The sequence below is a fragment of the Leptodactylus fuscus genome, chromosome 1 (genome assembly GCF_031893055.1).
Source record: "Leptodactylus fuscus isolate aLepFus1 chromosome 1, aLepFus1.hap2, whole genome shotgun sequence".
In the NCBI taxonomy this organism is placed as follows: Eukaryota; Metazoa; Chordata; class Amphibia; order Anura; family Leptodactylidae; genus Leptodactylus; species Leptodactylus fuscus.
Genome location: NC_134265.1, coordinates 236,369,682 through 236,441,770, shown reverse-complemented (window position 1 = coordinate 236,441,770; position 72,089 = coordinate 236,369,682).

Genomic DNA, 72,089 nt, shown 5'->3' with positions numbered 1-72,089 from the left:
TTATCCTTAAAATTTTACTAACCTTTTCCTTACCAATTTAAAGATTCCAGGAGGTCTTCAAGGTCTTTCCTTCAGCCTGCAAATGCACTTCGTGATAGTGCTGATGTTCAACGATATTGTCATATACATATTTTATGTACTCACGTTGTGAAACACTTCCTTTTACTGCTTGTAATATTAGAGGACATTAGTCTTAGATTCATCTTAAGTTATTTTTGTTCAGGCATTTAATCCACCTTCAGGTTAAGATCCCACGTAGTGAAAAGCATCCAACAAGGTTGAGGAAAAAAATGCAGAGAAAACACATGTTATATGCTGCAAATCTCTCCATAATAAGTGTATATGGAAAACGCTTGTAATTCTACAGAGTGAATTAATATGCTGCATTTCTCAACATGTTAACATTATTGAAAAAGCAACTTTTTCACAACTTTTTTTTCTCTACAATATGTGTATGATTAAAATAAATCTCACGTTCTCTCTCAAAATCACTTTTGTCATACTGTAAATAATTTTTTTTTTTGCCATTGTGAGGCCTTAGATTTAAAGGGGTTGTCCAGTGTTAGACAAAAATTGAGTCAAATATTGTGTTTGTATAATGAAAAGATTTACAATTTTCTAATATACTTTCCAAATGGTTTTCTTGATCTTTGCTTGGAGTCATTCATTCTGCTTACTTCCAGAGGATACAAATGAGTCTATAATCATGTGATGGACAGTCCATGGTCATGTGATATACAATCCATGGTCATGTGATGGACACACAGGTGCACCGCTTGTTATATTCACAGAACAGTTTTCAGCTATCTGCCAGGTAATGAGCTGTGACAACCCCTTTAACCATTAACATTATAAATAATAACATTTATCATTACTATAAACTTCACAACATGGATTTTTATGTATTTCTTATCCTAACTAGAGTGCAGCAACAATATTGGTGCCAGCTGACAATGCTGCTTAGTTGGAGTTGAGAAAGAGCTATCCAGTGGAATACTTGCTGTAGGATACAGCAAAGCAGATCCTCCACTGTGATTCTCCATGCTCATCAATTGTAAAACCACATGGCAGTGCTTCACCTTCAACTTATGAAAAGGGAAGGGGAACAATGAAAGAATATGGTGGCAGAAAACTGTGGTGGATGAGGAGGAGATGCTGGATGGGCCCTGCATAGTGAACTGGAATGTGGCCCCTGGCACTTAAAACATTGACCCAGTGGGTCTTGATAGCCATGTATTGCTCTTGTATATAATTTGTTCCTGCACAGTCAATGTAAAATTAAGGTTCTATTTGCAGATCTCGCACCTTGTCGTGGATTTATCATTTGGCAATGTACAAAAAAAATTCCTACATGGGAGAGGACTGCTTACTGCTGCCGCCAACACCAGCAGCAGTTTTTACCCATGTCTGCCACTACCACCACCAGTGCCAGCAATTTCCCCCTAGGTCTGGCTCAGGCAGGATTTTTTGGATTTTTGGTCTGAACATTTGCTGGAATCATTACTGTAACCAATGCCACCACTCAAAAAATTCATCATCTTTGGCAATGTCATTGTCTTCCCTACTTTTTTCTGACAAATGAAGACCTTGGGATTCCTGCACATCCTAATAAGTTCCACCTCCAGATTTGTCCCTATCTCCTCTACTAGAACAACTACCGTTAGTAGTACTACACCAAATGCCAATACTACCTCCTCCACCAACAGTCATGTCAGGCCATATCGGCCAGATTGATCATACCTAGTCTTCGGAAGTCACCTTCACCCCTGACCCTATCGGCGTGGCTTCAAGAGATCTTGTATATAAGGCATATGGAGAACCTGGTGGCGGAACGGAGCCCAGAAGATAGTGCCCATCAAAAAGTGTGGTTCATATGGAACAAATTCTACTTCTCTACCTCCATTCAGTCCTTTTTTCATACCCTCTAATTAGGGTTGAGCCGATCTTGAGATTTCAGCATCGTTTTTAAAATCCAATTTCCGATCATTTTCCATTCGAACCCGATCCTGATCCCAATTCCGATCCCAATGCAAGTCAATGGGATTTTTTAAATAATTGGAGATCGAATTTTAAAAATGATCCTATTCACTACACAACATGGAATCCAAAAATTGAACACTTCAATTTTTAGACTCCATGCTGTGTAGTGATTAAAAAAACCCCTGTCTACTTAATTCCCCCCTGCTGTCCACTTACCTGCACAGAAGCGCTGCTGCTGCGGATCCACGCTGTTCTCGCTCCTCTTCTTTCTACTGCGCATGTCTTCAGAGCACCGTATGTGCTCCTGCCTCCCAGGCTACTGTTACTGATGCTGGGAGTAGGCGGTGCTTGTTGTGGCTTAAGAGAGTGTGGGCGGGTACAGTACTTCTTCCTATGTCTGTAACATTAACCTGGGAGCTAGGGGCACGCACGGACCGAGAAGAGGCAAGAAGAGAACAGACGGGGAGCGGCAGCGGATCTATGCAGGTAAGTGGACTTGTCTATCGACTCTTCTGCTTCGTCCCTGCTTTACCGTATACTCATACTATAGCAGAGCTGATGAGTATATGGTAAAGGAGGGACGAAGAAGAAGAGTAGATAGACAAGTCAATGTACAACAATGCAGATGTAGCAGAGTCGAGGATACAACACAGCAGAGAGGAAACAGAAGAGTAGATACCAAAACTGTGATGGCTGAGTAACAGAGTTTGAAAAGTAGCCACTGCTGCATGTATTGCACAGGGAAAATACAGAAGACACACATCTTTGAGCCACTATGAAGTTCTGTCATCACTTGACATTTAAGGTTTAGTAAAAAACAAGAAAGACAGCACTAAGCAATGCCTTGTGTATTACCGCTTACATAAATGGATACTTCAAAATATTCAAGTGGCTGCTCACCTTTTGGGGTTGTGATAAAGTCACAACACCCACTGAAGACTCTGTAGTTCAGTACTCTGACAGATCACACCGTAAAGTGAACTTTTTGAGATTTGTTCAAATGGTGCTGTGCTGCGCAGTGTCTGCCACCATTGATGTGTACTGTGAATGTTCAGAGCCCGAGGGCTTACTCTGTAGAGAAAAAATAAAAACTGCACTGCGCCGTATATGGTGTAGTAAATTTGATAAAGTGGCACATAATTCAAGTGCAGTGATTGCTCTCACCCCTTTGAGCTGTGAGAGATCACAACTGTCAGTAAAGCAATGGAACCATTTGCTAGGGGGTTCCTCCCTGGGATGTTCAGCTGCAGTACCCAATCACCAGTGGTGTAGAAGTAAATGTTAGGACCGAAAACACAGGACTGCGCTTCACCCGTTCTGATTAGGTTAAGTATAAAATTTATTGGGGTTCACACACAACGCGTTTCGAGTCGAAAGACTCTTTTTCAAGTGCATAAGAATTGCAAACTTTCTTTCTTTATTTCCTACCTCTTTTTCTTTCTGCCGGCTGATTATGTGCAGTCCTGTGTTTTCGGTCCTAACGAGGGCTTACTCTAGCAGAAGGGGTGTCGCAAGCCTACTGGGTTGCTCTCTGTGCATGCTGTGTTGCAGTGTTGATGGTTGCTGTGCAGAACCGCACACAATAGAATAGAGACCCCCTACACAGATCTCCACAAAGTGGAGTGTATACTAAGAACCTCATATTCATTTTTGTAGATTTTGCTGAGAAGCAAAAGATCAATGGATAATATTGGGATATGAAGTCCATGTCTATCTTTTTTTTCCTTTTTAATAAGTTGGTCATCTTATGGTGCTGATGCCATTTACAGTATATACCCTGTTTCCCCGAAAATAAGACATGTTCTTATAATTAATTATCTAACTAAATATATGACCTTTCTTATTTTCGGGGGATGTTTTATGCAGCGGCTGGAGCAGGGAACAATCGGCAAACAAAGCGGGGAACAATTAGCGGAGTGCCGGCATGACTGCCGGTTGTATGTGATCCAGAAGGTGAAGGGGGGATGTCTTATTTTCGGGGAAACAGGGTAAGGTGCTGTGGTCTGGAACACAAGGCATTTCGGTGATGGGGGAAGTAGGGTATGGATGTGTTATTCATCACTTCATGTTCCAAAGCAATAACTACTTTTTCTTAAGCAATACACAGCACTGACTGCAGCAAAGCTTGCAATACAGCTAGAGAATCTTAGGAGTAGAAGAATTAGAACAAAGTTTAGACATATGTAATTCGTTAAAGATAGATTAGAGATAGAAATCATAGTTATTAGTGAGGAAAATATTTGTTCTGTGTGAGGCGCACTTCTGCAGTAATACAGCTAACAGACATTTAACCATTTCATTGCCAATAATCTGCTCATGTTATCACATATATGCTTCATTGCCTACAACGCAACATGCTTACTGTTAGCATCAAGCAGAGGGATGAGTAGTGCATTGCAATGCTCTTAGGCACTCTCTATAAAACAAAAATGGAGGAATTTTTTACTGTCTCCAAAATAGAGGAAAAATTGTAATACTATCAGGATAGACTGTATACCCAGCTTGCCACAGTGTTTAGGGACACCACTGCTAGTGCCAGTCCTAAACATACCTAGGTGTCTTCTGCACACTCGAAATCCACCAGTCTCAACCAGCACTCTACCTCCTCTGCTAGTGCCACAGGTAGTAGCAGGAGTAAAAGCAGCAGCATCAGGAGATGCTCACCTCGCAGCACTAACCAGACCCACTACAGTCAACTGACACCTACAGAGTGCACCAGCAGGTACAGTCATTCCTAGAGTTTATCTTCATTCCAGCAGATAACTTTGACCCCATGTAACCTTTGCCCCAAAATTCCAACAGTGGAAGGAGCTGGCCCAGTTTTCCATGCGAGTTATATCTTATCCAACCTCAAGTGAAATGGCTGAGAGGGTGTCCGGCACTGCAAGTAGCATGGTAACACCTAAAAGGACAGAACTATCTACTACTAGAGAGGAAAATATTTACTTTTGTAAAGATAAATAAGGCGTGGAGGATTTTTATACACCCCCTGGTGATGCTTTCAAATACAGATGCTTCTGACTCCCTGTATCATGTTCCATTAACTGTACTGCTGATGCTAGCTGCTACTCACAAACAGCTACCACCACTGCCACCACTCAGCCAAACATGTCCTCTGGTCTGATCCATCATATTATTCCATGCCATACTGCCACTTACGTTGCTACAGCTACCACCACTGCCAAATATGTGCTTGTGCTCCCATAAAAGGATAATTTTTGGTGTTTTTTTTTTTTTTCATCTAGGCTCACAGCCAAACATTTGTCTCCCAAATAACAACAAACCTGTAGCATTTACAAATCATCAAAAGTGACAAATTTTGCTATGAAACCATTGCTTGTTGCAATATAACTGAAAAAAAAAGGAAAGCACCTTTCTCCAAAAAAGGTAATTTTTGGAGTATTTTAAATGTTAAAATGGGTAAAAGCCAGTGGCAGCACAGTATATGGTCAAGCTAACATCTTGTATCCACTGCTATTATTAATTTTTCCATCCAACACTATAGAACATCACAAAGTGATCAAATAACAAACATTATCTTCGTCAGTATTGAAACTTTCTCGACATAACAGCCAGTGACAATATCATTTTAGTGAAAATATATGTGTATATATATAATATATAATACAGCCATGAAGAACCCATAGTTACAACAGCAAATCGTGAATGTTGTTCTGGATAAGAAGGCCGTCTATGTGCATTAAAGCCAGATTAATTTTGCAAGCTCTTATCACCACTTTGTGCAGGCTCTTGTCTTGCTCATTCTCCTGATTTATAAGAATATCTCCTCTCCTTGTAGATTTTCCGACCGGGCTAAACATATTTAGTCTGCTGAGCAGCCAAAATGAATGCTCCTTTTAAGCACTTAATCAATGAGTGAACTTGATATCTGGAGTCCTTTAGGCCGCATTTGTATTAAGTCATTTAGATTGCAGCTTAAGAGCTCATCAGGTATTTTTCCGTTGGCATAGAATATAGGAATATAATAATTGCCGATCCTACAGGCTGGGGTTAAATATTAAAGGGTCCCCTGCCCTTCAGTTTACCCTAGTCATAGACCTAATGTGACTATTAACAAAGTAGATATTCTAATTCACATTCCTTCTTCTTAGTCAGAAGTCCATTTACTTCCACTTAACCCATTATTTACTTAATGTGTACTTCTGATTGTAGCAATGTTGTATGTCGTAAGGCTTTACAAACAGACATGCACTTTTCTTTTTTATGCAATTTCTATTAAAGAGTTTGTATACTAACAATACATACATTAAACATCAAAGGTCAAGAAATTTTGCAAGACCTCATAACAACATTATTGATTTCGCTTCTTTGTATAGAGTGATCATATAGTGATTAGTGATGAGCGAGTAGTACTTGATCGAGTAAGTGTTCGATCGAATACTACGGTATTCGAAATACTCGTACTCGATCGAACACTACTAGCTGTTCGAAGTTAAGATTCGATGCAGAACCAGCGTTGATTGGCAGAATGCTATACATTGCCATTCAACGCTGGTTCTTCTCTTACCTTTAGAAGTCTTCTCCGTGCAGCATCCCCGCGTCCTCTTCCGGCTCTGCATTCACTCTGCTTAGGCATCCAGCCTGGGCAGAGCCGACTGCGCATATCCACGCTACATACACTACATATATGTACACATTTAATATACACATATATACAGTCACACACTATTTACATAGTCATGCTTTGTCTCATCACACTCCCAGTAATATGGGTCTTATATTCTCATAATATACAATTAGCTATATAACTTTTTATATTTTCAAAATCTTTTCATTTACCATGTTTATTTATCCCTTTTCATAGTTATTTAATGATATGATTAGTCTTATTTTCACCTACAATTGGCTTCCTCAGGAGGTTCATTTATTTCATAATGCTCTGTCCAATTTAACTTTGGGATTAGCCAGTTGCAAAAGGATTTGATTAAATAGGGTCTCCAGTGTAGCTTTTAGGTCTTCTGTGTTGGCGGTCTCAGGCCAGCACATAGTTACATAGCAGATGAGGTAGGATGCAGACACAGATTGATCAAGTCCAAACGCTGAGGGTCCATTCCGCTAGTGGAAAAAAAAAAAACTAGCAGAACCCATTGAAATCAATAGGAGGCTTTTTTTTTCAGAGTGGAAAATTCCACATCAAATTACTCACCATTTTCCTCCGTGTGAATGGACCCTAACCCTACAGTGTTGATCCATGAAACACTCCAAGTCCGGCAATTACTATAAAACCCGGTATCAACCAGTCTTAACTAACTATCTAAAACCTGCAGCCTGCAATAACACTGAAAGTGACAACAAAGAAATAAAATATAACTTTTAAAGATAAATCTAAAACCCTAAGACTGAATTAATCTACTATACCATTAATACAAGACATGCCGCTGCCTGTAGTAAAAAGTGAACAAGGATATGATTACACTGCAAGATCCTAAGTACGAAGCTATATAGGCCTATCTGTATAACAGCAAAGTAGATAAAACTTAACCACTTTATCCAAACTTTATCCTCTTTGCTGTAGCATTGTTTTGTATCTATAGGTGGCTTTGCTATTTAATTGGTGATTAGAGATCGCTGCCCAATATGTGTTCAGCTGTCACCAAACAAGAGGAAGATAAGACTCCACGGAATGTTATACCCCAAACCACCCACCCCACCCCACCTCCCCATATAGTGGTCACCAACTAAGAGGAAGATGAGACTCCACGGACTGTTATACCCCAAAGCACCCACCCCACTTCCCCATATAGCGGTCACCAACTAAGAGGAAGATGAGACTCCACGGACTGTTATACCCCAAACCACCCACCCCACCCCCCATACCCACCACTCACCCACCCAAATCCAACTCCCCCCCCCCCACTTTACTAGCTTTGGCAATGCCAAATATCTATTCGGACGTGCCAATAAAGCTTGTTTGATTTGATTTGATTTGATCTCAGTTTTGTAGCCTCTGCTAATTTGTACTATCTGTATAACACCAAAAATAGTTCTATATTTAAACACATATGGATGTCATGATGTACCACCATAAAGTGTTCATTAGACTAAAATCTCTACATATACAATATAAAGGAGAGATAAAGTCTCAGATATATTTATGGAATGAAACTAACCACCATAAAGGTATAAAGTTTAGCCATGCAATTCTACAAATCGCTACTGGCTAGAACCCAGACATTAGCACCTTGGCAGGACATTAGTAAACTAGGAACCTTTGCTCAGGCAGGGTGTTGCTAGTGAAGCAGATGTTTATATATATAGACCAGGGGTAGGGAACCTTCGGCTCTCCAGCTGCTGTGAAACTACAACTCCCAAGATGCTCCATTCACTTCCATGGAAGTTCCAAGAGCAAGTATGCATGCTGGGAGTTGTAGTTTTGCAACAGCTGGAGAGCCGTACGTTCCCTACCCCTGATATAGACTGAGAAATTGGCTGACTATGGATTAATAGTAGAGATGAGAGAACACCATTCGATCGAATAGATATTCGATCGAATATCAGGCCGTTCGAGGTATTCGATTCCGATTGAATACCACGAGGCAAACGCAGTAAAAATTTGTGTTCCCTCCCACCTTCCCTGGCATGTTTTTTGCACCAATAACTGTGCAGGGGAGGTGGGACAGGAACTACTACAACAGAGGCATCGAAAAAAATCACAAAAAGGAATTGGCGGCCAGAATCAGGCAACCTCTACTTTAGACGAATGGTGGATTTAACATTCAATTAATTTGAGACTGTGAACTATGTGACTGTGAGACAGGGACAGATCTACAGGCAGGGTTAGCTAGGGATTACCTTTATTTAGGGGGGAATGTTATTCACCCAGCTCTTTGGGGCTCTATCTGGTCGGGATCCCTGTCAGCTTGCGATATGCACAAGCTGACTTTTTCCCATAGGAATGCATTGACCAGCGTTGATTGGCCAAATGCCATACAGACTACAGCATTTGGCCAATCAACGCTGGTTCTGCTGGAGGAGGTGGAGTCTAAGATCGGTCCACAGCAGTTTCCATTGTGGTCCGATCTCAGATGTAGTAGTGCTGACACAGCTCTGCTACACAGAGAAGCAGCAGAGCTCAGCACACACAGAGATGCAGCAGAGCTGAGTGTGCAGCAGGGTTCAGCGCACACTCAGCTCTGCTGCATCTCAGATGTATCGGCTTTATGAGTAGAACAAACTACATCAGCACCAGCTGAATTTGTGAGTGTAAAGCAGTGTGGGCAAGCAAGGACTGCACTAGGTTTAGTGATGGTAACCTATTGTATGCTCCTGTTGCTTACACCAACTTGAGTTTGGCTTATTTTACAGAATAAGTGTTTACAAAAACTTCACCTATGACAGTAATATTCTGCACCTGTTTGTAGATGCTTTTGAAAGTGTAAAAATCGGTTCTTTTTTGTGCAAATCAATAAGTTTGCCTACACTTAGGGTTGAGCCGATCTTGAAATTTCAGGATCGTTTTTAAAATCGATTTTCGATCATTTTCCAGCCGAATCGGATTGTGAAATTTGCTCGATCACCGATCGGGATCCAATCTTTCCCGATCCCAATCGCTCAACCTTATTATATATATATATATATATATATATATATATATATATACAGTATATATATGAATAGGGTTGAGACGATCTTGAGATAACCTCTGACCTCGATCCTGCAGGAAAAGATCAGGATCAGAATTCCGATCGCGAAATTTACTCAATCGCCGATCGGAATCCAATCTTTTCCGATCCTGATCGCTCAACCCTACCTACACTACTTTATTTTTTTTTAAATGTAGATTGTGAGCCCCACATAGAGGTCACAATGTACATTTTTTTTTCCTATCAGTATGTCTTTTTTGGAATATGGGATGGAAATCCATGCAAACACGGGGAGAACATACAAACTGGTTTTTTGCCCTTGGTGGGATTTGAACACCAGGACTCCAGCACTGCAAGGCTGCAGTGCTAACCACTGAGCCACCATGTGGCCCCCTTACCTACACTACTTTGCACCACAATAAAGGTGATATTTACCACCTTGCTGGCTGATGACCATTTTTCTACTCAGATAAAAAGTGATCTGTAAATTGCAACAAATATTTTTGCACAGAAAATAATTGGCATTTTTTGGAGCAAGAAGGGTTTTATTTACTGTAGGTTTGTATAGTAGTCAGCACTCCCAGTTATCGCATTACCAGGTGTCTTACACAGTTCTCCCGGTACCCTGAAAGGCAAATTTGGCTTAATATGGTGAAATTACATAGTAGGAGTGTTTTTTAGAGATGAGCGAACAGTGAAATATTCGATATTCATTCGAATAGCCCCTAATATTTGACTATTCAAACGAATATCGAATCCCATTATAGTCTATGGGGAAAAATGCTTCATTTCAGGGGAATCCACTCTTCGACTCAGGAGAGTCACCAAGTACACTATGACACCTCAGTAGAGATGAGCGAGTAGTGTTCGATCGAGTAGGTGTTTGATCGAATACTACGGTATTCGAAATACTTGTACTCGATCAAACACTACTAGCTGTTCTCGAAGTTTAACCCCTTCCCGCCGATGGCATTTTTTGATTTTCGTTTTTCGTTTTTGACTCCCCTCCTTCTAAACCCCATAACTTTTTTATTTCTCTGCTCCCAGAGCCATATGAGGTCTTAATTTTTGCGGGACAAATTTTTCTTCATGATGCCACCATTATTTATTCTATATAATGTACTGGGAAGCAGGAAAAAAATTCAGAATGGGGTGGATTTGAAGAAAAAATGCATTTCTGCGACTTTCTTACGGGCTTTGGTTTTACGGCGTTCACTGTGCAGCCAAAATGACATGTCCCCTATATTCTGTGTTTCGGTATGGTTCCAGGGATACCACATTTATATGGTTTTATTTACATTTTGACCCCTAAAAAAAATTCCAAAACTGTGTTAAATTTTTTTTTTTCTAAAAGTCGCCATATTCCGACGGACGTAACTTTTTTATATGTAAGTGTATGGGGATGCATAGGGTGGTTTTTTTTGCGGGGCTGGGTGTACTTTTTAGTTCTACCATTTTCGGGAAATGTTATTGCTTTGATCACTTTTTATTCAAATTTTTATCAGAATCAAAACAGTGAAAAAACGGCGGTTTGGCACTTTTGACTATTTCTCCTGCTACGGCGTTTACCGAACAAGAAAAATATTTTTATAGATTTGTATAGAGCGGGCGATTTTGGACGCGGGGATAGCTAACATGTATATGTTTCACAGTTTTTAACTACTTTTATATGTGTTCTAGGGAAAGGGGGTGATTTGAACTTTTAATACTTTTTATATTTTTTTTAACTTTTTTTTTATTTTTTTTTGCATTTATTAGACCCCCTAGGGGTGTTGAACCCCAGGGGGTCTGATCACTAATGCAATGCATTACAATGCATTGCAAAAAATCATCCTTTCTTTTGCAGGCTGCATAGACCAGCCTGCAAAAGAGAGGATTTGCAGACAAGCCTGGGAGCCTAAGGGGGAGTTCACACGGAGTTACGTGCCGCGAGATTTGGCACGTAGACGCCGCGTGACCCTTTGCGTGCCGTACACGCTCCCATTGAGTTCAATGGGAGCGGGGAGCGTATGCGCCGCGCTAGTTTGCGGCCGTGAATAAATGCACGGCCGCAAACTAGTGTGGCGCATACGCTCCCCGCTCCCATTGAACTCAATGGGAGCGTGTACGGCACGCAAAGGGTCACGCGGCGTCTACGTGCCAAATCTTGCGGCACGTAACTCCGTGTGAACCCGGCCTTATACAGGCTCCCGGCTGTCATGGCAACGGGACGTCAGCCCTGGAGCATGCTCCAGGAGCCGGCGATCCCAGGCAAAATGGCGGCGCCCATGCGCCGCTGGGAAAATGGCGTCGGAAAATGGCGCCGGAGGGGTTAATGCCTCCGATCGGTCCGGGGACCGATCGGAGGCATGAGAGCCGGTTGTCTACTGCTTAAAGCAGTAGACACCCGGCGGCTATGGCGGCCGCCCGGCTCCCGGGCAGTTGCCATATTTACAGACCCGACATGCGCCGTACTATTACGGCGCATGTCGGGAAGGGGTTAAGGTTCGATGCAGAACCAGCGTTGATTGGCAGATTGCTATACATTCTGCCAATCAACACTGGTTCTTCTCTTACCTTTCCGAAGTCTTCTCCGCGCAGCGTCCCCGCGTCTTCTTTTGGATGGAATTCACTCTGCCTAGGCATCCGGCTTAGGCAGAGCCGACTGCGCATGCACGGGCATGCCCTCGCATGCGCAGTCGGCTCTACTCAGGCTTCAGGCCGGGCAGAGCCGACCGCGCAAGTGCAGTCGGTTCTGCCTAGGCCCCGATGCCTAGGCAGAGTGAATTCCAGCTGGAAGATGCCGCGGGGACGCTGCGCCGGGAGAAGACTTCAAGGGGAATGCAGCCTGACCGTCACTCGTGGACTTGGTAAGTATAATTTTATCGAATTTTGCCTACCCCTGAAACAAGCATTTCCCCCCATAGACTATAATGGGGTTCGAAATCCATTCGAACAGCTGAATAGTGTGCGGCTGTTCAAATCGGATTTCGAACCTCGGACATTTTAGTGTTCGCTCATCTCTACACCTCAGCAAATGAGGACACCTCTGGAATGCAACTGGAACAGCAGGGGAAGCATGCCTGGGGGCATCTAACATGCCCAAGTCCCTGAATTATGCCACTAATAATGCGATAATAAGAGTTGAGCTGCAGCAGAGCTGACTGTGCACTGAACCCTGCTCTATCTGAGATGCAGCAGAGCTGACTGTGTGATGAACCCTGTTGCATCTCAGATGTAGCAGTGCTGAGTGTGCGCTGAACCCTGTTCCATCTGAGATGCAGCAGAGCTGACTGTGCACTGAACCCTGCTCTATCTGAGATGCAGCAGAGCTGACTGTGTGCTAAACCCTGCTACATCTGAGATTCAGCAGAGCTGACTGTGTGCTGAACCCTGCTACATCTGAGATGCAGCAGAGCTGACTGTGTGATGAACCCTGTTGCATCTCAGATGTAGCAGAGCTGACTGTGCACTGAACCCTGCTCTATCTGAGATGCAGCAGAGCTGACTGTGCGCTGAACCCTGCTCCATCTGAGATGCAGCAGAGCTGACTGTGTGATGAACCCTGTTGCATCTCAGATGTAGCAGTGCTGACTGTGCGCTGAACCCTGTTCCATCTGAGATACAGCAGAGCTGACTGTGTGCTGAACTCTGCTGCATCTCAGATGTAGCACAGTTCAGCACACAGTCAGCTCTGTTACATCTGAGATGCAGCAGGATTCAGCGCACATTCAGCTCTGCTACATCTGAGACGCGGCAGGGTTCAGCACACAGTCAGGTCTGCCTCCCAAGACCCGGAAGTGAGGGACTGGGAAGTGTAGGAGGAGAAGGGCCGGGAGCCTCCGCACCGGCCCTGCTCCTGACAGTGGCAATGAGTGGAGAAACAAAAAACAAAAAACAAAAAAAAAAAAAAAGCATTTAGAGGGCAACATGGTGGCTCAGTGGTTAGCACTTCAGCCTTGCAGCGCTGGAGTCCTGGGTTTGAATACCGCCAGGAACAATATCTGCAAGGAGTTTGTATATTCTCCCCATGTTTGTGTGGCTTTCCTCCCATTCTACAAAGACGTACTGATAGGGAAAAAAAAGTGTACAATGTGATCCATATATGGGGCTCACAATCTACATAAAAAAAAAACACTTAGATCTCTCTCGATGGTGCCGCCTCTTCTCCTATGACAGCACCATTTTCATGTTATACTATTATATCAGTTCGTCAGAACAGGTGACTACCATTGCTGTAATAGTATGTCACAGTGCATAAACCTGCTCATTCCCCGTATGTTGTATCCAGGAATATGTGGGTCCACTAAGAAATACTACTATTCTGCCAAACCCAATCTACCGAGCACGAACTATTCAATTCTGATAATCACAATCAGTCCATAGTGCACATATTGTTATGGCTGATAGTCACCATATTCCAAATAATTTGCTATTGTAATGGTCTCCTAGACTACAAGAGTTGTCATTATAGAAGATGGAAAAACAATGTACCATTTGGGCAATTTAAACGGCTTAGGAGGAATTGCACTAGGAAAAGGCAGCTTCTAGTGACCTAATGATCCTTGGTTCCATGATAGGGCCCCTATAATTAAAATTTTAGGCCACACACTGACACTTTCAGATCAAAAAATATCCTTATTGGGCTTACACAAAACATACCACCACCCTTGGCTCAGTGGTTAGTACTGCAGCCTTACAATGCTGGAGTTCTGTGTTCAAATCCTGCCAGGAACAACATCCGCAAGGAGTTTGTATGTTCTTCCTGTGTTTGCGTGGATTCCCTCTCATTCTTCAAAGACATATTGATAGTAGAAAAAAATGTACATTGTGATCAGTATATGGGGCTCACAATCTACATAAAAAAAAACCCACTTAGATCTCTCTCGATGGTGCCGCCTCTTCTACGACAGCACCATTTTCATGATATACTATTATATCAGTTCGTCGGAACAGGTGACTACCATTGCTGTAATAGTATGTCACAGTGCAGAAAGCTGCTAAAATCGAATTTTCTAAAGAACGCCATTCTTTAAGTTTCTTTCTATCATTTATTTATAACACATGAACTAAGTGCTCAGCACAAAGCCGAGTACTTCTTCATGATGCTGGAATAGGCATTTCTGCCAAAACATACTTCACAAGTAGAAAAATTACATTTCCACATTCCATTATTCTACATCAATTCCCTCTAAATGCACTTGACTGGATTTCTCATTTTTCTCATTAGTTTGTAGAAATTTGTACTCAATTAATATTATAAAATATTAAAATTTCCCTTTAACAGGTTGCAAAAGTGGTAGTTATTGCATCCCATATATTTTATCAATATCTGGCAGTCGATAAAATACTTGAATTTGTAAGGTCTAAATGACAAAAATTGATTCTTTAAAGAGGTCAAATTGAAGTCATTTTGCATTACAACTTGCTCAATTTTCGAGACCTTTTACTCCAATTATATTAACTGTTAATGTTCATGCTTTAGCATACTCTATGTCTATAGTCAACCATGTTCATTGATGTTCTAGCAAAGATCACCCTGCACAGACCGATTTATTTTAGAGTATAAAAATTCCCACCTTAACGTTCTGGTAATTGAAAAATGTCTTGAATCAACAATTTATAACAATGCTTTTACCACTATAGATTTATTTCTAGAAGAATATGTCCATTCTTTGAAAATATGTCTATAGTTGTAATGTTAAAGTAATATGTTTGAAAGTTGAGATGAAAGTATATCTCCAAAATCACAAACAGTAAGGCTGCTTTCACACACAGTTTTTTGGTCAGGAATTTGGTCAGGAAACTGACTCGAATTCCTCCTCCAAAAAAAAAACGCCTCACCATACAGTCCTATGTAATCTTCTTTTATTTATTTATTTATTTATTTTTCTGCTAGCAGATTTTCCACTAGCAGAAAAATCCACTAGTGGATTTTCCTCTAGCAGAAAAATCTGCTAGCGGTTTTACCATTAGCGGAAAAAAGAATGAACATGTCCATTCTTTAGGCAGATTCCGTCTCAGGAAATCAATACAAGTCAATGGGAGGTGGAAAATCCGCTTGGCAAAAACAGCCTCAAAAAATGCCAGGCGGATTTTCCACCTCCCTTTGACTTGCACTGATTTTTTTCAGGCGGAAACGCCTGAAAAACACTTTAAAAAAGCTTCGAAAAACGTCTTGAAAAACTCCTCAAGCGTATTTTTCTGACCAAATTCCTGACCAAGAAACTCTGTGTGAACGCAGCCTAACTGTGATCCGTGGTATCTACTAGAGATGAGTGAACAGTAAAATATTCGATATTTGTTATTCGTTTCGAATAGCCGCTCAATATTCGACTATTCGAACGAATATCGAACCCCATTATAGTCTATGGGGAAAAATGCTTTGTTTCAGGGGAACCCACAAATGCGCCAGGGAAGGTGGGAGGGGATACAAATTTTTACTGTGTATGCTGTGTGGTATTCAATTGCAAAGGAATACCTCGAACGGTCTGATATTCGATCGAATACCTATTCGATCAAACGGCGTTTGCTCATCTCTAGTATCTACAAAATTAATAAACGTGGTTGACATTTGAGGATCAGAATTAGAGGGCGCTCACACTACTGCCGCTGTACACCCAGGGGCTTCTGTCCTAAACCCTGGGGAAACTGGACAGGGGGTGGCTTGCTGGTGATCATCTTTAAAATCCTTTCATTTGAATGGGTTTTTAAAGCAAACTGCCGTTGTCCGTATGCAGCCTCTCTGCCTGGAAACCGTTTTATTTGTGCAGGACTTTGTGTCTATGCAAAAAATTGGGTTTCCCCACAGAGAGGCTGCAAGTGGACACCGGTGGTTTGCTTTTAAAATCCATTCAAATGAATGGGTTTTAAAGCTGACTTCTGGCAAGTCATTCCCTGTCCGGTTTCCCCGGGGTTTAGGACAGAAACCCCTGGGTGGACAGCGCCAGTAGTGTGAACGCCCCCTAACTTTAAGATAATCTAGGAAGAAATTGTACCAGTACTCCAGTTCCTGAAGGACCAATAACCCTTCTGACACATAAGAAGACACTGGTATTACAAATAGCACATATTAAGTGGAGGCTCAGATACAGATTAGCACTACGCAGAGAAAACACACAATAGCAGTTTATTTTTAGGACCATCTCTTAACCCAGTCATTTAACCATTTTTTTATGCTGTTCTAATAAATATTCCCCATGTGACAACCAAACACAAAAGGACATTACAAAGCCTAATATTAAATAATAAAGCAAACAATTAAGACATATCAAGAAACATAAAATATAAATCACTCCATCACCTATAACCAAACATGTTTGTTAAACACACAGAGAACTTTTGAGAAATAATGTTTTTCATTATGGTTTCCTCTTTGACATAAGTGACATATATTTTAACAAGTCCGCCAAGGGTAATGCTTAAATAGTAAAATGACAAACTATCATTAGTTAATTTATGCAAATTGTTACAAAGGCTTTGTCATAATGGATGTCTTTCTGCTAAAGGTGCCAAATCCTGAGTTTAATGCTGTGTAATATAATATAAATGCTCTTTAAAACAAAATTACATCAGTCAGTGTTTATCCATTTGGAGTGCCAGGTAAAACCATTCACAAATTAATATTGCTAATTGAGTCTGCCCTTTATTGTCTATTCTTTCCCTCGGCCGTTACTTCTGTTATTCATAAAAGATGTCAAGGACTGTATCCATAGGTCTTACAACTTGATGTGCATTTTATGGTTTTTATAATGACACTGGAATTATGTATAAAAGGCACAATATAACTGCAGAAAAAAAGATTGTATTGTGCTACTAAGCAGTTTTTAAAAGCATCTGCAATAAGAAGTGTGCTTTAAAGTTGTAAATCTGTTTGTCGTGAAGTGGTACATTAAACAGATTCTGTAGCCAGGTTCATTAATCTGTTAACGCTCATGTATCATAAATGTATACTGCATGGTCCTGGCATTGAAGCTGGGTGGATTCTCTACATAGTGGAACTGTCTCTGATAGAGTTGAGCCGATCTTGAGATTTCAGGATCGTTTTTAAAATCCAATTTCCAATCATTTTCCATTCAAACCTAATCCCGATCCCAATTTCCATCCTAATGTAAATCAATGGGATTTTTTAATGATCAAAAATCGGATTTTAAAAAAACGATATCCACAGACTACACAGAGTGGAGTCCAAAAATTGAAGGCTTCAATTTTTGGACTCCACACTGTGTAGAGATTAAAAAATCCGCCGGCTACTTAGTCCCCCCTGCTGTCCGGTTACCTGCATAGACCCCTCCCCGGAGCTCCCGGCCGTTCAACCTCAGTATCTGACTATGTAGAGAAAATAGAATCAATGTGTTAGTGCCCGTTTTCTGTATTTCTGCAAACACATTGATCGAGCCTGGTATAGATGTAGAGGCAAAGCAAGAGCTCAATGGCAAAAGAGTAATAAGATGCTGCCAGATGCCGAATTGCTTCAATTGTTTTGAGATGCATTGGAAACAGGGACATACAAAAGGAGGTGGATTCACTGTTAAAACCACCTTAATTCTGATCCTGGTCAGCCACCACGCTACTGAATGTTGTGGACAATCATGAGGAGAACTTTTCTGCTGAACATCTCCTTTATAATCTCTGCAATTCTTCCCTTGAATTTCTGATGCAGGAAAACACTAGTGCTGATCTCCATCAAGTGCGTCCGCTCTCCTACTCTGGAACCTCAGGAGACTAGTGGCAGAGATTGTGAAGGGTAGGGCGATTCAACAATTTTGGGGTAAGAATTGGCTAATGTTCTCCAGCAGATGGAGGAAGGGGGTTATTGCTAGTGCCCACCTATAACCCTCCCCTGCAAAATCCTCATATGATATATTACAGCTTTAAGATGTATTGTTAATTCATGTAATGTTTGTTGAAAACATTTAGTGACCATTTAACTATAAAGAAAAGAATACATTATAAAGATAGCAAAACTAGCTAATACTAACCTAACCATGTTTTTCAATTATACAAATAGTTAAAAGATTAAAGTGGTTGTCCTGTCTCAAGGATCCTATCTATACTGGTAGTTTATGTAAATTGAAGACTTTTCCTAAATATATTGCTTTAGAAATTCTGCTTTGTTTGCCTGCTATGTGACCTCATTCCTCGCATTATTAATACAGCGTTGCTATAACCACAGACCTATAGGACAATTGACATCCTTACTCACTGCTCTTTCCAGCAGGGCAATCAGCTCAACTAATTGCAGTTTGCTGATGAAGCCTGATCTGTTAGTTATATCTGTGTGTTTATATAGAGAGTCCATTCTCTAGAAGCATGGTGCATATTATCTGATCTGCATAAGTGTTCTGTGTCCCGTTCAGCAGGAAGGATGTGGGGGGACAGAAATACAGGAAGGGAGAAGAACAGATTGCAAGCAAAGCTGAAACACTGAGATGAGAAAAACCCTTTAGGCTAAGGCCCCATGTTGCAGAAACGCGGATTTTTTTGTTGCAGATTTTGTTGCATTTTTTGTGCCAAAGCCAAGAATTGCTACATAAGGAATGGGATATATATATATCGGGAGGGAGTGTCTTTAGGTGGATGTCACAAGGCAAATCCACCTGAAAGAATGAGCATGTTGCTTCTTTTTTCCAAGAGCCAGAACAAACCGCTCTCGGAAAAAAGAACTAATCGGCTCTTTGATTTCAAAATATTCCATGTGAACTCAGCCTTAGATTTCAGAAATTTAGACTTGTGAAAGGAAGTGATGTAACTCTTTAAGGACACGTTTTGGAGTTACAGATCCAACAACTATTTTTAACTTTTAGTCTCTATTTTAAAATTGAAATTTTTTTTTCCATCAAAAGCTTTTTTTTTATGTAACTGACAGCTAACACCTGCTCTATTAACCCCCGATCAGAGCTAAGCTCCGGTTGGGATTTTAACCCTTTGGATGCCACATTCAAATATGACCGCAGCATCCAAGGCATAACGACATGTTAATGTATCCCAGCACCCCCTCTTCCCCCTCCATGGCGTGAAAGTTGAGGAAAAAAAAGTAACATGTATGAAAAAAAAAAAAAAAATTAATAAAGTCCCAAAATGTCTATATAAAATGAATTATATAATAGAAAACCCTAAACATTAATAAATACAATACATATTTGGTATTGTTCTGTCTGCAATAATATTTACAATAAAACTAAAATATTATTTAGTAACAATGGGAAAAATTCCAGAGATAATGATTTATCGCCATCCTGCCTTACAAAATATGCTGTAAAAAGTAGTTGAAAAATTATATGCACCCTAAAACAGTATCAGTAAAAAGCACAGGACAGACCAAAAAAAAAAGGCATCAACCAACAAAAAATAAAAATTTTACACATCTTAGAAGATGGTGAAGCAAAAATAATTGATTTATGTCCCCAAATGGGTTTTTGTTCTGCAAGATTAGTAACACATAAAAAAACAATATGAATTAGAACAAAGGTATATATTACTGTATATACTCGAGTATAAGCCGACCCGAATATAAGCCGAGGCCCCTAATTTTACCACAAAAAACTGGGAAAACTTATTGACTCGAGTATAAGCCCAGGGGGAGAAATGCAGCAGCTACTGGAAAATTTCAAAAATTAAAATGGTCGGAGTTTTTGGGTGCAGTAGATGCTGGGTGCTGGGAAAGGGGAGGGGGGTGTTTTGGTTGTCTGTCTGCCCCTTCCCTGAGCTTGTGGACTGTTTTTTCTTCCCCCACTTGGAATTCAGTCTGGCTGAATATAGGGGATCTGCAGTGCTCCTATTAACCCCTTCCATACGAAACTGGAGCACTGTAGATCCCCTATATTCAGTAGAACAGGCACTTTCAGACACAGGGATACCTAATGTGCATGTGTTTCACAGAAATTTTCTACTTTTATATGTATTCTAGGGAAAGGAGGGACTAAGAACTCTTATTTTTTAAAAATCTTTTTTTTTTTTTTTTTTTTCCTTTTTGCACTATTTTATGGGAGATTCTATACATTGATATTGTGGCTGGTCATAGACCCCCCCCCCCACACCCTCCAAAAAAAAAAATATATATAGATTTTTTTTTATTTGCTGACTCGAGTATAAGCCGGGGAAGGCTTTTTTCAGCCCAAAAACTGGGCTGAAAAATTCAGATTATACTGGAATATATACGGTACTTATTCTGTATGCTTTGCCAACTTTGCCAAACAAATGTCAGAATTGATGTTTTATTCAATTAATAACTTGGTGTTGCCAAATGGGTGTCTCTACACAGTGTGATACTATCACCATTGAATTACAGAATGGGTATACACTATGTGATCAAAGTATCCAGACACCTTGCTGACAATGACTTACAAGTTCCTGGCACCCTCCATCGGTAATGCTGGAATTCAATATGGTGTTGGCCCACACTTAGCCTTGATCACAGCTTCCACTCGCGCATACGTTCAATCAGGTGCTGGAAGGTTTATTGGGGAATGGCAGCCCATTCTTCACGGAGTGCTGCACTGAGGAGAGGTATCGATGTAGGTCGATGAGGCCTGGCACGAAGTCGGCGTTCCAAAACATCCCAAAGGTGTTCTATAGGACTCTGTGCAGGCCAGTCTATTACAGAGATGTTATTGTCCTGTAACCACTCCGCCACAGGTCGTGCAGTATGAACAGGTGCTCGATCGTGTTGAAAGATGCAATCGCCATCCCCAAATGCTCTTCAACAGTGGGAAGCAAGAAGGTGTTTAAAACATAAATGTAGGCCTGTGCTGTGATAGTGCCACGCAAAACAACAAGGGGTGCAAGCCCCCTCCATGAAAAACACGACCACACCATAACACCACCGCCTCCGAATTTTACTGTTGGCACTAAACATGCTGGCAGATGACGTTCACCGGGCATTCGCCATACCCACACCCTACCATCGGATTGCCACATTGTGTACTGTGATTCGTTACTCCACACAATGTTTTTCCACTGTTCAATCGTCCAATGTTTACGCTCCTTACACCAAATGAGACGTCGTTTGGCATTGACCTGCGTGATGTGTGGCACCCAATCACCTGACCAAGTTCGAAGTCCCTGAGTTCCACGGAGCGCCCCATTCTGCTCTCTCACAATGTCTAATGTCTACTGAGGTCGCTGATATGGAGTACCTGGCAGTAGGTGGCAGCACAATGCACCTAATATGAAAAATGTATGTTTTTGGGGGTATCTGGATACTTTTGATCACATAGTGTATATAGGTATATATCTTGATTCAAGAAATGGTAACAACCAGTTGTCAATTTATACAGATATGTCCAGGAGGAATAACAGAGACATAAAAGGGTTCTAAGATATATTAGTGTATACCCTGTTTCCCCGAAAATAAGTCACCCCCCAAAAGTAAGACATAGCAGAGGTTTTGTTGAATTGCCTAATATAAGGCACCCCCCAAAAGTAAGACATCCCCCAATAATAATCTTTCTGTGCAAAGATTGTATGAAGAAAAAAAGAAAAACATTGCTGCCGGCTGAACACTGTGTGCAATGTTCCGTGTGCACAGTATGCCGGTTGCTGACACCGCTGCAATATGTTGTATCCACTGTTCCTTTGGCTGTAGGTTGAGCTGGGAGATGCAAGCTGTGCATACACTAAGCATCGTATGTGGCGGAGGGGGGGGGGGGGGTCCACTCTCCCAGCTCATCCCACAGAGGCAGGAACAGTGGATACAACGTACAGTATCACAGCAGCAGCCGGCTTTTCTGTGGACACAGAGCACCGCACACTGCGTTCAGCCGGCTGCAATGTTTTTTTTCATACAACCTTTGCACAGCAAGCACATATCAGCGTAGCACAGTGGTGGCCGCAGCACAAAAAATAAAATAAGACATCCCCTGAAAATAAGACATAGCACATACAGGCCTATGAAAAAGTTTGGGCACCCCTATTAATCTTAATCATTTTTAGTTCTATATATTTTGGTGTTTGCAACAGCCATTTCAGTTTCATATATCTAATAACTGATGGACACAGTAATATTTCAGGATTGAAATGAGGTTTATTGTACTAACAGAAAATGCGCAATATGCATTAAACCAAAATTTGAACGGTGCAAAAGTATGGGCACCTCAACAGAAAAGTGACATTAATATTTAGTACATCCTCCTTTTTCAAAGATAACAGCCTCTAGTTGCTTCCTGTAGCTTTTAATCAGTTCCTGGATCCTGGATGAAGGTATTTTGGACCATTTCTTTCTACAAAACAATTCAAGTTCAGTTAAGTTAGATGGTCGCCGAACATGGACAGCCCGCTCTCAAATGATCTGAAAACAAAGATTGTTCAACATAGTTGTTCAGGGGAAGGATACAAAACGTTGTCTCAGAGATTTAACCTGTCAGTTTCCACTGTGAGGAACATAGTAAGGAAATGGAAGACCACAGGGACAGTTCTTGTTAAGCCCAGAAGTGGCAGGCCAAGAAAAATATCAGAAAGGCAGAGAAGAAGAATGGTGAGAACAGTCAAGGACAATCCACAGACCACCTCCAAAGAGCTGCAGCATCATCTTGCTGCAGATGGTGTCACTGTGCATCAGTCAGCAATACAGCGCACTTTGCACAAGGAGAAGCTGTATGGGAGAGTGATGAGAAAGAAGCCGTTTCTGCACGTACGCCACAAATAGAGTTGCCTGAGGTATGCAAAAGCACATTTGGAGAAGCCAACTTCATTTTGGAAACAAAGATTGAGTTGTTTGGTTATAAAAAAAAAGGCGTTATGCATGGCGTCCAAAAAGAAACAGCATTCCAAGAAAAACACTTGCTACCCACTGTAAAATTTGGTGGAGGTTCCATCATGCTTTGGGGCTGTGTGGCCAATGCCGGCACTGGGAATCTTGTTAAAGTTGAGGGTCGCATGGATTCCACTCAGTATCAGCAGATTCTTGAGAATAATGTTCAAGAATCAGTGACGAAGTTGAAGTTACGCCGGGGATGGATATTTCAGCAAGACAATGATCCAAAACACTGCTCCAAATCAACTCAGGCATTCATGCAGAGGAACAATTACAGTGTTCTGGAATGGCCATCCCAGTCCCCAGACCTGAATATCATTGAACATCTGTGGGATGATTTGAAGCGGGCTGTCCATGCTCGGCGACCATCTAACTTAACTGAACTTGAATTGTTTGTCCAATATACCTTTATCCAGGATCCAGGAACTGATTAAAAGCTACAGGAAGCGACTAGAGGCTGTTATCTTTGCAAAAGGAGAATGTACTAAATATTAATGTCACTTTTCTGTTGAGGTGCCCATACTTTTGCACCGGTCAAATTTTGGTTTAATGCATATTGCACATTTTCTGTTAGTACAATAAACCTCATTTCAATCCTGAAATATTACTGTGTCCATCAGTTATTAGATATATCAAACTGAAATGGCTGTTGCAAATACCAAAATATTTAGAACTAAAAATGATTAAGATTAATAGGGGTGCCCAAACTTTTTCATAGGACTGTATTTAGGACCAAAATGTAATATAAGACTCTGTCTTATTTTTGGGGAAACACGGTACTAGGGGTCCATGAGACTCAGGGTTCTAATGATCACCTGTGGGCTTGTACGACCCTGGCTATGTGTCATTTGTGTTAACGTCATGTAAATCTAAAAAAAAAACAGTTTCTCCGGTGCAATACAAGTCTTCCCTATTAGACTGGGTTCACATGGGGATTTTTGGACCGGATTTTGACGCAGAGGCTGCCTCAAAATCTGGTCCAAAAAAACAACTAGCCGCAACTGAATGTTGATGCAGTGCACCGGCACGTACTTGTGGCATTCTGCTACAGATTAGGCTCAAATGAATGGGCCTAGTTGGGAGAGAGGTGTTGCACCATGGATACTGCAGCGGATGCTGCCGTGGAATCCGTGGGAAGAAAGAGCAGGTCGCTTCTTTTCTCCATGAGCAGCACAAAACCGCTAGCAGAAAAAAGAAAGTGAATGGCTCCCATTGAAGTCAATGGGAAGAATTTTTTTGGGACCGGATTCTGAGTCCGTGTCAAAATCCAGTCCAAAAATCCCCTTGTGAACCCAGCCTTAGTATGATAATAGAGAATGCTGTCAGTCATTGGCACATGAGCAGGGTTAGCTCGCAGCTCATGTCTATGTAGGACTCACCTGGTTTAAAGCACTTTCCACTACTATATACCACCCTCAGATAGAGCTGTATAAACCTGGAGACTGATTCACAATATATACATTTACAGAGTCTCTAGATATAGAATTTAGGTTGGTGCAAAGCATGGATTATTATATGAGAGCAAATCACCACATTTCTTGACATGCCAAATTTTATTCCTGATTTGACAAAATTAACATATTTTTGGTAATGAAAACCATTTTTTGTGTTTATTTGTATCTTTATAATGGAATTGTTTTATTTTTAATGTAAGTACCCTGTGTTACATAATGATATATACTGTAGTAAATACCCTAAGGAAAGTAATAAAATAACAACCGTAACTGTCATAACACTTAGTGTCTTCAAATAAGTTGTTTTACTCTCACAAAAAGGTCATTTTATTTTCTTGAAGCAGATTTGTTCTGAAAATAATCTAGTGTTTATTGTGATAATTATATAGGATTATCACCCCTCTGCTGGACATGTGAATACAGATGGATAAAGAAAACACCTTATGTTAATAGCTGACAATTACTCCTCTGATAAAATGTTTCCACACGTATGGCCATGAATTTGCAGTGTGTGGTCTAAAATTTCTTAGTGCTGATTTTTTTTATACTGGGTTTCAGGGGTTTTTTTTGTTTAAATTGAATATTGATAATATCTATGCCATTATTTAATGAATGTAGTTTATTTTAATAAAAAGATTAAATGTATGGTGACAAATATAGTGTAACTTTTTTCTCCCACTAATTAAATAAAAACATTCCGTATAATAAAACATGAACGTTTATTACATTCATGTGATAGTAATATATATATTTATACTGCAGTTCTAAAATAAGTTGTTGTGGGAAATTCTGAAGTTTACAACTATCATGAACTTCATAGTTCACTAGAGGAGCAGCCATGATGTTCAGTAAGGATTGGCAAACAATATGCAAGTGACGGGTTGGTTTATGATAACTTTATATTATCTGATGTATGGATAGCTGATATTCTCTATAGTGCAGTTCACAGCATTTATCCACACTAATCCTTGTGTTGGCCGGATTTTAATAGAATTAATAGATGAGTCATGACTTCGATCTTCTATTGATTAATATTGGTCATGTCATATAATATGGAGGAAGGTCCTTGATGTAGAAGCCGGTGATGCTATATTTGCTTTTGTGAATACTAGAGAGCTGACAACAGAAATTCAAATAGATAGATAGATAGATAGATAGATAGATAGATAGATAGATAATAGATAGATAGAAAGATAGATAGATAGATAGATAGATAGATAGATAGATAGATAGATAATAGATAGATAGACAGATAGATAGATAGATAGATAGATAGATAGTCCGTAAAAATATCTATCTATCTGCTTGGTTTAGCTCCAAACTCCACATAAACATGCAGGTTCACAAATATTCATATAAGTTCATTGACGGTAGATAAGTAGTTTCCAAACAACTTTAGCTCTTCTAAATTTTCCACCTAGAGAATTTAAGTGACTGTGGTGCAGCCCTTCAACCCCTCCTCATTGCAGCCATTTTTCACTTTTCATTTCTATTCCTTTTCTTCCCAACTTCCAAAAGCCATGACATTTTCATCTTTTTCACACAGCTTTATGAGGGCTTATTTTTGGTGGAACAAATTACACTTCATAATGGTACCATATAGTATTCCATACAATATACTGGGAAGCTGGATAAAAAAATCAGAATGGGGTAGAATTGTTTTATGGTGCAGACAAAAGGACATGTTACTACATTATGTGGGTCAGTAGGGTTACAGATATGCCAAATGTATGTAGTTGTTATGTTTTAACAACTTAACAAAAATCCAAGTCTTTTTGTGGGTGGGGGACAAGTTGTAGTTTTTGTTCATACCATTTTGGAGACTTCTGACATTTTGGTCACTTTTTATTAAATTTTTTGAGGTATGTGAAACAGGGGGGAAAAAGGCACCGTTTACCATATACGATAAATATTTTGAGATGTTTAGAGTTCAGACCTTTTTGGATGTGGGAATACAAAATCAGTTTGTTTCACTTGGTTTATTTTTATATCCGATCTAGTGAAAGGGGACTGAATTTTCATATTTTATTTTAGAAATATTTATTTCTACTTTTTTGACCCCTTACGGTACTCAATAGTACAATAGACTGCAAAACTAATGTATTGCAGTATATTGAGAAATCCTTCACTTTTCACTATAACAGGTTGCCTATAGAAGCCTAATGCAGATGTATAGTAATGACAGGCCAGAGAACATATAATAGCCTCCTGATTGTCGTGGAGACATATCCCCATCCCATATCTTTCTTTAGTGGGTCATAAAGAACATGGTGACGCCTATGTGTCACAGGTAATTGCTTTGACCAAGACATCTGAAGGGTTAATGCCAGCGATGAGAGAGAACTCTGCTTCTGAGTGATCGCTATATGATGGCATGGGGTTAAAGAGAAGATTGTTGGCAGATTCCAGTAACATCCGTTGGGCATGCCAAAAGGCTCTAAGGCTCTATGGCTCTATATTGAACTCTATGGTAACACTTAATGCATTCATGCTAGTCCCAGCTATGGCCAGTCAGAATTTTATCACACAATGTTAGGTCTATGCAGGGGTTAGAAGGTGAGAAAAGCTGTGATTAATATAAATATATATTTAGAAAAATAAATGCCAAATAATAGATCTTAAAATTACATAATGATAAAAAGATGGACAGTCTCTTTAAAGAGAATTGAAAACAAAATAATAGAAAGTTTTTGAAAAACCCCTTAAGATAGTAATATCATAGAATCTGTCATCATTTAAGAAGAGAAATAAGCAAAAGGATCTAAAATATTTTTTTTTTATATATTTTGTTTGCTCTACAAGCATTTTGCTGTTCTCAAAACACAGTGCCGGGGTTTTAAGTGATCTTTCACGGTTGAAAAGGTTCTTTAAAGTGAGCTTAAACACAGATTGCAAGCGAATAACATGGGATTAGTAGTGCATGGGTGGACAAAATGATGTTGCATTCAAGAATCAGTCTGAAATACATATAAGACCAAATAAATTGAAGCGGAGCTGGATAATCAGTTATTTCTAAAAACAAAATAGAGATCAACTTCATATTCATGGTAAATGTTAAACAAACACAAATATAATGGTGAGAAGTTTCAATCTAACTTACTATATACCTAGATCTATAGAAACTAGTAAAATGGGTGAACTGAACACCTTTGTCTGCAGAGAATATACTTCTGTGTATCTTTTTTACAAGTTGACCCAAAATGTATATTCTATGTTTTGGACTCTGCTCATGCAAAAGTGAAAAACGTCCAATTTAACCGCCATCATGTGGTTTTATTATAGGCCTATTCACATGTACAATTTTTTTCATTAAAATTTTTATTGAGTCTTATTGTATAAAGAATAATAAGAAACAAGAATAACAAGGATAAGGTGCTGAGCGATGGGAGGAAACAAAAGGGGATACAAAACTTTGGTAGGATAGGATTCTAGGGCATGGGAAAAAGGGAAGCAGGAAGCTCCATCGCAGCAAAGGAACTTATCTATAAACAGTTTAAAAACATAGCATAACATAAAGATTATGATAAACGGAACAGGAAAGAGTCTGCAGATGTTTGGGGCAGTACGGGTAACAACATGGGAGGTTAAGCTAAGAAAGAGGGGTTAGGAAAGGGGGGACAGTTGTTGGACAGGAAAAGGAGAAGTAGCTGGTAGGTAGACTGGGTGTGTGTAGTTAGGAAGGAGTAGTAAGGAAGGAGTGAAACAAGGCAGAATAGTAGAAGGTGCTCCACTCAGTGGGCATGGTCATTAGACCTGAGTTCTACAACCAGGTCCTCCATACGCAGAATCTAAAGAATTTCCTTAAGTCAATCTGACAGAAATGGAGTAAAAGTAGATTTCTGCAGTATGAGTATGAGGGACCTTGCCACCACTAACAAAAAAATCAACCAATTCATGATTGTGTTTCTGATTTTTAAGGAGAAAATTTGAGAGAAGCAAAGAAGCTAGGTCATCCTCTAAGGCAACTTTGGTGACCAATTGTATGATCCTGCCATCCTTATGCCAAAATTGGTGTGGGAGAGGTCAGTTTAACCTGATATGTAGCATCGTTCCTAGAGCAGTGCCACAGCTCTAGCCTAGATCAGAGGCTGAAAGAAATATCACATGAAGGGCAGAAGGAACTTTTTATGTAGATTATTAGCCTCATATAGGGCTCACAATGTACATTTTATCCCTATCAGTATGTCTTTGGAGTATGGGAGGAAATCCACGCAAACATGGGGAGAACATACAAACTCGTTGCAGATGTTGTCTTTGGCAGGATTTAAACCCAGGACTCCAGCGCTGCAGTGCTGACCACTGAGCCACCGTGTTGCTTCAAGGGCAGAAGGAACTCTGTGCCAGTGTTAGAGGATTTTTTTATTTTTCTCTTGTGCTCTACAAGAGATGGAAAATGTATGTCTTGACTAGAAGGTGGAAAGTCATGCACTTGGTAGAAAAAATCATCAGAAAATAGACTGTAAATTATAGAGATAGAATGAGGGCGAATGGATAAGAAGTACTGAAGAGTTCAAATTCTTTGCAATTTCTGTGCCTTTTTCAAGTAGGTGTAAAAGTAGTGTAATTGTAGGTGTTTCCAGCATGAGATTAGGCTATGGTTATCAGAGGTTACCAATTCAGTGTAGGGTGTGAATGATAATCTATCTAGCACATATGAAAAGTGATAGGGTTCTGAACAGTGGAGTAGGAATTGAAGGAGGAGTGAGGAGACATGGGGAAGTCTGAGTTGCCTAAGACAGGTGTGCGTGGTCGATCATTGATGAAGAGTCATGTTGCTGCACGATATAGGTGACATTGACCCAGGACTTGATGAGCCACGTAGGGGAGATTGATGAGAACCTTGTCTGACCAGTGGCGTTTATAAAGTCAAGGGAAAGACATGAGTGGAAGAGGACACTGAGATCTCTCTAGAGTGACCCAGATGTGAAGGTGAAGAGTGGTGCCAGTCAAGAATACGTGTGGTCATCACAGCTTGGTAATATTGAGTGCAATCATAGACAGCCAACCCCCCTCTCAATTTAGGTCTAGTCATGGTCTGTTTGGAAATTTTTTGGGGGGAGGGGTTCGATGCCAATACAAATTTAGAAAGGGTCTTCTGAATTGTGGAGAGGAAAGCCTTAGGGAGAATGAAGGGGATCATTTGGAACAGGTAGAGGAGTCTGGGGATGATACTCATTTTTAGGAGGTTGATGTGGCCCATCCATGAGAAGCCTCTTGAGTACCATTGAGTGAGATCAGACTGGAGTGTTTGCAATGGAGGAAGGAAGTTGAAAGTGAATTGGGAAGATGTACTCCTGATGATAATGCAAAGTGAGCGAACTAAGGAGTCAGGTAGAGATATATCAAGAGAGTAACTTTTGAACAGATTAATTTTGTAGTTGCTAAAGAAGCTGTAGGTGGCTATTTCCCATAGTAGGGAGGGACGTGTAGTCAGATGTTGGGTAATGAAGAGTAGGGCGTTGTCTACAAAAGTTTAGATTTTGAGGTGTAGGTTTCATGATGTCAGGGTTACAACAGATACTACTAATAAATGCTCCTTGACTAGGGCGTATACAGTGGTGCACCTAGCTTCTCTGCTGCCTGAGGTGGATGATAGAAAGGCACCCCCCCTCCTTCACCGGGACTGTCTGTTCCCTTTTGACCGCCATGACCATTTCTTTTAGCTGTGACTTGTCTCTATAAAGTTTGCAACACAGATGTCTTTGACTCCTCACTTCTCCACACATAGGCCCCCATATACTGTATATATATATATATATATATATATATATATATATATATATATCCTATTAATATTATAAATGTGAAAGTTTGTGAGTTTGTGGGTTTGTGGGTTTGTGTGTTTGGATGTTTGCATGTTCGGATGTTTGTTCCTCAATCACGGAAAAAACGTTCCACCGATTTGGCTGAAATTTTCCACAAACATAGTTAATACACCCGATTAAACAATAGGCTACTTTTCGTCACAATAGCGCACATACGTTTGTGCCAGGACCCCCACAAAACCCAAACTCACACCACCATCTCTGCAATCTCACACACTTTGGACCATAGCAAGCCCCAAAATTCATATTGCCCTCTGCAGCCTCGCCCCTAACCCCACACAATCACATATACATATACTTTACCACTTTGCCCCTCACCTTAACGATACTCCAGGAGGCTCTCTTTAACGCTCCGGAGCAGCCATGTTTGCCGACCCCCACCGCTCTGACAATCCGCGACACCTCCCACCCATGTCAATACCCCTAGGCGGTCTAATAAATGCAAAAAAAAAAGTTTAAAAAAGTAAAAAAATATAAAAAAATAAATAAAAAGGATTGAAAATTCAAATCCCCCCCCTTTCCCTAGAACACATATAAAAGTAGTTAAAAACTGTGAAACACATACATGTTAGGTATCCCCACATCCGAAATCGCCCGCTCTACAAAGCTACACAAATATTTTTCCTGTTCGGTAAACGCCGTAGCGGGAAAAATGGTCAAAAGTGCCAAACCGCCATTTTTTCACTGTTTTGATTCTGATAAAAATTTGAATAAAAAGTGATCAAAGCAATAATATTTCCCAAAAATGGTAGAACTACAAAGTACACCCGGTCCCGCAAAAAAAAGATGCCCTATACATCCCCGTACACGCATGTATAAAAAAGTTACGGCTGTCGGAATATGGCAACTTTTCAAAAAATAATTTTTTAACACAGTTTTGGATTTTTTTTAAGGGGTCAAAATGTAAATAAAACCATATAAATTTGGTATCCCCGGAATCGTAACAAAACACAGAATACAGGGGACATGTCATTTTGGTTGCACAGTGAACGCCATAAAACCAAAGCCCGTAAGAAAGTCGCAGAAATTCATTTTTTCTTCAAATCCACCCCATTCTGAATTTTTTCCCTGCTTCCCAGTACATTATATAGAATAATTAATGGTGGCATCATGAAGAAAAATTTGTCCCGCAAAAATTAAGACCTCATATGGCTCTGGGAGTGGAGAAATAAAAAAGCTATGGGGTTTAGAAGGAGGGGAGTCAAAAACGAAAATCAAAAAATGCCATCGGCGGGAAAGGGTTAACTTCAAATACTTCTGTCCCAAAGTCACTATGTAAAGTTTATACCAACACCGTATATATAGCAGCTCAAATACAAAGTAACTGCAACACAAAAGTCTCATGTATTGTCTGAATTACAGCAAAAACAAGATACAAAGTTACATTTCATATCCCATACCTTATACACACTACGAAAACCTTACCCACACCTGTATATACCCACTTCTACAATCACCGCAGACGAAGTCGCGGGTACCAGCTAGTATATATATATATATACACACAACCTTAGATGGTTTGGTTTTTGGATGCCATGACACTTTTGCAGAGACCCTAAAATTGCCCTTACAAAATGAGGTCACTTCTTGGGGAATTCCAGTTTACTGGCACCTCCAGGGCTCTGCAAAAACATCATGAAAGACCCTCTGAATCTGTACCCCAAAAGCTAAAAAGTACAGTGCTCCTTCCCTTCTGGGCCCTGCTGTGTGCCCAAGCAGCAGTTTACACCCAAATATATAATTTTTTTTCCCCTGGGGATGGCCCACTTAATAGTTTTAGGAGTGCAGGTCTCTGACAACACAAAGTGGGTGCAACATATAGGGTACCGAAATGACATACTTCTTTAAAATTTAAATTTTCAATTTTTGGGAAGCATCTTTAGTCTCAAAATCATAATACCCCTTGATACATTCTTTGATGGGTGTAGTTTCTAAAATGGGGTCACTTTTGAGGGGTTTCCATTGTGTTGATACTTTAGGGGCTCTGCAAATGTGACATGGCACCTCAAAACTATTCCAGCTAAATTTGCCCTACAAAACCCAAATAGTGCTCCTTCCATTCTGAGCCCCACCATGTACCCATTCAGCAGATTATGATCACATATGGGGTATTGCCGTGTTCAGGATAAATTGTGTAACAAACTGTGGGGGGATTTTAATTCTTTAACTACTTGCAAAAATTTTAAATATGGCGCTAAATGGACAATTTATTGGAAAAAAGTAATTTTTCATTTTTACATCCCAATGTTAATAAAATCTATGAAACATCAGTGAGGTCAAAATGCTCACTCTACCCCTAGATAAATTCTATGAGGGGTCTAATTTCCAAAATGGGGTCACTTTTAGGGGGTTTCCACTGTATTGGTACTCTAGGGGCTCTGCAAATGCGACATGGCACCTGATAAATATTCCAGCAAAATCTGTCCTTCAAAAGTGAAATAGCGCTCTGCCCATTCCAAGCCCCGCCATGTTCCCATACAGCAGATTATAACCACATATGGGGTATTGCCGTGTTCAGGAGAAATTGTTTAACAAACTGTGTGTGTGTGTGTGTGGGGGGGGGGGGGTCTTTTTCTTCTTTAACCGCTTGTGAAAATGAAAACTGGAGATAAAGTGACATTTTAGTCATTTTTCGTTTACACATTCTAATTTTAGTAAAATCTGTGAAACAGCCATAGGGTTAAAATGCTAAAATTATCAGACTTGCCTGCAGACATTGACAAGTATCTGTGATCTCCTTTGGAACTACCATTCCTTTAGCCATGATTGATATTTTGAGTATCTTCTGGCATTTCTCTGGTCTGTTGGCAAGCCTGTCAAATTGGGCCTGTGGTCTACAAGTTGATTGCTTGTACTTACTTGTCTGCTCTCCAGCCCCTCCCACTCCTTTCCGCTCCAGGTGCACATGACATCATAACAGCACACCCAGGACTAGAAGGAGCGGGACAGGGAGCAGACATGTAAGTAATGGCCTAATACTGCTGTATGGAGGGCCAATAAAGAAGCCACAGAACATAGCGGTGGGTTTAAGTAGTGTAGTGGTGCACATTGTATGGCAGGTGAGTAGCATGGCATTATTATTAGCTCTAGCTGCGCTGTCTCAGTACAGCTGATCTGCAGGAGTCCTGGCAGTAGGCCCACCAATGCAATTCCACAGGTGGTCACTAGACATCCCAGCTTGACACTGGTAAACATACAATCCAGTTTGAAATTGCGATGATATCTCTATTTTTGTCAACATTTGTATTTTGGAGCATTGAGGACATTACCTCTTATCTCTTTGAAGAAAAGGCAACCCCCTGACTGCCCCATAGAGCTCTTTTACATATTGACAAGAACAGCAATATAATGTAATAATATCTTGTATCTGGTAATGGAGACACTGGCTCAAAAGGGGAAAACTGGTTTTGTTTCAGGTCACCCTAACAGATCTTTTTAAGACCTGAGTTCATTAGTTCTATGTCAAATAGAAATAGATGTATCAGTATGCTTTGATGCTACATATTAATAAATAATACATAATAAGATGGAATATATCAAATAGTCAAACAGATATGAAGTAGAGACTTAAACCTGAAAATCTAGAATTTAGGATCAATACGTAAATTGCATTGGATTTTCTTTTTTTTAATATAAATACAGTACATCAATACAGTACAGTCTTAATATCCCTCAACTATTAAAGAAATTCCTGAAAGGATACTATTTTTAAGTGAGAAGAAAAATATCATCTTTTGACTTATTTTAGAAGTTCACCTTTGAACAGGGAGACTTGTGTTCATTGCCAAAAATGTGGTGTTAATCCAGTCCGTAGACATATGTTAAGCACGATGTGATAATACATAGCAGAATGTGATGGGACCACAATTAGCCTTTACCTTTCTTTAAAAAAAAAACCTCACAACCCGGTGACTCAGTAACAGTCTGATCTCATACTGTGACTCCAAATATACTAATTCAGCACTGAAAGGTCTTTGATGTTGGTTTACAGACGGATACACTGTACTTTTTCTTTGCTTCTATAAACAAACTAAGGCAAGACTTTCAATTTTTGTCCTAGCAGTTTGGACGTTTTTATACACTTTCTAAATCATAGTTTAGCATAGCATTGAAGCCTTGTTGGATTTCTCTTTTACAGCTGTGCCAAAAAATACCTTTTGCTTTTAGGTTTTCTTTAACCTCTATTTGTTTTCAACAGGTTTTTTTTCTGCAGTCACTTTATTTGTCTTAATCCAAAAATTATATGCATTGTATACCCACAAGCTAACTGAGCTAATGTAATGTGACAACTGTTTTCACTGTAATTATATTGCATTACTTAACCAGCAACATTTGCAAGTTTTAACCAGTTGACAATCACTGACCGTAAATTTACAGCCAGTGGTCGTGCGCTAAAGACCGGGCAATTGTAAAAGCATGGCCGGCTCTTCAGAGACTCCTTGACAGGGATAGGGAGTGGATGTTAGCTGTTACTAACAGCTAACACCTCCGCCTCCTCCAACAGCTAATGCCTCAATAACGTCCGGTCAGAGCTGAGCTCCAAGCAGACTTTTTAACCTCTTGGATGCTGCGGTCAAACATGAATTTTTTTTGTAAATCTGGAAAATCACTGTTACACTTCAAAGCCTTCTAACATCCTAAATAAATTAAAGGACGATTAAAAGATGATGCCAATATAAAGCAGAGATATTGTAGATGACATTTATTCATGTATTTGGGTGATATGACTATTTGTCTGATAAGTAGTGCATTTTATATTTTGAAAATTGTGAATTTTTTCCAAATTTCCATCAAATTTCCAAATTTTTTATAAATCAATATAAAAATTTAGATTATTGTTTACCACTAACATCAAGTACAATGTATCATGAAAAAACAGTCTCAAAATTATTTGTGTTTAGTTATAGCATCTCAAAGTTATTGCCGTATAAAGTGACATATGTCAGTTTTGAAAAATGAGGCCTGGTCCATATGGCAATTTTAGTCCTGGTCCTTAATCGGTTAATATATCATTCAGATAATTTATTGTCATTCAAAACAATAGTGTAGTGTAATGAGAGCGATTGATACTTAAATTAATTACTGCCAGAAGATAGAGACCCAAGATGTGACATCATTATAAAAATCTAAGACTTAAACGGATTCTACCATTAAAAACTTTTTTTTCTCCCTAACACGTCGGAATAGCCTTAGGAAAGTCTATTCATCTCCTACCTTTAGATGTCTTCTCCGCCCTGCCGTTCAGTTAAAATCAACGGTTTCCACCAGTATGCAAATGAGTTATCTCGCAGCACAGAGAGCGGTCCCCAGTGCTCAAACAGCACTGAGGGCGTCCCCAGTGCTGCCAGAGAACTCTCCAGCGCTGCCTCCATCTTCTTCAGAAGACATCTAAAGGTCGGAGATGAATAGCCTTTCTTAAGGCTATTCCAACTTGTTAGGGAGGAAAACATTTTTTTTAAAGGTAGAATCCCTTAAAAAAAACAACAACAAAAAAAAAACATAAGAACTGAGAATGATCACACACACTTTCCCACACTGAAACTTTCAACGTGAAAGATCACTACCTTCAAACCTCATCAACATCCTGTAGTGTACATAAGTGCTCTCTATAAATTTTGTGTATGGTATTTGGGCCACATCATGGGTATTTCATTAACTAAAGTTTGCATATGTATCACAAATAGGTCCTGGAGTTCTCCTGAACGCCCCTCTACTATATAAGAAGACCAAATGGCACATGGCAATAAGGAAATTTTTGATTTATAACTTAAAAGCTAAGTTATACCTCTGCATGCTACCCATTTTATATCTGTAATATTTCTGTTTAATTGAAAATAAAAAACATTCATGATGCAAAACCAAACACAGTCAAATTCTTTGCATAAAAGACTTATTATATACATAGATTCAATTTGGCAAGTATTTCCATATCAGCCATTTATTTCAGCCAATACAATGTTTGTGTAATAGTCCTCCACTGAATTGGCCATAGAGAATACTCTATCTATATTTCTGGTCAATCTAGACATCTTTATTAAGCCAAAGTGATTCTTTATTTCTGTTAGTCTTTGTTTAGCTCTGATGTTTGATGGAAAACAGATGTAAAGGCTAGAAAGGAGGCATTTTTAGGAAAATTTAGACAATGTTATTATTGATTCCCACAAATAGAGTGAAATCATTTTAACTTTAATAAGTCATTGTAGATAAATTACATATTTGGGAGAATTCTTTATACTAACAAACTATAATTCTAAATCTTATCGAACCCAAACTATCAATTTTATCGAGGAGACAAAGAAAAAAAGAAAAACTGTTTATTGCAGTCATGTTATAAAGATTTTGATTATTACTTTAAAAACATCTATTCATGTTACAGGTATAAAAGTGCAAAATACATGCAAATCATATCCTTATAATGAAATATTCAGTAAAAAAGCAACAATATTTAACAGTATTTTCAAATACAATAGCAAACATACTTGTATATACTGTATCTAAATGAAAAAAAGATTGTAATTTTTTTCACTTGATAAACTGAGAATATGATTTTCAGAGAAAAACCATGATGCAGTATCCAGACAGTGCCATATAGCACCCATTTACTGTATAAAGTGCACAATTTAATACTTGAGTGCACAGTTTAAGTACCGTATTTTTCGGACTATAAGACGCACTTTTTTTCCTCCCAATATGGGAGGAAAATGTGTGTGCGTCTTATAGTCTGAATGCAGCTTGTGCAGCGTCTGTGTCCCGTCTGTGTGAATCAAAAGGAGAGCAGCACAGTGCCTGCCTTCTCTGCCCCTCCTTCCCTGTCTGTGTCGCGTCTTTGCAGGAGCGAGATATGAGAGGCAGGGAAGTAAGGGCGGGCCAGACAGGTGAAGGAAGCGTGGTTTCAAGCTTGCCGAGAAAACCACGCCTCCTTCTCCCGTCTGGCCCGCCCCTCCTTCACTGCCTCTCAGATCTGGCTCTTGCAATGATGCCACACAGACAGGGAAGGAGGGGCGGGTCAAACGGGAGGAGGAGGTGTGGTTTTCTCGGCAAGCTTGAAACCACGCCTCCTTCACCCGTCTGGCCCGCCCCTCCTTCCCTGTCTGTGTGGCTTCATTGCCGGAGCAAGATGTGAGAGGCAGTGAAGGAGGGACGAGCCAGACAGGTGAAAGAGGCAAGTTTTCAAGTTTGCTTAGAAAACCACACCTCCTTCACCCGTCTGGCCCGCCCCTTTTTCTCTTCTTGCATAGCTTCACTGCAGGGTGTCTCTTTCCATCCATGGATGAGATAGATTAGATATAGATAGATAGATAGACAGAAAGACAGACAGACACAGACAGACAGATAGACGGATAGACAGATAGATAGATAGATCATTAGCTCAGATAGATAGATAGATAGATAGATAGATAGATAGATAGATAGATAGATAGATAGATAGATAGAGATATATGTTCAAATCACCCCCATATCCCTAGAATACATATAAAACAAAAACATTACTGTGAAACACATACACATTTGGTATCCCTGTGTCCGAAAGCCCCCGGTTCTATTTACATTGGTGAAATATTATATTATTAGGTTATTAAATATTTCACCAATTTTTTTTCCTTAAAATTTTTTTTTCCCTATTTTCCTCCTCTAAAACCTTAGTGCGTCTTATGGTCCGGTGCGCCTTATAGTCCGAAAAATACGGTAATCCAACTCTCAATATTACTGTCCAAAAGAATATACTGTGCCCAGATACAGTGCTATACAGACATCATGCTATATTTGCCCATATAGACCTTAACTATGTCCAGAGATCTCCATCTTTTGAATGTGTGTAACTCTTCGTCTACATATTGCAATATTGTGCTACAGGGATTTTTCCATGATCAAAACCTTATTTTGTACCGATTTTTTGATTTATGACTATATGTTCTTGGTGGAATTTTGTAGGTTAATAAAACCATATTTAACCATGTAGACAATCAAAAGTTAAAGGGGGTTACTAATTGCTGAACTATCCTTAGGATCGGTCATAAATTGAAGATCAACAGGAACCTTACACCCTGAACCCCACCAAGCAGTTGTTTGAAGATGCTGCAGGTTTTGGTAAGCACTGCACCTCTTTACTATTCACCAAGTACAGCACCATACAATTGCATAGAAGCTGTGCTTGGTATCACAGCTTAGTCACTGGGCTGAGCGGTAAAGTGATTGATGAATATGATGTCACATAGACATGACGTCACCATTGTTGATCTTCAGCACATGTACTAAGATAGGACATCAATTAATAAGCCAGGGTAAATCCTTTTAGAAATTTTTGAACTACCGTATATACTCGAGTATAAGCCGAGCCGAATATAAGCCGAGGCCCCTAATTTTACCACAAAAAACTCCCTGAGCTTGAGGACTGTTTTTTTCCCCCACTTAGAATTCAGCCTGGCTGAATATAGGGTATTTAGGATTCAGTGATTTAGATCTTTTATTTACTTTATTTTTTTATTATTATTATTATTATTATTTTTTAAAGCTTTTTTTTGTTCACTATTTTATGGGAGATTCTATACATTACTATTGTGGCTGGTCATAGACACCCCCTCCCCCCAAAAAAAAAAGAAAAAAGAAAAAAATAATTTTTTTGCTTGACTCGAGTATAAGCCGAGGGGGGCTTTTTCAGCACAAAAACTGTGCTGAAAAATTCGGCTTATACTCGAGTATAATGTTACTAGAGATTTTTGTATAACCATCTTTATGGTGTCTGTTAGCCCCAAAGATGCCACAGTAATTCATGACTGCAACATCTAATGGGCTTTCCTAACCTTTCAATACCTTATTGACACCCTCTGTAAAAATGCTTCATTATTGAAGAAGTAATTTAGTAAAACTAAAGTATTACATAATAGTGAACACCATAAAAAAAATCAGAAAAATGATTTTTCTTGCCTTATGTAAAATTAGATAAAAAATGATCAAAATGTCATATGTTCCCCAAAATGATTTCAACAAAAAGTACATTTCATCCCTCAAAAAACAAGTCCACAAAATTCTTCGAATACAATAAAATAAAAATGTTATGTTTTCAGATTGTAATGATGCAAAACTATATTTTGACCAAATGGATTTTTATTCAGAAAAACTGGAAAAAAAAACCTTAAAAACAACTTAAGCTAAATTATGTAATCGTAATTGTAGTGACCCATAGAATAAAGGTAGCATGGTAAAATGGCTGTACAGTAAACGGCAAAACATTTTAAATGTTAAAAGACAATCATAAAAATTGATGAGGTTTTTTGTAACCTAAAAAGTGTTAATAAAATTTAGTCAACAGGCATCTCAAAATGGTGTCACTGCAAAAAAGCATCTCATGCTGCAAAAAAACATTGCTTGTACAATGGGAGAGCAATAAAATCCAAAAATCACCATAACCGTCAGGGCAAAACTGGCCACGGCAGGAAGAATAATACATGAGCTGTAAGAGTGTATATCAGGGTACACCCCAAATTTAAAGCATTCTAAGAGCTAATGGGAAAACCTTGTGGGATTTGTTGTACTCCACACAAGTTATGCATCCACTTTTCGCCATCTGCTATGCATTCAGTCTGGAAAACTATTGCTCATTACACCCCAATAATAATTATTTTGAGGACTGCAGTTTAGAAAATCAAGTCAATTCTGGGAAATTCCTATTTAATGGCACCTCATTGGTAAACTCCGATTTACTGGCACCTCATTGGGAAACTCCGATTTACTGGCACCTCATTGGCAAACTCCGATTTACTGGCACCTCATTGGAAAACTCCGATTTACTGGCACCTCAGTGGCACTGCAAATATGGCATTCAAAGGCCAAACCATCTAAATAAGCGGTCTGAAAGTTAAATGGCAAAGCTTCTCTCCTGCATAGAATGACCAAAATTCCTTAAGATGTATAGTTTCTAAAATGGAGTCATATTATTTTGGGGTTAATTTTATTTTGCCCCAGAGCCCCTGTAGAAGCCTGCCAATGCAGTGTAAATTATCAAATTGGGCCTCCAATGTGCATGGTGCTCTTTCATTTATGAATCCTGTCATATTTCCGGGGAAAATATTAGGACAACATGTAGGATATTTATAAAATCAGTAAACAGAGACTTTTCACATTGCCATTAGCAGAGCATGACATACTGAGCATATATCTTAAAAAATAATTTTTCATTTTGCATATATGGGGTCAAAATGATTACTATTTCTTTTGATAGATTCTTGAGGGGTGTACTTTGCAAAATGGGATTGCTTCTTGGTACCATCCACAGCACTGGCACCTTAGGAGCTCTGCAAATGCAACATGGTGCCTGAAAATGATTCCAATAAAATCTGTCCTCTAAAAACCTAATGGTACTTCTCCCCTTCTATGACCTGTCATATGACTGAGTTACACAGTAGATAAGGTAGGATGAAGACATTAAGTCCATCAAGTCCAACCTATAACCCTATAAACCCCTACAGTGTTGATCCAGGGGAAGGCAAAAAAAAACCAAAAAAAAAACATAAGGCTTATGCCAATTGCCCCATTTCCTGGGGAAAAATTCCTTCCCGACTCCACAGCAGTTTTCTTCCACATGGGGGATAAATTTCACAACAAATTTTCCTGGTGTACTTTCTTCTACTACTCCTTGTTAAAATGAAAAAGACATTTTGGTGCAAAAAATTAAAAATAAATTTAATTTTCACTGCCCAATGTTAATAAATCCCTGTGGTCTCAAAATAGATAAAAACTTTGGGGAGTTTATTTATTTCTTAATATTTTCTACAATTGAACCGTAGCACACAAAAACTACTCAAGCAAAATTTGACCTTCAAAAGCCAAATAGTGCTCTTTCTCTTCTAATCCACGTCATGTATCGATATAGCAATTTACAACCACGTATGAGTTAATTCTGCATTCAAGAGAAATTACATTAAAAAAATTGTGCAGTGATTCTTCTTTAACCCCATTTGTAAAAAAAATAAATATATTTTTTTTAATTTTCAGTGCCAAAGTTATTTAAGAAGACCTTTCACCACCTCCACCAATTCTAGTTCTTAGCATCTGTTAATAAGCACTGCTCCATTGCAGTTGGAATTTTTACTCTAGTCTCCACCATTGCCAAGCAACAGGCGCCGTTAGTATTGGTGCCTGATGTGCTATTTAAAGGGGTTTTTGGACAAAAAATGTGTCACATCCCTGCCTGTTCGGGTCACTGCGCCACACTCTGCTCGCATGCGGCGGTGCAGGAGGCGTGTGCAGTTTGGTTCCTTGCTTAAAGTCTTTGGTTGCCCTGTGTGAACTCAGCTTTAGTTCTGTGATTGAATTTCCACCACACCCATCTTCGGTCCTTGTTTGCTGTTGCTCATGAAGTGGTTAATTCTGGTCTTGCCATGTGATTGACAGCCTATTAACAGCCTATTAACTCCAGGGCGGGTTCATCCTCCCTATTTATTCTTGCCTCACACTCACACTGGTGCTTGCTATTGCCTTGTGTGTACTTGCCTTTCCTCTTGCTGTTATTACTTATATTCTGATTCTTGACCTCTGGCCTTCCCTATTGACTATTCTTTTGGATTCTGACACGTTATTGCTCGACTGTTACTGACCCTTGGCTTGCTGACCTCCCTTTGTTGTTATTGTCTTGTCTGCGTTTTGTGTGTCACATATATAGGAAGGGATCGTCTCCAAGTTGCTGCCTATTGTGTAGGAGAGGGCCTGGAAAGAGGAAGGGACAGTGGGGTGCTTCAGCTTAGGGCTCACTGTCTCTTGTGCCCCTTTCTCCAGGGTTTCCAGCAGCTTCTAGGGAATTGCTGTCCTAGCATTTCCCTAACAAAATGTTTTTTTTTTGTTTTGTTTTTTTTAAGTTGGTTAATGCTATTAATGGGTTTAAAGTACACCCATATACTTTTAGCAGTGTTTTGAGTGATTTCTGAGTTTCTGTGGAAGCTCCTGGCATCTTCTGCATTGGTTTACCTGGCATTAGTTTCCTGCTATGTAGCTTCCTGTGTACCTTACACATTAACTCCCTGTCACTGCCACCTGACCACAGAGCAGGGAGAGAACTCGGTCCTCCCAGAGAGAAGTGACTCATCCTCCGACCTGTGTTATCAGATACAGGCTAGGTGCCATGACAACGTTGTGCAAACAATGGGGGGGGGGGACTTTCACATAGAAGGCAAACTGAGCATAATTTATAAAGCAATTTATTTAGGAATTTACATAAGCTAGCACTATAGTTAGGATTCTTGAGATGGAAATATATCCTTTAATTGTGATCCAGGCAAATAAATTACAGCAGTGTATAGTTGTACTATATTGGTCCCAATTTCTGCATTCAGGACATCACTGGAGAGCAGTGATGATTTGTTATAAAAGCCTGGATCCTATTTACAACTCCCATGCCTGCCATTGTGGGTGCATTTCACAATATACTGCAGCACATTAGTATTGCAGTATAATGTATGAAGAATCTGAACCATTAAAGATCAAGTCCCCTAGGGCTGTAAAATAAAAGAAAAAGAAAAAAGTTTCACCTCCCCCAAAAATTGAATAATAACAAATTAAAATATTGTGCATTCCCCAAAATGTACAAATCTACAATTGGCTTCCTCTAAAGAACATGCACGTAAATATATAAAGGTTACAGGTGTTACAATATAGCAATGGAAAGAAATTATTCAATTGTTTAAAATTTAAAATTTTTGTAGAACATAGTAAAAACTACATGCATTTGGTATTATCAATATCATACCAATTTGCAAAATTTAAGTAACCTGTCATTTTTATTGCAATGTGAATTCTGCATAAAAAAAAAACAAAAACTTTTTTCCCGATCAAACTTCATTTGAATTTTTATTTCCAACTGCCATTAAAAAAATATATTTTGTCCTACAAAAAAAATAAGCCTTCATATGACTTTGAGCAGAAAAATATAAAAGTTATGACTTTTGAAATGTAGGGAATAAATGATTGCAATAAAAATAAAAAATAAAAATCCTAACGGTTTAATGAAATTTATAATTATGAAGAAAAATAAAAACGAGGAAAAAAAAGAAGCATAGTTTTATATTAACAAATATGTACTGTATATAGGAGTGTTTAGTGATTTGGATTGCACAGAATAATATACCTATTTGTAATTAATGACACCGCACATGATTAAGTGGTTACATAAGTTAATAAAGTAAATATTATAACTAGAAAATTAAGTATCACTAGATTTGTCCCTGAGAAGTTAATGACCCTAACATGCTACTAATTAAAGCAAATGTTTTAATGCAAGCTATTTTTCCTCTTACGTCTATAATTATATTTAATGCAATGTCAGGCATGTGACTGTATAGTCTATACGCGGTATAAAAAAATTTCAAAGTGTTAAAGGCGAGAGGTTGATGACCCCCCACCATGATCCAGAGGTGTAAGGTTATCAGTGCACTCAAACATATAGCATGTTCATAGTTAGCATGTTTATTATATGTGTAGGAGAAGAAACCCCATCTGGTATAAGACGTGTGTGGAGGGCTAGGAACAAATGAAAGGCCTCTGGTAACACCTTTACAGTTGTTAATACGTTACATATTCGGGGGTCGTTCACCAGTAATGTAAATGTCTCCAGAGAAATGCTTTGATGTACCATGTGTGCACAGGCTTCCACACCTGCAGAGAAGTGTAAGAAACTTATTGATTTAGATTTTGCACCTACAAAACATTACTCACTATTGCTTGGGTAAAGAGATGACAAATCTTTTTTGTCCTTTGTTTGAACAAATGTCGCGTTCTATAGTTGAAGTCATTATTTTCTCTTAATGATCTAAGTACTTAGGATTGTTGTAAAATGTAGAACAATTTGATGTCGTTTTGATGTCTAATGGGTCTAAGATTTCTATATTCCAGGTATAACTGAACATGTTTCTCAAACTGAACATGGAGAAAACGGAGTTCATCATTTTCACCCCACCCCATGTGGCCCCTCCACCTGACCCATCTATCAAAGTTAACGGAACCACAATTACCCCTGTCTCACAGGCCCGATGTCTTGGGGTAACCCTGGACTCTGACCTATCCTTCAAGTCACACGTTCAAACCCTCAACACCTCCTGCCACCTCCAGCTCAAGAACATCCATAGAATCCACTCCTTCCTCACCCCTAAAACTACCAAAATGCTTGTCCAAGCCCTCATAATCTCCCGCTTAGACTACTGCAACACCCTTCTCCATGGACTCCCAGCAAACACCCTCGCCCCCCTCCAGTCCACCTTAAACTGTGCTGCTCGCTTAATCCACCTCACCCCCCGATCTTCATCGGCTGCTCCCCTCTGCCAGTCCCTCCACTGGCTACCTATAGCCCAGCGAATTGAGTTCAAGCTATTAACGTTAACATTCAAAGTGAGTCACAACCTGGCCCCTCTATATATCTCTGAACTAATCTCCCACTACCTGCCCACACGTAACCTCAAATCCTCCAATGACCTCCTACTCCGCTCTTCTCTCATCCACTCCTCACACAACCGCCTCCAAGATTTATCCTGTGCATCTCCCATACCCTGGAACTCCCTACCAAGACACATAAGACTGACCCCCACAATCACAGGATTCAAGAAGGCCCTGAAGACTCACCTATTCAAGAAGGCCTACAACCTCCAATAACACTATCACCACACCACCATCTATACAGTCTCCCCCTCTCCTTCTGTCTCTTCCCCCTTCCGCCATAGATTGTAAGCCCTCGCAGGCAGGGCTCTCTACCCCACCGTGCCAGTCGGTCATTGTTAGTATTATATCTACCTGTATATTCTGTGTATTGTATGTAAACCCCCAAATGTAAAGCACGATGGAATTAATGGTGCTATATAAATAAACAATAATAATAATAACAGTGCAGGATGCCATTCCATTCCAAATTCACAAATCACAACTAGTTACAGAAAGACAATGCCCAAGTTTGATATGAGCCATCCTTTTAAGGATAGCATGGACTTTAGGCTGTTAACATGTAAATGCTGCATTTTGACTGTCTAGAAGGGTTAGGGTGCATTCACATGGAGCAAAGAGGCGCTGATTTAGGCATTGATTTTTAGACGTGTAAAAATAGACGAGGTCTTTTTGACGCGTTTTTTGGTGCATTTTCTGACACGTTTTCTGTCGTGTTTTTTTACACATGTAAAATGACAGAAAACGCGACATAAAAAGCATCAAAAACCACTTTGTGACAAAAACGCATAACAAAAGGCCTTGCCTATTTTTACACGTCTAAATCAGCGCCACTTTACTCCATGTGAATGCACCCTTAAAGAGGACCTTTCACGTCCTCTAGCACTGGAGGTTTCATATATCACTGGAAAGTTTATAGTGAGCTGAATTCAGTGCACTGTCAGCTACACAGACTATATGTGGCCAGATGTCGGAGATATTGGTGCCGTTATTTTCGGTACCTATATCTCTTCACTGTCAGAAGGGCGGGCCTTAATGCTCAGTGTCATCGCTGGGTGGTAAGGAAAGCTCCCCTCTGAAATTACAATACTATGGAAGAGTACTGTCAGGGAAGCATTCCTTACGACCCAGCTATGACGCTAGGTGATAAGGCCCGCCTTTCTGACAGTGGTGAGATATTGGTGCCGAAATTAATGGCACCAATATCTCCTGCACCCAGGGCACATCTGGAATGCTGACAGTGTACTGAATTCAATGCACTGTAAGCTTTCTAGTGGTATATAAGAGCTGTGTGCAATTTTCTAGTTATTTATATTGCTCTAGTCCATCTAAAATAAAAAGGTGAAGAAACTTTGCAAATCTTGATTCAAAACCTCTACCATTTTGAGTATGCAGGTCTCATGCAGATCTATGGATCATCATATTTACTATTGTGTGTACTAAAAATTTGCACTAATGCATTGCCTCCCTCACTTTGCCCCCCCTGTAACTATCTTTACTTTATTACCAAAGCTCCCTTTTACTGCTTCTTAGCGAACTTACTCTCTAGTTCATTGATGTGTTTGAAATGGATCCTTCTTTATGATGTCGAAATGTAAGATTGCATATGGACAGGGTTTTCACTGATGGGATCCCCTTTATTCTCCATTATTGACAAAAGAAATAACGCATCGAGATAGAAATGTCAAATTGCTGCAAAACTTGGCATGTAGTAAGTGCCAAGTAGGTATGTACATGATGTGGTTTGAATAGTTACTGGGTCTAGCCATAAAATGGAGTACAAGGGCTTCCTCTGCTGCCCTATAAATAGGCTCTCAGACTATTGTACTTCTTGGTTCCCGAGTAAAATTATCCCTTTGCTCTAGTATTGTAATTACTTACATATATTATTACATTCACGCATATAAAATTTCTATATAATTTCATCAACTCCTTCTTGGTGTTATGTTTTTCTGCCCGTAAGTGCCAGGTACAGAGTGTAGAGAAAATAGCAGGCTACTTTATATAATGCCCTTTCTATCAGGGTATTTACAATACCATTTCTGTATGTAAATGTATTCAAGTAGAGATGTTGAAGTTTTTCCTTCATACTCCACTTTTTTATTGGAAACATTTAGTTTTTATGGCAATGCTAGGAATTAATAATAGCAATAGTGACACATTACATACTTATCCCTGCGTTATCAGTTATTTATTTTACTTGCTTATATACAGTAGTGGTAACATATTCCTCTGATATCGTACAGATTTTGTCATCTGAAAGAAAACTGGAGTACCTGGAAGAATCGCAAACATGCAAATGGAGACCTGGGGAGAACAAACTCCATGCATAAATATGAACTCTTATAGTTTAAAATATTATTTTTTATATAAGAAGAGCCCCTATACACAGATCCAACTCTGTCATACAATCAAACTTGTGAAATTTTGTGAAAAATTTGCCCAACACTTTAAACCAAAGGGCAACTTCATGGAATTTTACATCAAACATAACACTTAACCAACCGTATCCAAGCAGAGTTTGAGACTCATAATAGCTCCTGAAATTTGTAGATATCAAAGTTCACACATCACATCAACATACATATTTGTATCTTTATTTATTCACTGCTATTCAAAACTGCAGTGCTAAACTTTGGTGCCATTTTGATGCCACAAGTGTTATGATTTGGCAGAGGGGGTGATCAGCAAAAGTAAATGTTCTTATGGGGTGATAGTGCCCGTAAATAAATTACTCTACTGAGTATCAAAAACCCAATGTAGCCGATTCTTTGCTTGCCATGCAGACAGTAATTAGCTAAAAAAAATATATATATAAATTTCAATCATTTTAATTAAAAAATAAATAAAAAACAAGAGTGTGACAATATTTTACAGTAAATCTCTCCATTCCCCTGTGTTTACTTTACAGGGAAGGAAAAGGTTTATCGTTGCAGTTACAATGTATTCATGTGTTGCTGCCTCACTACTCCAGATTAGATATTGTGACGAAAAATGCCTTACTTTTTAATATAAGCTAAATACTACGTGAATGGTACTGCGGTGGAGTTATACAAGGATACATTGTTTATGGATATAGCTGACATTTACAATTCTGAATGTATGGTTTAATAACGGTATTGTTTTACTCAACTTTACCCTCATATTACTTTAACTAGGCATGTAATATAATCAGAATGAACTCCATTTTTCTCCAAATAATCTGGTTACTCTTTGCAATCCAAGATAGTTTGATGATGCTAGAAAAAAAGTGTAACCAAGCCTGAAATAGCCACAAACATCAAGTCTTTAGAAAGAAGTGAATATCAGTTTTTATATAACGCTTACCTGAATTATAACATCTTGATTGGAGGATAAATATTCAATAATTCCTATTTAATTTTTTTTTTATTTCAGCTGCATGTCAGTCACTGTAAAATCATCTTTTAAAACCTATATAGATACTTACTACTCAATTATTTTAATCCAGCATTAATAGAATTTGATAGATACCAGATTTTTTATATTCAAGGTTGAGGATACCAGGAAATTCACCCGCATTTGGATCAATATTATTTGGAAATATTATGACCTACATAAGTAATAAATTAGTGATTTATGGCAATAGTGCTAAGGACCTCCTATCGTTATAGATATGTTCATTCATAGAAGGTTTACATTTCAAGTTCAGATAAAGCACTGATATAAACAGACAGAAGTCTTAAAACTGTGTCTCTCCATCTTTCTATCTATTGTATCTATATTATATACAGCACATATATACTGTATACATATATATATATATATATATAGAGAGAGAGAGAGAGAGAGAGAGAGAGAGAGAGATAGATAGATAGATAGATAGATAGATAGATAGATAGATAGATAGATATAATTCATATTATGGTATCAGTGGGGCGTGATGATAGATTATAATATATTCCAGGCTATCAAACAGTAACAGAACAGTACATATACCCATTTGTAACAAGGGGAACATACAGACATAAAAACCAAGTTAATCTGTTAGCATCAAATCTTCTTAGCTAACTTTCCTTTTAACTTTGAATAGATCCCTCCTGGATTCTTTCTGCTCAGTCTTTTGCTCCCAGATTTGAGAAATTCTGTACAAACAAGTAATGAACTAATGAACTGATCTAATCTTATATGATACTAGATTTACTTTATACATATTTATTGATTTGGAAATTGTTTTGTCTTGCTTCTAATTTAATTCCTATTAATAGGCTAAATTAAGAAATAAAGTGGACAAAAGAAATCTTACAAAAAAATCACTCTGGGTTGCATTTATGATGAAGACAAACTAGGCTTGTACCTAATATGGTCCAGGTTAGAGGGACAACTCATAAATTACAGAATTTTGTCAATCAACTAATTAATTCATCAGTATCAATTTTTCTTCCCCTTACTAAGGCCCGAATGCCCAGTACACAAAATATTGGTAGTAGTCTTTTTAATATAGGGTTAAGCATAGTGTGAAAATATCTGTTCCCATTTTGGAAATGTAACAGAATTCAGATATAGTCCTTACTTCACCAACTACCATGCAGAAGTTTACTAAACATATGATGTATATGCATGTATTTATATGGAATTGTATATGTATGTATTAATGTGTATATTTAGGTGTGTATATCTGTGTATGATTTTGACTATATATGAATATTCACTTAGATATAATCCCTCCAGAATCCTTTCATGTACTGGAAAAGTGCAGTGCTGACCCCCTGTGGTTATGAGTGAAATTTATAATAACTGTAGAATTTACAGTTAACCAGAGATCCTTGAGAAAATATTGTTTCCTGAAATTTTACTTTTTAATTTTACATACTTATACATTGATATAAACTAATGTGAGATTCATGCAGCTAAGACAAACCTTTATTGTTGTTATATTGACATTATTTCATTACTAATTGATTTTGGCACGCCACTTGTATAAAGTACATTGCTTACATTTCTGAACTGTTTTCATGTATAAAGCCAATTGTCATTTACTTATTTATAAAAAATATATAATACATAATACATGTATACACACAATAATAAGGATAATTGAACAGTTGTAAAATATAAGCAAATACTGTAAGCATCAGTAAAAAGAAAAAATGTATTTGTAACAATATTAGAGATTGATAACGTAAACTACAAATAATAGATAATAACTGGTTCATATTTGGATTGTAACACTACAAATTGAAAAAAACCCCACTATATATATATATATATATATATATATATATATATATATATATATTATAGATAGATAGATAGATAGATAGATAGACGCACACATACACACACACAGGGTTTATATATTTGCACATTATTGTCTTTAACATTTTTAATGGTGTCAATATGTAAATTTGATGGATAGAACTGACAGTTCAGTATACTCACTGCTAAAATGGAATTTTAGCGATACAAGGTATAGATTGTTATATTTTAGCTAATTGGACTAAATAAAAGGATAAAGTTTTTGACTAAAATTGATACAATGCAAAAAGTTCAATTATCTGTTTTAAAAACAATTGCTTACATTTATTAATAATTTATAAACATGTTTGGCACAGATGTATTTGTCTTAAATTGTTCAATAATATCATTTTAACTATAATGGTGAAAAGTAGTGCTGTAAAGTATCTCATCCTGTAGCCTAGACTTAAAATAACTACATGTACTTAAAAAGGTTGTGTCATAGTTATATCTATTGCATAGATCCTAAAATAATGGATGATTACCATTTACTCTACATGCTGTAAAAATATTAATAAAAAGCTATGACCTTTACTTATATGGAATGGCCCCACCTGCTGTTCAAAGTGTATAGCCACGGGCAGGTCAACTTAATGTTAAATGCTGGTGAACATATACTGTCAGTCAGTGGCAGTCTGAAGTGCCTAGGATCCACCAGAGGAAATTGTTCAGTGAGCCCACCCAACAGCTTCCTGGTAATAGCCTACATCATGGCTCCTTCACTGACATCTATCATATGTACTGACTGTCTGGCAACCACCACTGTGCATTACTGAGCATTTTCCTATATTGTCATCCCCTATAGTGCTGTGTACGCCCCAATAGCTCCATGACTGGTTTATGCACAGTATTGTATGGGGAATTCTACGCATGTGTAAGATTATAGTCAGGGAGCTGTGATGTTGGCATAGCACACAAAATTGACATCACAATTTCTAGGGTCATATGCAGTTAAAATTTTTGGGCTCCCCTCCTCCCTGATGTATCTTACAGTTTCCTTTTGTGTCCCCAGCATGTATACACAATGTTCTACAATACTCCCCACACAGTGTATATAGTGTTCCTCAGTGCTCCCCACATAATATAAACTCCCCAATTCCTACCCACAGTATAATGCTCTATGTGGTTTATAATGCTCCACAAGGCCCTTCACAGAATGCTCCACAGCAGTTACACACAGTATAAAATGCTACCGTGAGCCCACCACATAGTATAATGCTCTACCGTAGCATCACACAGTATAATATATTCCTCAGAGGTCCCCCCAATATAATTCTCTACAGGGCCCTTCATAGAATGATCCACAGCAGTTATGCAGGGGCGGATCCAGGGCCGGGCGAGTCGGGAAACATAACAAAACACAGGTCGGATGGGTCAGTTAGAAGCGCGAGACCCTCAAGCTAAACCAGCCCATAAGCAAGCAAAGAGACAAAGAAATCTGTTATATTGAAATTTATCACTCCGAAATTATTACGTCAATGTGAAATACTTAAAGAAGCCCACAAAAAAAGGGCCGGGCGAGGAAGTGGGGCCCTGCCATCCGGACCTAACCGAAAAACGCAGGTCAGTTAGAAGCGCGAGCCCTTAACCAGCCCCATAAGCAAGCAAAGAGTGAATCAATGTGAAATACTTAAATAAAACCACAATCTGGTATTTATTGTTAGTATTTTTTTTGTACAGCCCTCCTGGGCCTAAAGAGGCTCGAATTGAATATAGAATGGAATATTTTTATTCTATATTCAATTCGAGCAGCAGAGGTCTAAAGAAAGCTGATTCATAAGCGCGGGGCCCTTCCCAACCCTCCTCCCCCAACCCCACTCTCCACACACGCAGACACACATTGGCGATTCACTCTCAGTGTCACGTATGCGACTGAGTAGTGTAGATGGCGGAGTTAGTTCTCATCGCGCCAGTCTTTTGTTCTCGCGTTTGAGTAGTGCTGTTCATGTATGTAGTAGTGATTGTGTGAGTCGGCGTATGTTTATATACATCTACAATGGCCTCTCGCGATCGTGACGTTGGCAGAAAATATGAATATTGGCTATATTTTACAGTTTTGACCTGCTATTGGCATATTTTATGATAAACCATGTCAACTTTTTGCTTTTCGGTTTAGCTAACCATTTTCAGCACGCTAAAACATGAAAATATACACCGAAAATGCATTATTTTGTATAAAAAATTCAGTCAATGCCTACTACCTATAGTGCCAACTGATCAAATTTTCAGGCTGCTAATTTAGTACATTAGAAACTACTATAATAGTACACAAATAAGGTCAGTTTTATAAGTTGGTCAAACACAGCTAACTAGTTAAAAAAACGCCTCAGAAACGCATTTTTAGGGCAATTTTTTTTCAAAAATCCCCCCAGACCCCTGGTAAGTAGGGCCCTGCCAAAGCCAATTGCCCAGGGTCCCGCAAAGCCTGGATCCTCCACTGCAGTTATGCACAGTATAAAAAGCTCCGTTGAGCCCCCCACACAGTATAATGCTCCACTGTGTTAACACACTGTATAATATACTCCCCAGAGCCCCCCAACAATACAATACTTTACAGTGGCCGCATACAGTATAATATACTCCCCAGAGCCCCACAACAATACAATGCTTTACAGAGGCCGCATACAGTATAATATACTCCCCAGAGCCCCCCAACAATACAATGCTTTACAGTGGCCGCATACAGTATAATATACTCCCCAGAGCCCCACAACAATACAATGCTTTACAGAGGCCGCATACAGTATAATATACTCCCCAGAGCCCCCCAACAATACAATGCTTTACAGTGGCCGCATACAGTATAATATACTCCCCAGAGCCCCACAACAATACAATGCTTTACAGAGGCCGCATACAGTATAATATACTCCCCAGAGCCCCCCAACAATACTATGCTTTACAGTGGCCGCATACAGCATAATATACTCCCCAGAGCCCCCCAACAATACTATGCTTTACAGTGGCCGCATACAGCATAATATACTCCCCAGAGCCCCCCAACACTACAATGCTCCATTTCAGGAATATTGGTACTTCAGAAATGTTTTTTGCTCAGGCTGCTTCTGATCTTGTAAAATGGCTTTATTTACAGATTGCTCAGAAATTAATCCAGTATTTCCCTGTATGAGTTTCCCTACTACAATTGAAAGCTAAAAAGTAACAAATAAAGTAAAGTATTTGCTGGTTAATATAAATATAAAGGAAATTGTGAATTTTTGTGAGGTTAGGCTAATATTTGTTACCCAGAGGAGAAAGACTTGAAAGAACACAAATAAATTTGAGGACGGATTCTGCCCCCAAATAATAATAAGAAATAAATGTCTTGATCGATCTTACTGCTGATGCCGTATCATACTTGAATGGCACAATGATGGTGTTGATACCATAAGCAGGAGATGTCAGTTGTAATGTACAAGTGATACCATGCTGCAACACTTGTGTTCAGAGATAGGTCTGATTTCAGGTGCTTAACAACAACTGTGACAATTAGGGGTAAGTCACAATGTAGATGAGATGTAATTGGTCAGGTAGGACCTAACAGCCATAATACACTGCAAAATGCATCTTCATTCAAAAAATAGAAAAACATTAAAAAAATCTTATTTCGTATTACAGCACCCATAGTATAAAAATAAATATAGATAGGATAAGATAAAATAATCCTTTAATATTCCCACCATGGGGAAATTCAGTGTGTTACAGCAGCATGGATAATACAGTAATATATTACAAGAAAGAACACCTACAAGCTCAGAATAGCAGATAGAAAAGATACTAGGTGTTATGGCAACTAAGAAGAAAAAGAAAGACTCAGGATCATTTAGTTCTCTGTGCGGAGTGATCTTCGCTTAGCCTGATGTAGATTATGTAGCCTGACTGAGGTTGGGAGAAAGGACCTACAGTAACGCTCCTTCTCACACTTGGGGTGAAGCAGTCGGTCATATATATACTGTACTCTTATTGGAATAAGACTTTGTCTTATCAACACTTTCAATACAATTTTGCTGTATCCTATTCAATGCTGTGTGGATTTCATGACTGCAGTGCAAGAAAAAATGGCTACCAACTTGTTGTTTGCACAAGAAAAGAGTAATGTGCAGCGTTTATTTTTTTGTGGTCTGAGGTGGTGTCTGGTGACAATATTTATTGAAAACCTTGCGTAGAATATGGGGGATGTGCTTTGTTGGGAATAAATGTTTATGAACAGATAGAGAAGTTTGTGGAAGTGTCAGCCATGAAGAAAGAGCTAGACTCCCGTCCACGTCCATGACAATGAGGGTGTATGTGAACTCATTCTGGATAGACAAGTGATAGTGGATGATGTGGTAAAAGAATGCCTATGCAATAATTCACAACAGTCTTGGGTTTCAAAAAGTTTGTGTGAGATAGGTACCAAAACAACTGAAGATCACAAACAGAAGTGTTAGGACATCTGCAAAAAAAAAAATTGGACCATTATTCTAAGGAAGATAAAAGATTCTTAAAAAGAAATTAATGGGAGTCTGAGAGCAAATTTTATGGAATAGAAACATTCTCAATTGCCGACTGAGAAAAATTTAGTTTTCCGGGATTCTCAGTTGGTAGTAATGAAATATTGTATTCATATGCAAACTAGCTTAAAATGGTTTAAGGAGTATGTCGTTTTCTCTTGGGGCTTTGTTCTCTGCTTTAGGTAACTCTGCTCATGTCTACCATAGAATCATAAGAAGACAAACAAAAGGTGCGGTTCACCAATCTCGAAAGGTAAGATTAATTGAGCTAGAATGAAGTCACAGATATCAAGTGGAAGCTTAGTAAAAGGTTTTTTGAACACTGGGATGGCCAACCATCTTGATGTTGGAGTCCCAAGACATATTTTGTCTCTTCTTGGAACTGGGACAAAGTTCTAACAAGGTAAAATGTTCTTTACTTGCGCCTGTCACAGAAACAATCTAGCAAGGATTGATTATGCACGGACTGTAGCAGTGAGCATTGAGAAATGGGAACATAAACTACATAAACTTCATAATTTTATGAAGAGGCTCAAGAGTATAATAATAACACTTTTTGTTTGGAACGACTTTGGTCAAAAACAACACTTGGGAGTGAACCTCTTGAATATATTTCTAAAAAAGAATCTTGAAGTTCGCCCATCTCTAGTCTGGAATAATTGGTGCATCCCAGGAATCATTTGATAGCTCTAAAGCATAGAGGACATGGCAGTAGAGGATTGCAGATAGCTTCTCAGGAACCATCTGTAGGCCGAAAGTAAAGACCACATATCCAAGGAACAGTAGATTTCTCAGACATTGAGTTTCTTGTAAAGCCAGTTCTCTCATAAAAGTCGAAGAACTGCAAAAACAGCTTTCTACAATATTCAGTTTAGAAGAGACCATAGTCTCTTGAATTCCATTAAAGAAATAGGAGATCAATGGCAAAGGATACTTATCCTTGATGGTAATTTTGTTCATGGAAGTCAATACAAGGACAAAGAGATCTATCTTTCTTCTTGACGAAAAAAAACCCAGAACCAGGAAGAGAGGAAGATAGTCCAACATAGTATTAGTTTCAGTAAGAGGAAAAAAGATATACACAATCTCATGAAGGTAGGAGTAAAGGCATGGCAAATTTCATAGAAGACGATCTTCTCACATTGCATGCCTCTTACCTGAAGATCTAAAGGGACTTTGACATACAGGACCTTTTCCAGAAGAGATTTTTTGTTAATAGAGGCAACAACCAATGGTTTTTCTAACTGGACAGTGGGGATATGTTGAGGTGGCTTGAGAAGTAGATGATGCAGAAGACAGTTGGTTTGACTTAGGGCTGCTGCATTATCTTAATGATCCCATGGTCTTCACCTTCTAACCCTCATACAAGGATCTGGTCTTCAGAGGTAGTCCCAATTTAGTAATAGCTGATGTATACAGGTCTAGAAACATGGAACTAATGGAAATCTCTTTTCTTATCTTTTGGGATGTTGAATGCCAGAACCTGACCAATGTGATATTAGTGACCTATCCAAAGATCATAGTCCCTGTAAATCCCTCTAATATTAAGAGATTTTCTTAACTTTCTTGTAATATATATTCAAATAATTTTATGACTTAATGATATACAAGAAGTAAAATGTAAAATGTAGTAGTAATCTCAATGACATCCATTGCTTCAAGTACTTTCCAGGAAGTCTGGTTTCCCACTTGCAGTATATTGTACTTTCCAGAATAATGTGTATATTGAAATATTGATGTTCTTAAAGTATATAGAGATAATTACCAGCGTTTAGATTCTACAATTAAAAGATTATGAGAAGCATAGTAAGCTGAAAGAATGTGTCATAAAATCATATTATCTTGTGTTGATAGAGATATCAAATGACAATACATTAACTATAATATATGACATCATTTTATTATTTAATCAGTTTTTATATTATTAAATCAAATGTTAAATATTACATTAAATGTCTAGATAGGTAAGAAAAACATGGATCAAGATCTATTTTTTTACCCCATTATTCCACATCTGATGACAAACAAATAAAATTTTTGTGAAACAAAATCAAATCAAATGTATACTTTTCCATTAAACATTCCTAAAAAAGAGAAGAGATTTGTATGCGTTTAATTCATTTTTAAAACTGTAGGTAGTATTTTTCATATAGCACCTTCCTACGGTAACCTCTACTTTGTAATGGTACAATTTAGTCTTCCATACAATGTACTAAGGAGCTTGGAAAAAAAAAAATCAGAATGGGTTGGAATTCGAGAAAAACTGCATTTGCACCACATAGGTTTTGCTTTTATGCCGTATCAGAATTACATTGATACGAAATGTAAATATATTTATATGCAGTGCAATGTATTGTAAATTTCATATACTTCTGTTATATACTGGATCTTATTCAAGGATTGATAATCCTACCAATAATGATTTGTGCGGGCAGTGTGCGGCAAGCACGCAGACCCCAATATAGTCTATGGGGTCCGTGTGCTTTTACAGCACAGTGCTTGCAATTGTGTTTGTATTCCATTAAGGGGGTCTCCATGCGGACTCCTTCCGGATGGAATACAAAAGCAGATGTGAACAGGGCATTAGATTAGCACATGTTGCGAGCTGACTTATTGGTTGAACAACAAGAAACCCTTTTAATAAAGGACATTTTTTTCAGACTAGCATAGGCTGTTGGAGGCTGTTGGGTGAGCAACAAAAAAGTTTTCAAATAAGCAGGCTCTGTCACATTGTTTATAGGGTGAGCAAAAAAAAAACCCCTTAAAGGAGTATTTCCAACTCCCCTGTTCACCACCATGCAGGCTGTGTGCTCTGTTCACTTCCTGGTTTTCTCAGTGAATTGGTGGGCGGGGTTTCACTTGCATCACACAGACAAAGCCAGCTCTGCTATCTCTCTTCATAGCAGTACATGTTTGCAGTCAGTAATGAGTGACGGTTGTAAATAAATTAGCACAGTATCACTGGACGATGCACAATATGAAACTGATGTAGCAGAGCTGGATTTGTTAGGTGATGATTATCCCAAACTTACGTGCTACAGGACCACACGTCAGCTTGCAATATACCGGTACTCACTTTTAGGTTTGTGTTTAAAGGGTTCCTATCTTTCAAACCCTTTTTTTTCTAACACGTCAGAATAGTCTTAAGAAAGGCTATTCGTCTCCTACCTTTCGTTGTCTTCTCCGCACCACTGTTCACCTATGTAAATGAGTTCTTTCGAAGCACTGGGGGCGGGCCCCGGTGCTCAAACAGCACTAGGGGCAGCCCCAATGCTGCAAGCAAACTCTCCAGCACCGCCTCCATCTTCGTCTGGAACGAGGTCTTCACCGCGTCTTTTTCCGGCGGTGTCTTCTAACTTCTAGGCCTCGTTCCTAGGGCAAAGACAAAGAAAACTGCGCATGCCTGCCGGCCACGAGAAAATGGCCGCTTACAATACATTCAAGTTATTTCTGTGAATATTGTGGGTTTTTCTTTCATTAAATGAGGGTCCACGTAAGTATATGAGGGGGCTGTTATAAGGGGGAGACTGTTATATATATGATATATATAGAGGTAGCTATTATAATGGTCGCTTTTTCTAAGAGGGAAAGGTGGCTATTATTTATGAGGGGGCTATTATTGATAAGGGAGAACCATTACTGATATGGGACACTGTTTATAAGCAGGGACTATTATTTATAAGGAGGTTCTATAATAACCGATGAGGGGGTGCAAGAATCTGTTAGGCAGTACAAAGGTTGTTATTTGAATTGTGTGTGGTCATAAGGAGGGTGGTTGTTACTGTTTTGGGACCAGAAAGGGGGCATTATTAATGGGCTGTCACTGGAAATATGTTGGCATTGTTCGTGCTACAGTTTATCTAAATCCAGCCATGGGCAGATGTATTGTAGGTGGTGCATGACATCACATCCGGAAGGAAGGGAAGACAGGTGAGTATTGTGTGCTGGTTTCCCAGCACACTGCATATGCCGGCATTCTGGCATTATTTTGCTGCATGGGGGGAGGGGGGGTGCTAACAGAAGGAGGCAGGCTTCAGATGATGACACATAGGCCCAGGTCCAGAGGAAATTGTAGGTAGAATGGGGCTGTAGGGGCAAGTCCTTTACACTGACGTAACGGATCATGATATGGATTACACCGAGGACCAGTTACATCAGCAGAAAGGTAAAAAAATGTAATATATGTAGGTCATGTGCTACATGATTCATCACTGTATCATGTAGTGATGAATAACACAGCAATCTCCTACTTCCAAAATTCACTGAAATGCCTAATATTCCAGCCCACAGCAACTTATTTTCTGTAAATGACATTGGCGCTGTCCACCTACCACTATTGGCAAAGAGGCTGTCAGGTGATGCCAGGATGTCATAGTGTCCTCTACATGTGGCAGCTGCCATTTTTGTTTGTCCAGGACGAATTGCCATTTATTTGGTTTTGTTAAAAACTTAACAATGTGGACTATTCAAGTCATACCCAGCTCGTGACAAATTGGTTCTCTCGTCTATTGTTAGTAGTAGACAGTAATTATGAATATTATGGTCAGAGGATGGAACATAAGTCAGTAAGATTATTTTTTGTACTGAATAAGCCAATGACCTTCAGTTCCTGGTCACTGACACTATGATCAGTTATTATATACTATATCATTGACCATTAACTAATTCAGTTCCAGAGTATTTTTGGGCCTTCATAATAGACACTGATTACTATTTTTTATCATTTCTCATCATTTTATTCAAGTTAATTTTAGTTTCAGGAATATTCTACTTCCCTAGGAACTATATTTTGAATAGGGTGAGACTAGGAAACTTTCTGCCAAAGGAAATTGGCATGGGGAAATTGCTTAAAAATAAAGAGTTCAATAAGGCCCTTAATGCCTTATCTTAATTATAACAATATTGTAAGTTATAGTTACTATATTTCTAAAGATGGGATTTTTATCCTAAAATCAGAAAAATCAAATATGGATCACCATTGTAGAATAATTGGCTGAACTGGATGGACGTATTTTATTTTCAGCCTTGTAATCTACAATGTCACATCACCAAGTAACAGACAACAAAGTTACCTGTACTCCTAGTAGAGAATATGTTGAATATCTTAAATGGTTGTGGACATTGTTTCTAAGTAATGTCTCCACTCATTTTCCTTCATGGAAACAATAACCAAATACCATCTCACCTAGAAAAACAGGATTTGAAGAAATAGAAAGTTGTTTTGTCTTATTTTTAATGTGGTGGACTTACCGTGAAGGTGGATGTTATCTGTGAGCAGTAGACGTCCATATTAGACATTCAAGATAAGATAAGATAATCCTTTAATAGTCCCACCTTGGGGAAATTTCAGCGTGTTACAGCAGCATAGTAATACAGATACAGGATAATACAGAGTAATATGTTACAGAGGTAGACACAGATAAGCTGAGAAGAGAAGATATACTAGGAGTCCATGGCAGCTAAGGAAAAACAGAAGAGAAAGAGGAAGACCTCATGGTCATCCTCATAATCATTAGTTCTCTGTGCGGAGAGCTCTTCGTTTGGTCTGATGTAGATTATACAGCCTGGTCGCGGTTGGAAGGAAGGACCTGCGATAGCGCTCCTTCTCACACTTGGGGTGAAGCAGACGGTCGCTTACAGTGCTGCCAAGTCCCATCAGGGTCCCATACATGGGGTGGGATTTGTTCCCCCGCATGGAGGTCACCACAGACAGTATCCTTCTGTCACCCACCACCTGTACTGGGTCCAAGGGGCTCCCCAGGACAGAGCTGGCCCTCCTGATCAGCCTGTCAAGTCTATTTCTGTCCCTGGTTGATATACTGCTTCCCCAGCAGGCCACACCGAAAAAGATGGCTGAGGCAACCACAGAGTTGAAGAAGGCCCTAAGAAGTGTCCCCTGGACTCCGAAGGCCCTCAGCCTCCTGAGCAGGTAGAGTCTGCTGTGGCCCTTTCTGTGCAGCGCCTCCAGGTGATCAGCCCAGTCTAGTTTGTTATTGAGGAGCACGCCCAGGTACTTATAGGTCCTGACTATCTCAATACATGTTCCTTGGATCTCCACCGGGGTCGGAGCACCTCTCCGTTTACTAAAGTCCACCACCATCTCCTTGGTCTTCCCAGCATTAATCCTGAGCTGGTTCTGCTGGCACCATTCAACAAAATCCCGGTTTAAGTCTCTACTTCTTCTACTACTCTACTCTACTTCAAGCACAAGATATAAACTTCTAAGCAGCAAATGGCAACATAGTGTAATACAATAACAAAACAAGTTACAAATACAGTTACAAGCTTACTTACCACAGAGGGACATTTCAGAAGTAGAGAGGGATAAAGAGACTTCAGTCAAAAATGATACTTGGTGTCTAAAACATTAATGGAGACACTAAGTTAATACAGAATTTATATGATACATTTACTTTTCTGAATAGTACTGACACCTACAGTAAATAGGTAAACTGCCAAGTTCTGCCAAAAAAAGGGATTACACTTCAGTTTTGTTGCATCTCAGAAATGTTTGGAGATATTTATACAAATGTTCTTTCCTACTAGTCAGCAAAATCATAACTGGAGTCTTATAGTTTACTACAGTTTCTATCATGCTATGCAGAAAAAATAGTATCACCCTGAGGTTCCTTCAGTTCTCCAGGGGAAGGTGGAATTAGTATTCTCATTCCTATGTCCACAAGAGGCCGACTTCACTCATACTTTATGATACCATTCACTTAGGCTAGGTTCACATCTGCACCGGAATCTGCCGCAGAAATGGCTGAAAATTGGAGGAAAGAAAACTCCAGCACAGAGTACTTTTCTCTCCGGTTTCAGTATAACAATGTCAGAAACCTTACAGACACCCAGTGGATCCTATTACAGTCTATGGGGTCTGTGGGTGCCAGTGGGTAATGCAAATCTGTGTGTATATGTGAACCTAGCCTTAGTCAACATTCATTTGTTACAGTTCCATAGAAACAGCAATATGACATCTCTTGAATAATGAGAGTTAAAATCATTAAAAATTATTCTTACTGTTAGGGTCTTCATTGCTTTCAATGGGAATGGAAAAATATATATATTTTTAAGTAAAATATAGAATTTTGCTAGTGAAGGCACACTGTATGTCTAAACATAAATAAATAAATGCAAATTATAATATTAACTTTTAAGAATATAATAAAATAAATACAAGTGTATATATAACTATATATATATATATATATATATATATATATATATATATATATTAGCAGGAGGACCCGGCTTCGCACAGGTATATTTAATTTTTTTGTTTGTGTAGTGGCCCCATGAGAATAGTCCAAGACGTGCGTATCTAATCCTCCGGCATTTGGTACTGTGTACAGATATGCATATCTAATCCACCGGCATGTGGAACTGTGTGCAGACATTCGTATCTAATCCTTTGGCATGTGGAACTGTGTGCAGGCATGTGTATCTAATCCTATTGCATGTGCAACTGTGTGCATTGGCATGTATCCAATCCTCCGGCGTGTGGTATTGTGTGCAGTGGCATGTATTTAATCCTGCGGCATGTGGAACTGTGTGAAGACATGCGTATCTAATCCTCTGGCGTGTGGTATTGTGTGAAGATGTGCGTATCTAATCCTCTGGCGTGTGATATTGTGTGCTGACCTGTATATCTAATCCTCCAGCATGTGGCACTTTGTGCAGACGTACGTATCTAATCCTGTGGCATGTGGAACTGTGTGTAGATGTGCATACCTAATCCTGCGGCATGTGTGCATTGGCATGTGTGCATTGGCATGTATCCAATCCTCCGGGGTATGGTATTGTGTGAAGTGGCGTGTATCTAATCCTGTGGCATGTGGAACTGTGTTTAGATGTGTGTATCTAATCCTGCGTCATGTGTAACTATGTACATTGGCGTGTATCCAATCCTCCGGCATGTGGTATTGTGTTCAGTGGCATGTATCTAATCCTGCGGCATGTGGAACTATGTGCAGACGTGCGTATCTAATCCTCTGGCACGTGGTATTGTGTTAAAACGTTCGTATCTAATCCTCCAGCGTGTGGTACTGTGTGAAGATGCACGTATCTAATCCTCTGGCGTGTGATATTGTGTGCTGACCTGTGTATCTAATCCTCTGGCATGTGGTACTTTGTGCAGACGTGAGTATCTAATCCTCTGGCATGTGTAACTGTGTGCAGATGCACATATCTAATCTTTAGCCATGTGGTACTTTGTGCAGATGCACGTATCTAATCCTCTGGCGTGTGATATTGTGTGCTGACCTGTGTATCTAATCCTCTGGCATGTGGTACTTTGTGCAGACGTGAGTATCTAATCCTCTGGCATGTGTAACTGTGTGCAGATGCACATATCTAATCTTTAGCCATGTGGTACTTTGTGCAGATGCGCGTATCTAATCCTCTGGCGTGTGATACTGTGTGCTGACCTGTGTATCTAATACAGGGTGTGGTACTGTGTGCAGAGATGCGTATCTAATCCTTTGGGTTGTGGAACTGTGTGCAGACATGCATATCTAATCCTCTGGCATGTGATACTGTGTGCTGACCTGTGTATCTAATACAGGGTGTGGTACTGTGTGCAGAGATGCGTATCTAATCCTTTGGGTTGTGGAACTGTGTGCAGACATGCATATCTAATCCTCTGGCATGTGATACTGTGCGCTGACCTGTGTATCTAATCCTTCAGCGTGCGGTACTTTGAGCAGACGTGCGTATCTAATCCTCTGGTGTGTGGAACTGTGTGCAGACACACGTATCTAATCCTCTGCCATATGGAACTGTGTGCAGATGCATGTATCTAATCCTTCGGGTTGTGGAACTGTGTTCAGATGCGCATATTTAATCCTTTGGCATGTGGAACTGTGTGCAGACGCGCGTATCTAATCCTCTGACATCTGATACTGTGTGTTGATTTGTGTATCTAATCCTCTGATGTGTGTATCTCAGTTTGTATATCAGTGTTGGATCGTACATGTGGAGTGACCGTGTGTATTGCAGTTGGAATATGAGTGAAAGACTTGCAGGTTTGTTTTGGCTAATGGGGGTCAGGGTTTTGGGAAAGCTGTATCTCCAGAACGGTATGCCCAAGTGAGTTGGATTCTCATCTTAAACCTTCCCAGACACCTAAAGTATCTGTGTGCCAAATTTGGTGAAGATCGGTCAAGTGGTTTGGTCGCGCATAGAGAACAGACAGACAGAAACTCATTTTTATAATCTATATCTATATCTCTATCTATCTATCTATCTATCTATCTATCTATCTATCTATCTATCTGTCTAATATATATATATATATATATATATATATATATATATGTATATATATATATATATGTATATATATATATATGTATATATATATATCAGTGAGCAATTCTTTGAACATCACTTTCTCTCCTCTATTACATGCTTCCACGTAGTTCTAGAATCTATTGTGAGGGAAGGTCAAAGGAAAGGAAGAGAAAAAACTTGCAAAGTAACAACTTTTGAATTTGAACTGACAGACAAAGTTAATGTTGACAAAGAACGAGAAAAGGTTTGGAAAGAAAAAGCCCAGATGAGGGATTTGGGACTACAGCTTCGAAGGGGTAAAGTTGCTCCTTTTGATGTGGGAGGTCTGAGAGCAACCTGCTGGGATGCTCCCTGGTACATCTCATTAACCGTGTCATCAAAGACCCCCAAGCTCCAGAGAATCATAACATTATCTCTGACATTACCACACAAGATACAAGGTCCCTCAGACAGTCTATAAACATGCCTGTAATAACCAATTCATCCTGGCTTGACACCCCTGCAAGGGCTGGATGCCCTTTAGTGAGCTGTGTGAATTACCCCAGTCATTCATCAAAGTTTCTCAGGAGTGCGTGTCACACAGCATTAAATTTAATTAAAGCAACATTGACTGCAATGCAATCCTCCAGGGTCTCCTTGCCTGAAGAACTGGAGAACTTTTTCTTCTACATTTAAATATATACCATTTAAGTGTAAAATTCGAGACGTGTAGCAATGTGAACAAAGTGCTTTTTAACAAGATGTTTATTTTACCAAAACTAGAAAGTAAGAATATGATATCGGATATATTTAAAAAGTGACTTTCTGTTGTCAAGACATATAGGTGTCACAATATTTCCTTCTAACATATGTCTAGCAAAAATGTGTTCATCTATTTAACTACTGTATATAACCTATTACATATGCATATACAAAAATATTAATAAATGATAATAACTGCACGCCTACAAAACTTTTCATATATGTTAAATGGGTTGTCTGGTTTAGAAAACTTGATTTCATGCACATTATTGACGGCATTATTTTATTTATTTTTCTATTTTCCTTCAATACTGTAGACAGGAATAGTATTAGGTCGGAGACTATAAGAAATTATGACAAATTCTACATAGAAAGAATTTTATTTCTTGTTTTACTGGTATTTTTTGGTGCTTGTTGGCTTTTTATAAACAGATTGGTTTCTCTCTGTTTTTGTCTGCTTATTAGTAAGTGTAGTACCATCCTAAAATGCAAAGGCATGAATAAAGAGGAATGATTTGCAAGAAATAATAAAAATATAATTTTGCAAATCTGCACTGTTTGTCATGTTTATGAATTCCAGGTGAAAATCTATGACACTATTTTTTTGCACAAAAATATAATTTGAGCTTTGTTTTTGTTTTGTTTTTAACCAGCAACTACGTTCATCTATTTAAAATAAATGTTATATTTTTATATTTAGTCATAAGCACCATTTTGTAGAATTTTGCACAATACAGTAGGATGTTGTTAGAGATGAACAAACCGAATCACAACAAACCCATTTTGATCCAAATTTTCAAAAAGTTTCAAACCAACATCTTTGCAATTCAGTTCAGGAAAACTAAAATGGCTGCTATGACCTGTATTGTACAGTTAAAATACAGAGAAGGAGGATCACGTAGTTTTTATGACATAGACTGGAGGATTATGTAGATAATCTGTTTTCCCTTAGGCCCAACAGCGGCACAATACGGGGTGTTTTCTGCCCCTGTGTGCTGGTAGGACAGGCGGAATTTTTAATTAGCCAAATAAATTACACATGGCTGGCCCCTATAAAAGGTCACCGAGACCCTACCCCCATGTGTCAGTACAAGAGTATAATATACAGACAATTTTATATACAAAGTTGTTTTTTTTTTGTTTTTTTTTCCACAATAGTCACTGCAAAAATAGGGCGGGAAGCCTTGTGCCGCTGTTGAGACTAAGGGAAAACAGATTATCTACATAATCATCCATTCCCTGTCATCCCACCAGCGGCACAATACGGGGAGATATCAAGTAATCCCCTAGGTCAGGTTTTGTCACTCAACTGAGCTTAGTACCGCTCGCCCAAAGGCGAAGGCTTCTGGAGAATGGCTACATAATCTGTAGTGTTTGGTGAAAGTGGAGTCTGAGGACCATGCAGCTGCAGCGCAGATCTGCTCTAGAGGCAAAGCACGCTTCTCGGCCCATGAGGTCACCACTGACCTCGTAGAATGTGCTCTCAGGAAGGCAGGTGGAGACAGACAGGGCATCCACTGCCAAGGGATTGTCCTCCTGGTACAGAGAGTAGAAGGTTTCCACCTTAGCATTGGTTTGGATCGCCATAAGATCGACCTCTGGGAGACCTCATCTTTGGATGATTTGTTGAAAAACATCTGGATGTATAGACCATTCTCCGGATACGGTAATACCCCGACTCAACTGATCCGCTACCATGTTCAGGGAGCCCTTGATGTGAACAGCGGATAGATGGGACAGGTTTTTCTCTGCCCAAGTGAAGATTAAGTTCGTGGTTTCCAAGAGGGGTGGAGACCTGGTGACCACTTGCTTGTTGATGTATATTACCGTGGTCATATTGTCCGACCAGACTTTGACTGTCCTCCCCTGAGGAGAGAGGCAAAATGACACAAGGCAAGGTACACCGCTTGAAGCTCCTTCAGATTGGAGATTCCTTCTTCTGGTCGTTTCCAACATCCCTGTATGGTCTTGTCATACAAACATAGGAACCACGAATAGGCCTCTTAGTCTCAGTGCGGCAGCGACGTGGGCGACCACCTTGGTGAAGATGTAGGGAGCTGAAGAAATGCCAAAGGGAAGGACGGTGAACTGATGGTGATCCTTAGATATCTTCTATGTGGACAATAGATGGGGACATGAAGATAAGCGTCCTTTAGATCCAGGGTTATCATTGTCAGTGTAGGCGCTGTAACTGGATAAGCCCATCAAAAGAAGTTACACTGAGCGCTTCTCGGATACATTAATGCTGGGTTTTCCCAGCCTAGACCTCCACACAGTGAATTCTGTGGGGATGAGTTATTTAGTTGCAATCTCATGAAGGTCAATTGTATGGAGCTATAAAGGTGATGAATAAACAAAAAACTAGCAGGTGCTGTGAAAGTATATATAAATATAGCATCCATGACCTCAAAGATAAGCTAACCAATTACATAATAAATATGCACATGCTATTTACATTTTGAATAAAAAGAGTGAATAAATATAATAAATATATATCCTGAGGATGTGAAAAAATGTTTTAAAATGTTTTAAAATCTAATCTGAACTATACAAGAAGGGTTTTCTGGATGTGTCGTGTGATGACGCGTGGGTCCTTTAGTAAATCTCAACATTTGCGCCATTACATTTAAAGGTATGAACAATATGAAAACTTACATATAAATATAAAACATAAATCTAAAAATACAAACAGGTACATAAAAATCCTTACAACATGGTAGGAGAAAAAATATATAAAGCCAATTCTTAACGGTATATTTATGTACAAAAAGTCCTTCAGGTACCTCCCATGTCTTCCAATGCCTTATTGAGGCCAGTCGGGGTTAATGTGTTCATCTTATATATCCAGTACATTTCTTTTTTACATAATGTATTGAATCTGTTGTAACAGGATGGGGGTACATGATCAATCGGAGTGATGGTAAAATTCGTGCATGATCCACCATGTACTGCGGCTGCATGGCGAGACACACTGTGTTTGAGAAATGTATTTATAACATTGGAGCGGTGTTTATTTATTCTTTCCCTAAGCGTTCTAATATATATTTATATATATATTTTTATTTATATGTTTTCGTATTTTGTTGTATATATGTATCTTTGTATTGTATACTTTTTTAGTTCTTTTTGCACTTGAGAAAGGGCTAGTTATGCCTGAAACGCGTTGTGCTGAACTCTAATAAAGCGGATATCAACTATTCCAAGTGAAGCGCTGTCCTTTATCCTGGTCCTCGCATATATCCTCAACACCATTGGTGAATAAGGATCTAGCTGCTTTGCCTCAGATGGGGAGGAACCCCCTTTGATTGGTTCCCAAGCTTTTATGGTAGTTGTGAATTTTTCACAACTTCACCAGGTGAGAGAATACTAAACATCTGTTAGTCACTACTACACTATATACTGCTCGATTGTGTCTTTCCTTTTTATTTCAACATGTGATGTATCCATTGAGGGTAAAGATGTAGAGCACATATCAGTGCGCTGTTTTTTTTTTTTTTGAGAGCTGGTTGATGGAGTCACGGATATCCCTTAAGGAATCCTCCTAACAAAAAAAGAGAGGATGCTTACCAGACGTGAGGAAACCATTTTTCCACTTGTTATTCTGAATACGTACTCAGCATATACTTCTTTACCCAAACCACTATGTCCCTGAAGGAGGAGCGAGCCCATTCGTAACCTAGGAAACATATGGCTTTTAGACTCCCGAACGGGAAAGCCTAGCTATGCATACACCTTTGCATACCCTTACCATCAGGTAGGGGAATATTGCATTCCAAACAGGCGAAATGTTTCCTTTTAGAGGAAGTTTTCCTTCTCTCATGATCCCCAAGAGGAGTAGTGGAGGAAGATCTGGCAGAACAGAGGCTACCTTAAGCCAAATACAGGGTAAACAAGGAGGAGTATACATTTTCTTCTGCAAGTAAGAAAAAGACTTACCCGGGAGCCTTACCGACTGCGGCGAGAAGGTTTGGCAACTGTCAGAGTATGGCAGCAGGAGCTTGTACAGCAGGTCTGCAGTTGCGGCAAAACACTTAGAATCTCTAGGGAGCCCCACTAGACTGAACCAGGAAGGCAACCTGCACTTCCTTTTTAAAACTGCTGCCAAATATAGGGGCGGGGCTTAGGAAGGACCTGCCCCTACTGAGAGAATCTCTGCAACCGCAGAAAAAAAGGGGCTAGGAATGAGGAGGAGGAGGAAAGGGGGGGGGGGACCTGCCCCCTTCCCCCTGCTCTATTCTGAGCAGAACTGCATGCAATTTTAGCCTCCGGCCGCACGAACGACCAGAAGTACAGGCCGCACCAGAAGTGTGAGGCTGAGAACTTCCTCCCCCTCGGCACAAGGAACCACATCTAGGGTCCTGGGTCCCGGCCGGCTGCAGCACATGGAACCCTCTTCCCCAGCCACAGAGAGAGAGGGGAGAGGACTGCACAGCAGGAAGCAGGTGAGTCACAGACCTTGTAGGAATCCTCTGAACAAGGGGAGAGGATTCCAGGGGAAAGGAAGAGACTGTGAGACCCTGTTAACCCTGCGAGTAAGCAGGGAAAAAACTGACACAGCTAATTCTACTTTTCAGGAAGGAGAAACTGCAGAGCCAACAGTACTTCTGCTGAAGGAATACTGAAGAGGATAGGGGACTTCAGGACCCGGTAAGCCCCGGAGCTGACCCCTAAGGAGGACAGAGAGTCCTCCCCCACCTGTCCCACACAGGACAGAAAAAAAACACATGGGGGGAGGGTATCGGTGACCTTTTATAGGGGCCAGCCATGTGTAATTTATTTGGCTAATTAAAAATTCCGCCTGTCCTACCAGCACACAGGGGCAGAAAATACCCCGTATTGTGCCGCTGGTGGGATGACAAGGAATTGTTCATGAAATATCTTATGCAACAAGGGATGGAAAAAGGGGAACAATTCCAATTTTTGGTCACTATCATTACCCTGGGTTGATGCAAGGGGAATTGAAAGTTGCTGAAGAACTGGGTGAGGTTCATCATCGTAGAGGACCTGCGAGTCCTAGTCTTGAGGAGGAGGAGGAGGAGGAGAAAGACTCTCCTTTGGATGTAGAGGGAGGAGGCTAACCTTTACTTATTTCAAGATGGTGATGAAAATAATGACCAAGGTGGCCATGAAGACCAACCGTGCACAGGTTACAAGCATGGCAGGCTGTATGCTTCACTGATTCCATGGTGACAAATGTATTATTGGAATAAAACAGGGATGAGTACTGAATCACTGTGTCTTTAGACTCTTGCTATAATGCCAATATGGGGGAAATCTTACCTGCTATACCAAGGGAGAGAAAAATTTGCATATTATGAGGATTCATTGTTAAGTTTGCCACAGCTTTTAGGGAGACCATTCCAAGTGATAGTTGTATGTCTGCCCAGGTGTCCTCAGCCTTCTCCTTGGCCACCTCACAGTTAGTGCTCCACCCCCTCTGCCATTCCCACAGTTACAAGTAGTATGAGAAAAAGCAACAGCATCAATAGCCTGTACAGTATCTGGAACATAATGAACTAGAAATTTTTCACCTTGCAGCACTGACCAGAGCCCAACAGGTAACTGTTTTACATTGAGTTCCTATATTCCAGCAGATAACTTCTACCCCATTGAATTTTAGACCAATAGTTTAGAACAGTGGAAGGAACTGTCCCAGTTTGCCATGGGAGGTTTATCTTGGGTTTTAAGCGTAATGGCTGAGAGGGTCTTCAGTTCTGCCAGTGGCATTGTAACACCAAAGTGGACCAAAATATCCACTGAAAGTGTAGAAAAAAAATACTTTCCCATAAGGATTTTCACCCACCTCTGGCTGATGCCACCAAAAGAATCTGCCAATGTCTCCCGGTATCATGCTCCCTTTACTGTACTGCTGATGCTGCCTGCTACTCCTAAACAGCTGGACATCATCTCTTGCAGCCTGGTTCATCACATTATTCCATTCTGTACTGCCACTCATGTTGACACAGCCGCTACCAGTGCAAGCAGTCAGCCAAACATGTCCTGAGGCTTGGTCCATCATATTATTCCATACTGTACTGCCATTTACGCTGAAACAGCTAAGGCTGGGTTCACATCTGCGCCCCGGCCTCCTTTATGCAGGTTTCCTTTCCTGCTGGTCAGTTTTCATACTCATTCATTTGAATGGGCTTGGAAACTGTCCAGCCGTGAACCCAGGTGAGCGTTTTGTGCTCTCCACGGCGAAACCCTTTGTTTTTTAACTGGACACAAAGTTGGACATGCAGGACTTTGTGTCTGGTTAAAACAAAAACGGTTTTGCCATGGAGAACACAAAATGCTCACTGACGCTCAATGCCGGATACTGTCTGTCAGGTTTCCGTCTTTTGTCTGCAGAAGATGGAAATCAGACAGACAGAGATCGGACGCAGATGTGAACGAGCCCTAACACCACTGCCAATATTCACCCAGACATGTCATATGGCCTGATCCATCACAATATACTGTTCTAGACAAAACAAAAATTATATACTATGTGATCAAAAGTATCCAGACACCTGGGTAAAAATGACTTACAAGTTAGTGGCGCCCTCCATCGGTAATGCTGTAATTCAATATGGTGTTGGCCCACCCTTAGCCTTGATGACAGCTTCCACTCTCGCAGGCATATGTTCAATCAGGTGCTGGGGGAATGGCAGCCCATTCTTCACGGAGTGCTGCACTGAGGAGAGGTATCGATGTAGGTCGGTGAGGCCTGGCACGAAATCGGCATTCCAAAACATCCCAAAGGTGTTCTATATGGTGTTCTATGTTCAAGTCAGTACTCTGTGCAGGCCAGTCCATTACAGAGATGTTATTGTCGTGTAACCACTCCGCTACAGGCCGTGCAGTATGAACAGGTGCTCGATCGTGTTGAAAGATGCAATCGCCATCCCTGAATTGCTCTTTAGCAGTGGGAAGCAAGAAGGTCTTTAAAACATAAATGCAGGCCTGTGCTGTGATAGTGCCACACAAAACAACAAGTGGTACAAGCCCCCTCCATTACCGATGGAGGGAGCCACGAACTTGTAAGTAATTTTCAGCCAGGTGTCTGGATACTTTTGATCACATAGTGTATGAAAAAGGTCCTGAAACCTTGTTCCATTGCTTCTTCCAATATTAACGCCATTTTGATCTCACATCTGTTCCCATAAAGGGATCATTTTTGTCACCTTTTTCTTTTGGAAAGCCACTTCTTCATCACTTTTCAGATAGACACACAGCTGGGGGCTTTGTCCAAAATAACAAGCCTGAAGCACTTAGAAGTCCTGAAAATGGGCTATTTTTTATTTAGATCCTTG